The sequence below is a fragment of the Arachis hypogaea genome, chromosome 3 (genome assembly GCF_003086295.3).
Source record: "Arachis hypogaea cultivar Tifrunner chromosome 3, arahy.Tifrunner.gnm2.J5K5, whole genome shotgun sequence".
NCBI lineage: Eukaryota > Viridiplantae > Streptophyta > Magnoliopsida > Fabales > Fabaceae > Arachis > Arachis hypogaea.
The window spans coordinates 115824737-115885239 of NC_092038.1; the positions used below are offsets into that span (position 1 = coordinate 115824737).

The 60503-nt window shown below is 33.9% G+C and overlaps 3 protein-coding genes, 1 long non-coding RNA gene and 1 pseudogene across 6 annotated transcripts; 4 read left to right on the forward strand and 1 right to left on the reverse strand.

Moving 5' to 3' along the window:
- Window positions 1–32712: 32712 nt before the first annotated feature.
- On the forward strand, window positions 32713–33600 carry LOC112771115 (probable sugar phosphate/phosphate translocator At2g25520; annotated as a pseudogene).
- A 2754-nt stretch (window positions 33601–36354) lies between these two features.
- On the forward strand, window positions 36355–37408 carry LOC112790980 (uncharacterized). Its single transcript, XR_003197005.3, has 2 exons — window positions 36355–36881; window positions 36964–37408. It is a non-coding gene; the product is annotated as an uncharacterized lncRNA (long non-coding RNA).
- Window positions 37409–45543: 8135 nt separating this feature from the next.
- Window positions 45544–49385, forward strand: LOC112790981 (uncharacterized). 3 transcript variants are annotated; one of them, XM_025833627.3, is made up of 13 exons: window positions 45544–45845; window positions 46020–46130; window positions 46480–46577; window positions 46878–46961; window positions 47074–47204; window positions 47367–47439; window positions 47523–47568; window positions 47684–47793; window positions 47894–48001; window positions 48085–48144; window positions 48270–48331; window positions 48436–48748; window positions 48838–49385. In XM_025833627.3, the coding sequence occupies exons 1-13, from the start codon at window positions 45695–45697 to the stop codon at window positions 49045–49047; spliced, it is 1557 nt and encodes a 518-aa protein (XP_025689412.1). In that variant the 5' UTR covers window positions 45544–45694; the 3' UTR covers window positions 49048–49385. The 3 variants fall into 3 exon arrangements, with proteins under 3 accessions (XP_025689412.1, XP_025689413.1, XP_025689414.1); XM_025833629.3 differs by having other exon boundaries at window positions 45631–45845; window positions 46020–46105; XM_025833628.3 differs by lacking the exon at window positions 46020–46130 and having other exon boundaries at window positions 45553–45845.
- A 254-nt stretch (window positions 49386–49639) lies between these two features.
- Window positions 49640–52238, reverse strand: LOC112790982 (mitochondrial phosphate carrier protein 3, mitochondrial). The gene is made up of 6 exons (XM_025833630.3): window positions 51686–52238; window positions 50881–51242; window positions 50729–50772; window positions 50292–50506; window positions 50064–50188; window positions 49640–49977 (listed from the first exon to the last, which is right to left on the reverse strand). The coding sequence occupies exons 1-6, from the start codon at window positions 51974–51976 to the stop codon at window positions 49938–49940; spliced, it is 1077 nt and encodes a 358-aa protein (XP_025689415.1). The 5' UTR covers window positions 51977–52238; the 3' UTR covers window positions 49640–49937.
- Window positions 52239–52878: 640 nt separating this feature from the next.
- LOC112790983 (acyl carrier protein 4, chloroplastic) lies at window positions 52879–54110 on the forward strand. The gene is made up of 4 exons (XM_025833631.1): window positions 52879–53187; window positions 53279–53365; window positions 53482–53604; window positions 53714–54110. The coding sequence occupies exons 1-4, from the start codon at window positions 53110–53112 to the stop codon at window positions 53846–53848; spliced, it is 423 nt and encodes a 140-aa protein (XP_025689416.1). The 5' UTR covers window positions 52879–53109; the 3' UTR covers window positions 53849–54110.
- Window positions 54111–60503: the final 6393 nt, after the last annotated feature.

A 60503-nucleotide genomic window follows, 5' to 3' on the forward strand; every position in this document is an offset into this window, starting at 1 on the left:
GGAAAAACATTAAATACCTCACTTCAAGGCAGCAGAAAGCCAAGAAATGAACAGACTGCTACCCAAAATCCCTCTGAGGACAGTCAGAGCCTAGAGAGGAATAATTCTGGCGCTCAAACACCAGAAAATGGGTGGGAAGCTGGCGTTGAACGCCCAACCCATGCTCAGTCCTGGTGTTCAACGCTAGAAACAAGCAAGAAATTGGCGTTGAACGCCCAAAGGAAGCACAGTTCTAGCGTTCAAACGCCAGAAACAGGTAAGGAGTTGGCGTCTAACGCCACTCCAGCTTCTACCCTTGGCATTCAAATGCCAGTGGGAGATCAGACACATACAAGTGCTGATAGCAATCCCTCTAAAAAGGCTTCTCAACCTACATCTGTAGGCAATAAACCTACAGCAACTAAGGTTGAGGAATACAAAGCCAAAATGCCTTATCCTCAGAAACTCTGCCAAGCGGAACAGGATAAGCAATTTGCCCGCTTTGCAGACTATCTCAGGACTCTTGAAATAAAGATTCCGTTTGTAGAGACATTTGAGCAAATACCTTCTTATGCTAAGTTCATGAAAGAGATCTTAAGTCATAAGAAGGATTGGAGAGAAACTGAAAAAGTTTACCTCACTGAAGAATGCAGTGCAGTCATTCTGAAAAGCTTACCTGAGAAGCTTAAAGATCTCGGAAGCTTTATGATACCATGCACATTAGAAGGTACTTGTACCAAGCAAGCTCTATGTGATCTTGGGGCAAGTATCAACCTAATACCTGCATCTACTATAAAAAAGCTTGGGTTGACTGATGAAGTCAAACCAACCCGGATATGTCTCCAACTTGCTGATGGTTCCATTAAACACCCATCAGGCGTTATTGAAGACATGATTGTCAAGGTTGGACCATTTGCCTTTCCCACTGACTTTGTGGTGCTGGAAATAGAGGAGCACAAGAGTGCAACTCTCATTCTAGGAAGACCTTTCCTAGCAACTGGCCGAACCCTTATTGACGTCCAAAAAGGGGAAGTAACCCTGAGAGTCAATGAGGATGAGTTTAAGTTGAATGTTGTCAAAGCTATGCAGCATCCAAACACCCCAAATGACTGCATGAGCATTGATATTATTGACTCTCTGGTAAAAGAGGTCAATATGACTGAGAGTCTCGAATCAGAGCTAGAGGATATCTTTAAAGATGTTCAGCCTGATCTGGAGGAACCAAAGAGAATAATAGAACCTCTGAAAATCCCTCAGGAAGAGGAGAAACCTCCCAAACTCGAGCTCAAATCATTACCACCATCCCTGAAATATGCATTTCTGGGAGAAGATGATACCTTTCCTGTAATCATAAGCTCTACCTTAGAGCCACAAGAAGAGGAAGCACTAATTCAAGTGCTAAGGACACACAAGACAGCTCTTGGGTTGTCCATCAGTGATCTTAAGGGCATTAGCCCATCCAGATGCATGAATAAGATCCTATTGGAAGGTGACGCTAAGCCAGTGGTTCAACCACAAAGGCGGCTGAATCCAGCCATGAAGGAGGTGGTGCAGAAGGAGGTCACTAAATTACTAGAGGCTGGGATTATTTATCCTATTTCTGATAGCCCCTGGGTAAGCCTTGTCCAAGTCGTCCCTAAGAAGGGTGGCATGACAGTGGTTCATAATAAAAAAATGAACTGGTTCCTACAAGAACAATTACAGGGTGGCGTATGTGTATTGATTACAGAAGGCTCAATACAGCTACCAGAAAGGATCATTTTCCTTTACCATTCATAGACCAGATGCTAGAAAGACTAGCAGGTCATGAATACTACTGCTTCCTGGATGGATATTCAGATTATAATCAAATTGCAGTAGATCCCCAGGATCAAGAGAAAATAGCATTCACATGTCCATCTGGAGTATTTGTATACAGAAGGATGCCATTTGGTATGTGCAATGCACCTGCAACCTTTCAAAGATGCATGCTCTCTATTTTCTCTGATATGGTGAAAAAATTTATGGAAGTCTTCATGGATGACTTTTCAGTGTTTGGAGACTCATTCAACTCCTGTCTTGACCATCTAGCACTTGTTCTAAAGAGATGCCAAGAGACTAATCTAGTTTTAAACAGGGAGAAATATCACTTTATGGTGACTGAAGGAATTGTCCTTGGGCACAAAATTTCGAACAAGGGAATAGAGGTGGATCAAGCTAAGGTAGAGGTAATTGAAAAATTATCACCACCTGCCAATGTTAAGGCAATCAGAAGCTTTCTGGGGCATGCAGGATTCTATAGGAGGTTTATAAAAGATTTTTCAAAAATCGTCAAACCTCTGAGTAATCTGCTAGCTGCTGACATGCCATTTATCTTTGATAAGGAGTGTCTGTAGGCGTTTGAGACTCTGAAAGCTAAGCTGGTGACAACACCAGTCATCTCTGCACCAGACTGGACATTACCATTTGAACTGATGTGTGATGCCAGTGACCATGCCATTGGTGTAGTGTTGGGACAAAGGCATGACAAGCTTCTGCACGTCATTTACTATGCCAATCATGTTTTAAATGATGCACAGAAGAACTACACAACCACAGAGAAAGAGTTACTTGCAGTGGTTTACGCCATTAACAAGTTCAGATCTTATTTAGTAGGATCAAAAGTGATTGTGTACACTGACCATGCTGCTCTTAAATATCTACTCACAAAGCAGGATTCAAAACCCAGACTCATCAGATGGGTGTTGCTTCTACAGGAGTTTGATATAGAAACAAGAGTCAGAAAAGGGACAGAGAACCAAGTAGCAGATCACCTGTCCCGAATAGAACCAGTAGAAGGGGCGTCCCTCCCTCTTACTGAGATCTCTGAAAACTTTCTGGATGAGCAACTCTTTGCCATCCAGGAAGTGCCATGCTTTGCAGACATTGCAAACTACAAGGCAGTGAGATTCATACCCAAAGAGTACAGTAGGCAGCAAACAAAGAAATTGATCACGGATGCAAAGTACTATCTTTGGGATGAACCATATCTCTTCAAGAGATGTGCAGACGGAGTAATCCGTAGATGTGTGCCTAAAGAAGAAGCATAGAAGATCCTCTGGCACTGCCATGGATCACAGTATGGAGGACATTTTGGAAGTGAGCGAACAGCCACAAGAGTCCTCCAATGTGGCTTCTACTGGCCTACTCTCTATAAAGACTCCCGAGTGTTTGTACTTAATTATGACAGTTACCAAAGATCTGGCAATCTGCCTCATAATTATGCCATGCCTCAACAAGGGATCTTGGAGATTTAGTTGTTTGATGTATGGGGTATTGACTTCATGGGACCTTTCCCACCATCATACTCAAACACTTATATTCTGGTGACAGTGGATTACGTATCCAAATGGGTTGAAGCTATTGCAACACCCACTAATGATACTAAGACAGTGCTGAAATTTCTCTAGAAATACATCTTCAGCAGATTTGGTATCCCTAGAGTACTAATCAGTGATGGGGGCACTCATTTCTGCAATAAACAACTTTACTCTGCTTTGGTTTGGTATGGAGTTAGCCACATAGTGGCCACTCCATACCATCCACAGACAAATGGGCAAGCTGAAGTCTCTAATAGAGAACTTAAAAGAATCCTGGAACGGACTGTGATTAATTGTAGAAGGGATTGAGTAAGAAGCTTGGATGATGCTATGTGGGAATACAGAACAGCATTCAAGACTCCTATAGGAACTTCTCCATACTAGCTTGTGTATGGAAAAGCCTGTCACTTGTCAGTGGAACTGGAATATAAGGCATATTGGGCAACCAAATTCCTAAACCTTGATGCCAAGTTAGCTGGAGAAAAACGATTGCTCCAATTAAATGAGCTAGAGGAATTCAGACTCAATGCTTTCGAAAATGCAAAAATTTACAAAGAGAAAGAAAAAAGATGGCATGATAAGAAGTTGTCATCCAGAGTCTTTGAGCCAGGGCAGAAAGTTCTGCTGTTTAATTCTAGGCTCAGATTGTTTCCCGAAAAATTGAAATCCCGGTGGAGAGGCCCATATGTGATTACAAGTGTGTCACCATATGGATATGTGGAGCTTCAGGATAATGATTCTAACAAAAAGTTCATTGTTAATGGATAGAGAGTTAAACATTATTTTGAAAGTAATTTTGAGCAAGAATGTTCAAAATTGAGACTTGATTAAAGCTCAGTAATAGTCCAGCTAAGGACAATAAAGAAGCGCTTGCTGGGAGGCAACCCAGTCATTTACAAATCTTATTTGTTAATTAGTTGATTTTTACAGGTTTATGTCAATTATCTTCAAGGTAAAATAGCAATTTCTTGAATTCACAGAGTTACAGAAGGATTCGCAGGATAAAACAGCAAAAAGGAAGCTCACTGGTGCGAAAAAGCCAGTAAGAGCTGTTTTGGGCGTTGAACGCCCAAAAGAAGCATCTACTGGGCATTCAACGCCAGTAAGGATAGCCATATGGGCGTTAAATGCCAAAAGAAGCATCTTTTAGGCGTTGAACGCCAGAAAGAAGCACCTTCTGGGCGTCTAACGCCAGATTTATAGCGTCCTGGGCGTTCAGAAAAACGCCCAGTGACAAAGGAGTTCCTGGCATTCAACGCCAGCTAGAAGCAATAGCTGGGCATTGAATGCCCAGGAGAAGCTGCAAATGGGCGTTAAACGCCCAAAACATGCAGCGTTTGGGCGTTTAACGCCAGGATTGTGGGGAGGAGGTAAATTCGTTTTTACTTTACTTTTTTTTTCAATTTTCATATTTCAATTCATGATTACTTGCAAAAACATGTTTCAAACTTTCATCCTTCAATTCCAAAAATTTTAATCCTAATTTCTAAAATCCCTTTTTAAAAAAAAATATATCAAATGTATCCTAATTCATAAACACAAATCCTTTTTCAAATCCAATCCAACCTCTTTTCAAATTTTTTTTCAAAACTTAATTATCTTTTCAAATTAATCCCAAATCTTTTTTCTAAAATTCAGATTTATCTTTTTAAAAATATCTTCTATATCTTTTCAAATTTCAATTATATCTTTTTCCTATCATATTTATCTTTTACAAATCATATCATCTATCTTATCTTTCTACAAAATTTTCGAAACCCACCCCCTCCCTTTAAATCCACATTCGGCCTCTCTCCTCTCCTCAACAATTCAAAAACTAGCTCTCCTTTTATCCCTCTCCTTTCTTTTCTTTTGCTTGAGGACAAGCAAACCTCTAAGTTTGGTGTGTTTATCCGTGATCACTAAACCATACCCACTAAGATCAAGGCTCCTAAAGGAAAACAACCCACTCCAAGAGGCAAGAAAGAGAGTATTCCAAAACCACTTTGGAATCAAGGGAAGTTCTTAACCAAAGAACATTCAGACCATTACTACAAAATAATGGGTCTAAGGTTAATGATCCCGGAAGTCAAATTCGATCTGAAAGAAGATGAATATCTGGAGATCCAAGAGCAAATTCGAAACAAGAGTTGGGAAATCCTAGCTAATCCTGAAACAAAGGTAGAAAGAACATGGTTCAGGAATTCTACGCTAATCTGTGGCAAATAGACAGGCAGAAAATATATGGAACTGCTCTCTATGACTATCGGACCTTAGTCAGAGGAAAGATTGTTCACATCCACCCTGACAAAATCAGGGAGATCTTTAAGCTACCTCAGCTGAAAGATGACCCAGACTCCTTTAATAGGAGAATGATGAGAACAAATAAAGGCCTGGACAAGATTCTAGAGGACATATGCCTCCCTGGAACCAGGTGGACCACCAGCACCAAGGGCGTCCCAAATCAACTCAAGAGAGAAAATCTCAAACTAGTCGCCAGAGGCTGGCTGGACTTCATTGGGCGTTCTATACTGCCCACTAGCAACCGCTCTGAAGTCACCATTAAAAGAGCAGTTATGATCCACTGCATTATGTTGGGAAGAGAAGTGAAAGTTCATCAGTTGATTTCGTGTGAACTTTACATAATTGCAAACAAGAACTCCAAAGGTGCCAAATTGGCCTATCCTAGATTAATATCTATACTATGTAAAGATGCTGGAGTAAAGATGGGAATAACTGAGTATATCTCAGTTGAGCGACCAATCACCAAAATATCAATGGAAAAACAACAAGTGCAGGATGACCCCATCAAGAGGAGAGCACAGGAATTCCTCCCAGAAATCCCTCAAATTGAATACTGGGAGCATCTTGAAGCATCTGTTACCAAGTTAAAAGAAGCTATGGACCAAATAAAGGAAGAACAGAATAATCAAAATAGCATGCTTTGCAAATTGCTTGGGAAACAAGAAGAGCAAAAGCGTGACTTGAAGGAATTGAAGCGTCAGAAATTGTCTCTTGAAGGACCAAGCACCCCACAGATTAGAGGAACATCCAGTTCTCAAAATAAAGGTTGTTGAGTCCTAATCTTAGCTTTAACTCTGTGATAGTTGTCTTATAGGAATTTACCTTAGAAGTTACATAGGAGTAGTAGTAATTAGTATATCTATGTTGATTTTATTTTCAATTAAGCTATAATTTATTTTTCTCATCATCATCAAATATGAATAAAATAATAGATTTTTAGAATAAAGAGGTAATTTAATTTCGAGTTCTTAATAAGGAAAATTCTAATTATTTATATGTGGTGGCAATACTTTTTGTCTTATGAATGAATACTTGAACAGTGCATATTTTTTATACTGAATTTCATGAATATTAAAATTGTTGGCTCCTGAAATAATGATGAACAAGAGAAATATTATTGCTGATCTGAAAAATCATGAAAAAGTGATTCTTGAAGCAAGAAAAAGCAGTGAAAAAAAAGGAATCATTGGATAAAGAAAAAGAAAAAGCCAAAACATGCAGGTCCAAGTGAAAAGCTTGAGACTGAGTGGTTAAAGTCGTGATCCAAGGCAAAGGAGTGTGCTTAAGAACTCTGGACACCTCTAATTAGGGACTTTAGCAAAGCTAAATCACAATCTGAAAAGGTTCACCCGGTTATGTGTCTGTGGCATTTATGTATCCGGTAGTAATACTGGAAAACAAAGTGCTTAAGGCCACGGCCAAGACTCATAAAGTAACTGTGTTCAAGAATCAACATACTAAACTAGGAAAATCAATAATACTATCTGAATTCTAAGTTCCTATGGATGCCAATCATTCTGGATTTCAAAGGATAAAGTGAGATGCCAAAACTGTTCAGAGGCAAAAAGCTACTAGTCCCATTCATCTGATTAGAATCTGAGCTTCACTTGAAACTCTGAGATATTATTGCTTCTTAATTTCTTTTTATCCTATTTTATTTATCTAGTTGCTTGAGGACAAGGAACAGTTTAAGTTTGGTGTTGTGATGAGCGGATATTTTATACACTTTTTGGGGGTAATTTCATATAGATTTTAGTATGTTTTAGTTAGTTTTTAGTATATTTTTATTAGTTTTTAGGAAAAATTCATATTTCTGGACTTTACTATGAGTTTGTGTATTTTTCTGTGATTTCAGATATTTTCTGGCTAAAATTGAGGGAGCTGAGCAAAAATCTGATTTAGGCTGAAAAAGGACTGCTGATGCTGTTGGATTCTGACCTTCCTGCACTCGAAATGGATTTTTTGGAGCTACAGGAGTCTAATTGGCACGCTCTCAATTGGGTTGAAAAGTAGACATCCAGGGCTTTCCATCAATATATAATAGTCCATACTTTGCTCGAAGATAGATAAAGTAAACTGGTGTTTAACGCCAGTTCCATGTTGCAGTCTGGCGTTCAGCGCCAGAAACAGGTTGTAAGTTGGAGTTCAACGCCAGAAACAAGTTACAACCTGGCGTTCAACTCCAGAAACAGCCCAGGCACGTGAGAAGCTTAAATCTCAGCCCCAGCACACACCAAGTGGGCCCCAGAAGTGGATTTCTGCACTGTCCATCTTAGTTTACTCATTTTCTGTAAACCTAGATTACTAGTTTAGTATTTAAACAACTTTTAGAGACTTATTTTGGATCTCATGACATTTTTAGATCTGAATTTTGTACCTTTTGATGGCATGAGTCTCTAAACTCCATTGTTGGGGGTGAGGAGCTCTGCAGCGTCTCGATGATTTAATGCAATTATTTCTGTTTTCCATTCAACATGCTTGTTCCTATCTAAGATGTTCATTCACGCTTCACTATGAAGAAGGCGATGATCCATGACACTCATCACTTTCCTCAATCCATGAACGTGTGCCTGACAACCACCTCCGTTCTACATTAGATTGAATGAGTATCTCTTAGATTTTTTAATCAGAATCTTCGTGGTATAAGCTAGAATCCATTGGCAGCATTCTTGAGAATCCGGAAAGTCTAAACCTTGTCTGTGGTATTTCGAGTAAGATTCTGGGATTAGATGACTGTGACGAGCTTCAAACTCGCGAGTGTTGGGCATAGTGACAGACGCAAAAGGATCAAGGGATCTTATTCCAACATGATCGAGAACCGACAGATGATTAGCCATGCTGTGACAGAGCATTTGGACCATTTTCACTGAGAGGATGGGAAGTAGCCATTGACAACAGTGATGCCCCACATACAGCTTGCCATGGAAGGAGCCTTGCATTTATGAAAGTGAGAAAGCATTATGTTGCAGGAATTCAGAGGACAAAGCATCTCCAAAACTCCAACATATTCTCCCTTACTGCATAATAAGTATTTATTTCATACTCTTTTACTTTTTACAATTAAAACTAAAAATTATTATTGATATTATATCCTGACTAAGAATAATAAGATAACCATAGCTTGGTTCAAGCCAACAATCTCCGTGGGATTCGACCCTTACTCACGTAAGGTATTACTTGGATGACCCAGTGCACTTGTTGGTTAGTTGTGCGAAACTGTGAGAAATAGTCCATTAATATTGGCATACACAATTTCATGCACCAGCTACATATCGAGCATGAGGAGGCAGCATAGTATGCCGTTAGATAATAGGATTATACCGTACCTTCAGATGGCTGGCCTGGCCCATCTCGCAAGGCTCAATGACCATTGGTTTAAGTTAGATGAGCCATTATTCAGTGCATTTGTGGAGAGATAGCGTCCCAGGTTGTAGCCTACCAATTAGGGCTCCCGATCGACAGTCAGTACGTCAGTGGATGTCTGACGGACTTTGAGAGGTACATCGAAGGAGGCCGTTTGGTTTGGGCTTGGTTTAAGGAGTTGTTAGGTGTGATGCCACCACCGTATTGCATCGACAAGTTCACTGTGAAGTGCACTTGGATGTAGGAGATGTTTCACGCTTTGCAGCCCTAGTTTTCGGATTATAGTATCCTGAAACTCGGTGAAACTCGTCGAAAGTTTCATGAAAACACTAAGCGGATCCTTATTAGTAAACTTAATTCTGGAACGCATTTTTTTCCTAATCGACTATCTATAGTGCACCAAAACTAAGAAACTCTCATCACTAGACATTGTGAGACTCAGTATGACGAAGAATTCACATTTCACAGCTATATATATATATATATATATATATATATATATATATATATATATATATATATATATATATATATATATATTTGCATCATAGAAAATCAAATTAACTTACATCTATTTATATATTTACGTAAATACCTACTAATTCGAATTGGCTCGTGTAGATTTAGTTGTTGGTTTCCTCCATGTAAATTGAAACAACTCTATTCGATTTACTTGGTTATTATTCGAATGAGTAAATCGACTTAGCTTTTATTGATTTACTAAGGGGCTAATCATTCAACTGTAAATCAAATTAGCCTCTTTTGATTTACTTATGACTACATTATTTTTATTGATGCTGATTTGATTTAGTATCTGGATAACTAAATCGAATGACACTGTTTCGATTTACATAGAAATGCCACTAAAGACATGCACGTAACGTAATTTTATTTGGATGATGCACGTAATTTTTTCATGCCATTGATTTATATACGTGATTTATCCGATTTAAAATGTAACGGAATTTTATATATATATTCTAGAAAAATGATTTAAATATTTGACTTTAATGTGATTTCTTTTTGTAAGCATTGTTAAAAAATGAATTTAGATTTTTTTAAATTTGATAATTTTATGTTAAGTGATTTTTTTAATAATTAATTTCAAAAAAAATGAAAAACATGTCTACTGATTGAATTTTCTTATTTTTTTTGTATGTATTTCTAAATATCTATCTAAATGTCTTCACAAAATTTTGGATCTAATGTACAAGTAGTTTGCTAAATATAGGATTTGTTAACTATTTATAAAACAAAATTATTTTCTAATTTTTTTAATAACTAACTTTTAGATATTATTTTAATAATTTAACCTTGTTTTTATTAATCTATTTTAATTTTTATATATAGTAGCGGAAGAAAATTTTACAAAATTAAATCATTAGTTAATAGAATTTTTAAAAATGACCAAATTACGATAAATAATTTATGGTCGTTAGTTTATCCATCATTTTATTATTATTATTGGTACTTTTAAAAATTTCACAAGTTGGATTTATTGTATTTGTTTCTAAGTCTTATTAGACGATAAAAATTCATATAATCAGTTACTGCAGTGACCCCAAAAAAAAATTGTACCAAAAATTTATGATCAAAATTAATTTTGATAACTTAGATTCATATGGTTTTATAATGCAAAAAATGTGCACATTTTATATTCGTTTTTTTCCCCTAATTAGAGTAGGGATGACAAAAAAAAGCCACAAAATTTGATATTCAAAAGAATTATATGCGACATAAATTTAATAGGTATCCAAAAAATTCTCTGAAAATAGAAATAGAAATAGAGGTAGAACAGTAAGGATTAGAATTTTTAGCAGATAGAACCAAGTGACCTAGGCCACTACCTTAACCCAATTGAATATAATAGCCGGGTTAGTTTATATTGATTTGGGTCTTACGCTGTTTTATTTGACATCAGGTCGAGTCCGACTCGAATGAACAAATCTCGATCCGGGTTATAGGACTCGATCGATTTGTGTTTATCCTTATTCTGGGATTGTCATTTATAGCTAAATACAAAAATATAAATAATTAATTAAAATGTTGGTTGAGTGTTCAGCTTATTTAAGTATCGGGGATTCGAATCTCGTCTTGTGCATGCAGTAACCTATTGGCCAGTGGCAGATCCTTAAATGGAGTTCAAATTCGCGACAGATTAGTCCTTAACTTGTTAGGTTGGGGGATACCGTGAACAATAAAAAAAATATTTAATTAAAAAATTATTTGAAATCACAACACTGATTTTAAATGCAAAGAAATATTATTCTTAGATGAACATTGTGAAATTTAAATTGATATAAATTTTTGGTAGTAGAATATATGAATTTTTTTGTTTAATAAGACTTACACTTTGTTTGGATAGAAGATGGAAAATGGAAGAAAAGAAAATAGGAAAAAAAATAGAAGGAAAAAAAACAAGAGAAAAAGTTGATTTTTTTATATTGTTTGGATGAAGAGAAAATGGATGGAAAAAAAGATAGAAAGCAAATAATAACCAAATAAAATTACATTAATACCCTTCATTTTTCTTTTGCTTTTTTTAACACCATGGATAAATTAATAATTTGACTTTCATTTTAGAATTATCATCCATTTTCATCGCAAGTTTGAGGGAAAAATTTAGGGGTGGATCTCATGCCACTATTTTTCCTTTCCTTCCAATTTCTATTGTCATCCAATCAATAGAAAATAAAATGTTTTTCTTCATTGTATTTTCTATTGATCCAAACAGTGCGTTAGAGGAAATCCAATGCTAATAAAATCCAAGCCTCACTTATTGTTTGTCAGATAAAGAACAAAGACCTAACATTGGAAAAAATTATGTTATACGAAATATTTGGAGTCTTATTCAGAGAGATTTAGACTTCTTTAAAAATAGCCAATAATACTTAAACATGTGTTAATAATAAAATAAAAAATTCAAAATGAATATAAACGCATTATATATATATATATATATATATATATATATATATATATATATATATATATATATATATATATATATATATATATATATATATATAAGGTAACTCCGTCTATGTTACATTTGCAATACATAGCCGGTCTCAACCCCGGATAAAGGAGGAGGGTTGTGTTAGGTCTTCGACAACCAACATAAAAATATAGTCGAACCCCATGACATGAATCAAAGACATTATTGCGCTAAAGTTAGGTCGTTGCCCGGAAGTAACACGATGTATGGCTCGAGTACGGTGTCAAATGAGCAAGAGCCGCTGCATCGGTACCTGGATGTAGTGTTAAATGAGCAAGGATTCTCACATTTTCGTGAACAGACGAGGGTAAATAAGCTAGTTCACAAAGTAAAAGGTAAAGGTCAGAGCGACAGAAGGTTGAGATTTGGGACATGGAACATAGGCACTCTAACAGGAAAATCCATAGAAGTGGTGGATACCATGACAAGGAGGAAGATTAACATTATGTTCCTACAAGAAATAAAATGGGTTGGTGCGAAGGCTAGGGAGTTGGATACTTCTGGTTTCAAACTTTGGTATACAGGAAAGGTGAAGAATAGGAATGGGGTTGGAATAATTGTGGATAAGCAATAGAAAAAGAACGTAGTGGATGTCAAGAGGGTGGGAGATCGGATCAACTCTATCAAACTTGTGGTGGAAAGAGGTGCTTTCCATGTGATTAGCGCTTATGCACCGCACGTGGGTTCAGACGAACAACACAAGATAAGGTTTTGGGAGGATCTAGAGAGTTTGGTTCAAGACATACCTTTGGGAGATAAGATTTTCTTAGGAGGAGATTTAAATGGCCATGTTGGGAGAGAAGTGACTGGATATGGGAGTATTCACGGAGGCCATGGTTTTGGGTGATCAATGCCGAGGGTAAAACTATTTTGGACTTTTTCTCAATCTTTGATCTTTTAATTGCAAATACATGTTTTAAAAAGAGAGACAAACATCTTATAACCTATAAGAGTGGCATGACAAGCTCTCAAATTGACTTCTTCTTGTTGAGGAGAGTTGACCGAAAATTTTGTATTAATTGTAAAATTATTCCGGGAGAGAGTTTACAACACAACATAGGGTGCTTGTCATGGATTTTTGCGTTGAGCAAAAATTGAGGAAAAGACATCATATGAAGAATCCAAGGACGAGGTGGTGGCGGATGAAAGGTGAAGAACAAAGAAGCTTCCTAAGACGGGTAGGAGAATAGGCAAAGTGGGATGACAATGGAAGCGCGGAAGAGATGTGGAGGGAAATGGCAAAAGTTATTAGAAAAACAGCAAAAGAAAGCTCTGGTGAATCTAAAGGAATAGGACCAAGAGACAAGGAGTCATGGTGGTGGAATGTGAGTGCACAAGATAAGATAAAGATAAAAAGGGAGTGCTTTAAAGAGTGGTCTTTATGCTGCAACGTAGATAACTGAGAAAAATATAAGGTGGCTAAGAAAGAGACAAAAGTGGCTGTAAGTGAAGCAAGAACAAGAGCATATGAGGGTCTCTACCAGTCTTTGGGCACGAAAGAAGGAGAAAAAGGTATATATAGAATTGCAAAGAGCCGTGAAAGAAGAACGAGAGATTTGGATCAGGTTAAGTGCATAAAGGATAAGGATGGAGAGGTGTTGGCTCAAGAGAAGAAGATTAATGAAAGGTGGAAGAGCTACTTCTACGAGTTATTTAATGAGGGATAGAAGACTCTTCCGAGCCTTGGTCGGTTATGCACAAGGGAAGAAAATAAAAACTTTGACTACTATCGAAGGATCTGAGACTTCGAGGTAAAAGAGGCTCTAAAGCAGATGAAAAATGACAGGGCAGTAGGACTTGATAATATCCCGATTGAGGTTTGGAAGGGTCTTGGAGAAAAACACATCAACTGGTTAACCAAGCTTTTTAATGAGATTTTAAGGTCAAAAAAGATGCTTGATGAGTGGAAAAAGAGCACCTTGGTACCTATCTACAAGAATAAGGGGGATATACAAAGTTGCGGAAACTATAGATGGATCAAGCTTATGAGTCATACCATGAAGTTATGGAAAAGGGTGATAGAACGGAGGTTGAGAAAAGGGACACAAGTAACAGAGAACCAATTTGAATTTATGCCAGACAGATCTACCACTGAAGCGATATACCTATTAAGCAGGATGATGGAGAGGTATAGTAGTAATAAAAGGGATCTACATATGGTGTTTATTGATTTGGAAAAAGCGTATGATAGAATACCAAGGGAGGTCTTATGGAAGGTTTTAGAAAAGAAGAGAGTAAGGATCGTATATATTCGTGCAATTAAAGACATGTATGATGGAGCCACAACTAGTGTGAAGACCCAAGGTGGTATGACAGAGGAATTTCCTATTGGTATAGGATTAAACCAGGGATCATCCTTAAGTCCATACCTTTTCACATTAGTTTTGGAAGTACTCACAGAGCACATCCAAGAGCCTGTGCCATGGTGCATGCTTTTTGCCGATGATATCGTCCTTATGAGAGAGTCAAGGGAAGACATAAATAAGAAGTTGAAGTTATGGAGAGAAGCTCTAGAAGTGTATGGTCTGTGCATAAGCCGTAGCAAGAGGGAATATATGGAATATAAGTTCAGTCTGAGAAGGAAAACCCTAATATAGAGGTGAAAATTGGAGAAAACATCCTACGAAAAGTTAAAAGTTTTAAGTATCTTAGGCGCATCATACAGGATAATGGAGAGATTGAATAGGATGTAAATCATAGGATCCAAGCAGGTTGGTCAAAATGGCAGAGTGCATTTGGTTTTATATGCGACAAAAAAGTGCCTTTAAAACTTAAAGGTAAATTCTATCGCATCGCTATAAGACCGGCTATGCTTTATGGTACGGAGTGTTGGGCGGCTAAAGGGGAGCACGAACATAAGTTGAGTGTGGCAGAGATGAAGATGTTGAGATGGATGAGTGGTCATACGCGATTGGATAAAATAAAGAACAAAGATATAAGGGAGAGAGTTAGAGTAGCACCCATTATGGAAAAGATGGTTGAATCGCGTCTCAGGTGGTTTGGACATGTGAGAAGAAGACCGATAGAACATCCAGTCAGGAGGGTGGATGAAATAAAAGATGGACAAGGGGCGAACGGCAGAGGAAGACCTAAGAAGACCATCCATGAGGTGGTCAAACGAGATCTACATGTAAACGGTCTCTCTGTAGACATGATACATGACAGAGCACAATGGCGTCGTTTGATTCATGTAGCCGACCCCACTTAGTGGGACAAGGCTTTATTGTTGTTGTATATATATACGAGGTCATATAACCGTTATTGTTAATAAATTATCATTATATTATTATATATATTCGTTACATACATTTTTATTCTCATAATTTCTTCTAATTTTCTTTAATCTTCTCTCAAATTTCTGAAATTAAAGTTCTACTGATATTTTTTTTGTTCAAAAAATAGATCCAAACCAATTCAACTATTTTTTCAATTACTTACAATTTTTTTTTTCAAAATCCAAATACTTAACAATGTCAACCTTCAAACTCTCAAATTTCAAATAAAAACTTCACACTATCAAATACATTTTAAAATCCAAATCTACAAAATTTTCCTAATTTTAATTTTTTAAGTTCCTTAAAATAATTAATTTCCTATGTTCTAACTACATAATCAAAATTCACATACACTGCATTGTCCATTTTCTTCCATATTTAACCCTCTTCGAGACATGACTCATCTGTTGTTGATGGCTCTTCTAACCCATCTCTTTAAACTCCGAAACATTCTAGTCCAAATTTGTAATATTCAGAATTTGCCAATCTTCATAGATTAGATGCTATCGACCTCAATGATGTTGAAATTGAAAATCATAGGCAAGATATTATTCAACACTATCAATGGGAAGAGGATGAGATATTGATCAGTGCATAGTTGAATATTTCAACTAATTTTATAGTTGGTATCAGCAAAAGGGCAAAATATTTTGGAGTCGAATCTGTAGCTATTTGTAGAATTTAACGCTGACATGAAAAGGGGGACAATTGCATATAGAAAACGATGGTATAAGATTAATAAGGCAGTTGCATAATTTGTTGGTTGCTACAATCAAGCTAGTCAAAATATAAGGAGTAGTTCGAACGCTGATGATATAAAAGAGTTGGCCTATAAACTCGATTCCATAAATTATGGTAAAAAATTTACTTTTGAGAGGTATTAAAATATTCTTCATTTGGAACAAAAATGGAGAAGTCAACTACCAACACAAAGTGGAGGCTTAAAGAGAATTAAAGTTACTGCAACTAGAACATACTCATCATCATCAAATTTAGAAGCACCATTGGCTGAGAAAACTGGTGTAGACTCTCCCGTTCGTCCACAAGGATCAAAAAGAGTAAGAGAAAAGGTAAGAAAAAAGCATAAATGTCTGAAGACCTTAGCAAAAAGAAATCATTAGTTGTTAAGAAATTATCTCTCATGAAAAATATTAAGAGTGTTAGGAAAAAGAACTAATGGATAGGGAAAAAGAAAGAGAAGAGAAGAGAGAACATAGAGAAAAGATTATGATAATCAAAGAAAAGGAGCTACAAATCCAAGTGGCAATAAAGAAACAAGAATTATAAACTCAGAGGCATATTAAAGAACTAGAGATAAATGCAAAGGAAAGGAACATGGAAAAGATAGCTAAGAAAATGGAAAGAGAAATAGATATGAAAATACTTAATTGCATGTGAAAAAATAATTAACAAGTGGTTTACTTAATGGTTCATTGTATTCCTAGAGTTAGATAGTCTGTTTTATTTTCATAGTGTATTTTCATAAGTGATGAACTTTGTTTTATTTCATTGGATGTAGTATGTTTTATTTATTTGTGATATAACTTTTAAAATTAGTCAATATTATTATATGTTGTTATTTATAAAAGTAACTGTTGCAAAACTAACTATTTTCTAGTTGCTACAAATTAGCCGTTTCAAACTAAATAAGAAAAAACTAGCCATTATGAAGTAGATGTTACAAAACTAGTCATTGAGAAGTAGTTACTTGTTGCAGAGGCACTTATAAATATCAATTATCAAACATAAAGGTTTGTAAATGGCCTAGAGAAGGGGGTTGAATCCACGACCTCTTTTTTAGACTTCTTTTGCTTTTGCTTCTAACTGGAATAGAAACTTAATTGTTGTTAAGTTTGTCAAGTTGAGATTTCAGGAGATAATTTTATTTTGTCTCTTCACAATACGATCAGGAACAGAGCAGCTCTTAGATTTTGGATAGCTGTGACTTCTGAGAAATAAACAATGCAAGAGACATTTTTATTTTATCTCATATCAAAGTAACATAGAAGAAGAGTAGAGATGAGAGAATCACACAATTATGTATCCTGGTTTAGCCACCATGTGCAACGTGACCTACATCCAGTCTCTCCCACAATAGTAGTGAAATTTTCACAATTATTACAAACACCAATTTTCTTAAGATTCAACCTAATCCTATCTGGGACAAACCCAGCTTCTACTCAAGTTAGATTTGGCTAGGTTCACTCCCTAGACTTTCAACTACTAAGTGCTCACCCAACTTAGCAAGGAAATCTCTCAGAATCATGATACAATCACTAAGTGCTCACCTAACTTAGCAAAGGAATTTTCTCAAGATCATGTATAAAAAATAGAAAAACATACAAAAGAGTTTAACATAATTTTTTGGCTTTTTTGGATAACTCTCTTTGTCTTTTCTCTCAATGGCTTTTACTGATACCTTACTTAATGCCTTTTTCATTGAAAAAGAAATAAAGAAAGATAAACACTGAAGAACAGAAAATTTAATGTAAATTCATGAAGGAGAAGAAGGGATAGCTTGTAAGCTATGAAGACTCAAACTTATGTGCTCACTCCTTGCTTCAATTTCTGTCTGTTTATCCCTTTAATAAAGGAGTAAAGTTTTCAAAACTTGAACTTGGCTTGACAAACTTTGACTTCTTCTTTCCCAAACAATACAACAGCAGCACAGAGAAGAGATGAGACAGCAGTAACGATTAAAGTTAACATGCATTCTTACCTAACTGCTTCTCTTTCTTCCTTTTTCAAATTTGTTCAAGAATCTGAGTCATTCATTAATACTTTTGCTCCAAGTTTTGTTCTTGACCCTTGATTTGTAGCAGAGCTTCATAACCTCTATTTTTTTCAAGTTTTCGGTTTTGTGCATGTAGGATGAAAGCATCTTCAACAAGAAACAATGAAGTACAGAGATGGAAAAGATTTTCTGATTTACCTTTGAATTTGATCTTTGCTTTTTTGTCCTAGCCTCTGACTTTGTTCTTCTTTCTCTTTTGTTTCTTGATTTTGGTAATCACTTTTTTCTTCTTGATTTGAACCCTAGTCAGACTTTCTTTTTCTTGCTTGCTTTTTGGAACTGATTCACGTGGGTTGAGAAGAGAGGGAACGAGTTCGGTCACTTTGGCTATGAGTCAGAGAAAAATGAGTTGCTTCTTTCTATCTAAGTTAGTGATTAGCAATTATTCCTTGGGCCATTAGTGAGTGAATGAGTTAAATACTATGATTATGGGTCTAGACTATCATTGGGCCTTGCTTGATACTCTTTCTTTTAAATTTTTCCTGCACACTAGCCAAACAAATTATTCTCACTACTTTGGACTTTTTGGCCCAATATTATAATATTTGATCATTATCAAATTATTGTTATTATTTCTTCAAACCCAACAATTTCTCTCTTGATGACAAATATTATAAAATAAATTATAAACAAAAGATATGAGAAGAGTTTAAAGGAACTTTCCTTTGATGATTCAATCCTAAATTTTGAACTCCCCCTTTCTTTTGTTCTGTTGGCTCCTCTTGAATGTGAGCTTTTTTTCAACATGTGACAGTCATTCAACTAGTAATTTTTATGCAGAAAAAATGTACTTATAATGGTAATCATTCTAAGATTAAAATAACTTTATAAGAAATCTTATGTACCAATCAAAGCAAATGAAACAGTCTGATAAATCATTTTTCAGAAAATTTTATATAGGCTATCAATCTTCAACAAATAGCCATAAATAAATTTGAACAATTAGAGCTGTAAGCAGTTTAAACAGTTTTGAACAGTTCTAACAGCAGCATCAATAATCAACACCAACAATTCATTTTTCATACTTACTCCCCCTTTTGTTATCAAGGATGTGTAGTATTTTCTGCACAAAAATTTGTTAGACACCAAGAAATGTATCAGTTCAAGTTAAATGTCTATAAGTCACTATTACAGTCATCCATTAAACTAAAGAGTGTCAATGAATCAGAACATAAACATCAGAGAGTAGTTTTCATGATCGGCAGCAGAGACAAAAGACTTAGACATCAGATCCCTCATCCTCGGTTCCCAAGATTTCTTCTTCTTCTTGATCAAACAATATTTGGTCATCTTCCAAGGATTCAATATACTTTAAAAGTACTTCAACTCGGCTTTGGATGTCCTCAAAGAATTTTTATTTTATATAGCAAGTCTTCTAGCTTGCTGACTTGAGTTGATCATGTGCTTGGTCAGATTCGCAAATTCTTGTAATACATCTTTCACAGTACTATTTACCAAGTATTTGTTAGATGATGATGTGCCAAAAACTAATGGAGGAGGGATGCTTTCATCTGCTTCTTCTTCCATAGTCGTGTCTTTCGCAATCTTAATCCCTTTTTTCTTATTTTGTTTGACTGCACCATCGCCTTTAAGATATAAACCTTTATTCTCTTGGGTCTCATTATTCATATCAATACCAAAATACTCAAAGAAACAAGTCAAAAATATATCATATGGTAATGAAATATTTTTATCATTACGGACGTAGTCATACATATGAGTATCATCAGATATGCAAATGAAATTTTTGCTTTGTTGATAATGGCATAGAGAACCAAAGTGTTACAAAGAGTAACCCTTTGATAGAAACCATTTTGTAGCATGAGAATATGAGTAATAATACGGTGCAATTGGACTTTAACAGGACCTAAAGCTCTGTGGTTATGGGTGACACCATATATGAGTGAAATATTCTCACATATGTTGGCCAAAACATCCTTGTGTGAAATGTTCAGATCATTGTCCCATTTACTAGTGATGTAAGCATTGACACCAACATCATAGTAATCTAGGACTTCACTAATGGATTCTTTGTTCAAATGAATTTCATGGCCCTTAACATAAGAGTGAATAGATTCTTCATGATAGTACATAATGGCATAAAATTCTCGAACTAAATCGGGGTAAACTGATTTTCGAATATCAAAAAGATTTTTTCAGTCCAAATAAATAATTCTATCAACAAAGTTTATCCTCTTTTTAGCCAGAAATTTTAAATCAACCACATAGGTTAAGCACAAAAGACGGTTAGAAACTATATCTCTATAGAATTCAAAATTCATGCTAGAGAAGAATCGAAGAGGATCAAAATGAGTGTGAAAGGTTATTGAAATGAGATTTGAACCCAACAGGATCTTGCAGGTTCTTTCATAGACTTAAGCAAGGTTCTACAATTACCTTTGGTTGCTCGATTCGAGGGTGAAAAATGTCCTTGAGGATGAGATAAAGAACGTGGAGAAGGAGATGTGGGTGGTTCTTTGTCGGTTGTGTGTTTCTTCCCTTTTGCGGCATTAGCCCTAGATGTCCCAACCTCTGGTGGTGCCGTTGATGGACGACGAGAGGTTGTCTTAGTCTTAGCCATGTTTTTTGGAATGGGAGAAGAATGCGAAGAGGAATGAGAGTATATGTAGATGTGGATGTGAGCTTGACCTTTTGGTGGAAGATTTTTTGAAGCACGGTAGATACCAGAGCCTTTTCTTGTAGCCACGTTCTTTCTCATCTTTATAAATTTCTCAATGAATGCAGTTTCGAGAATCGATGGAAGTTGGAAAAGAAAATGAGTGGTTTACAAAGAGTAACTTCTATAAATTCTTGAGTTTTTTTGAAAACATAAAATGATATTTAAAGAAAATAAAGAAGTGTTTTAAAATAAATGATTTTCAAAAGATATACAATCAAACAGTTGAAAAGATAAGTAAAAAATTTTTGAAAAATAGAACTTGATTTGACTTGGTGAAAAATCCTAAAATCAATTATTTTAAATTTATAATAAAAAAGAAATAAGGCCCATTTCATAAAATAGAACTTCTCCTTTTGGACCAAATCGTGGTGTTAAAGAAACACAATGAACCACCAAAAAGATCCAGCTTTGACCCTATTAATTAAAAATACCAACACTTAGTCTTATATCAAGGAAACCTATAAGGATTTATCAATTGTCCAGTTTTATCTTCTATCGACTGATGCGTGAGCATCTTTGTTATCTTTTCCTAATAAATTTGCATTTACATTGTTGAGTTTAATCAAGAATTAATTATCTTTTAGTCACTATGGATGCTACTTTGAGTCTCGTGTAATTTTGTTTATTTTAGATAGCATTTGGCTGGATTTGATGGAGAGAAAGCTTGCACAATTGGAAGGAGCACAAGAATTAAAGGAGATGATCATCGACCTAAGAGATAAAAACAAACAAAGAGCTTTATCATCAAATTAATTTAGGAATTTAGTACAAACAATACCCAAGGTAGTTCTCAACTTGCAAAATCTGTCTTCAGAAAGTGATTTTGTAAATATATCAGCAAGTTGATCATCAAATTTTACAAATTGAATGTTAATGGTTCTCTTTTGCACATGTTCTCTAATGAAGTGAAATCTCACTTTAATGTGCTCGGTTCTAGAGTGTAGAATAGGATTTTTAGAAATGTTTATTATACTCATGTTATCACACATCAAGAAAATATTATTGACTTACAATTTGTAATCTGTAAGTTGAGTTTTAAGTCAGAATATTTGTGAACAACAAGAGAAAGCGGCTATGTATTCAATCTCGATTGTGGACAAGGCAACAATGGCTTGTTTTTTGCTGGACCATACATTGAGTGACTGTCCAAGAAAGCAACAAATCCTATAAGTGCTTCTTCGATCAACTCGATCACCAGCAAAATCTATATTACAATAATCCACTATACAAAACTCATTAGATTTAGGATATCAAAGGCAAAAATTAGAAGTGCCATGTATATATCTAATTATTCTTTTGACGGCTAAAAGATGGAATTCTTTTGGGTGTGATTGGAATCTAGAACAAACTCCAACACTTTGAACTATGTTTGGTCTTGAGGATGAGAGATACATGAGAGATCTGATCATTTCTCTATACCTTGTTTCATCCACAACTTTGCCATTTTCATTCTTTTCAAGTTTAGAGTTTGGATGCATTGGTGTTCTCATTGATTTAGAATTTTCTAAACCAAATTTTTTAACCAACTATTTGGCATATTTACCTTAATGCACAAAAATACCACTAGGAGTTTGTTTAAATTGGAGCCCAAGAAAGAATGTGAGTTCTCCCATCATTTATATCAAACCCATTAGTCTTTAAATTTTCAAAATCAGCACACAAGACTTCATTAGCCGAGCCAAACATAATATCATCTACATAAACTTAAACTAGAATGAAATAATCATTAGATTCTTTGATAAAAAGAGCTATATCTTTGGTACCTCTTTATAAGCTATTTTTCAATAAGAAATTGCTAAGTCTCTCATAACAAGCTCTAGGAGTTTGTCACAAACCATAAAGAACTTTTGAAAGTTTAAAAATATGATTTGAAAAATTTTTGTTTTTAAAATCGGGAGGTTGAGTCATGTATACCTTTCTATCAATAATACCATTTAAAAAGGCATATTTGACATCCATTTGAAAATATTTGAATCCCTTGTGTGCTGCATAACCAAGTAACAATCTTATTGCTTCCATTCTCGCAACCGGAGCAGAAGACTCATCGAAGTCAATACTCTCTTCTTGATCATATCCTTGAACCACGAGTCTTGCTTTGTTTCTTGCAAAACTACCATTTTTACCCAACTTGTTCTGAAAGATTCACTTAGTTCCCGTCACCTTTTTCCTATTAGAATTTGGTACCAACGTTCAGACTTCATTTTTCTCATATTGCATTAATTCCTCTTCCATTTCTTTATGATGAATTTTCAATAGCTTCCTCCATATTTTGTGGTTTGATTTGAGAAATGAAGGAAAGATCATTTTGTTCCATCCATTTTCTATTTGAAGATCTTATGATAACACCTTGTAATGGATCTCCAATTATAAATTCTTGTCGATAGTTCTTCAAGAACTTCCATTCTCTGAGTTTGGGTAATGTGAGAGCAGATCTAGTCTGATTTGGTTCAAGATTATTGATATCTCTAGATATTTCTGCTGTAGTGGGAGACAAAAATGATTTGTCTCCTGTAGTTTGGTCTGTAGAATCAAAATCAGAGACTTCTTCCAAGGATTCTGATTTGTCTTAAACTTGGGTTTCACTTAAGTTCTTTTCAACTGGATTTCCTACATCATTGTCTTTTACAATACTTGAAATTGAGTTAGATTTACAGAAAGTAACATGTATGGTCTCTTCAATGATCCTATGTTCTTTAAGGTATACTCTATAAGCCTTGCTAGTGGTTGAGTATCCTACAAAGGTAAATTCATATGACTTTGGATCAAATTTTTCAAGATTGTCTTTTGTGTTCAAAACAAAATATTTAAATCTAAAGACATGAAAGTACTTTAGATTAGGAGATTTCTTTCCATAACTCATATGGTGTTTTCTTTAAAAACTTTCAAATGATAGTTTTATTCAAAATATAGCAAGCTGTATTTACAATTTCAGCCGAAAGAAATTTGGCTATATCACGTTCACAAAGCATGGCTCAAACCATTTCTTGAAAGCTTCTATTTCTCCTTTCAACAATCTCATTTTGTTGAGATGTCCTAGGACAAGAGAAGTTGTGTGATATACCAAATTCATTAGAAAATTATTCAAAGTCTTTATTTTCAAATTCTTTTCCGTGATCACTTCTTATGGAAGAAATTTTCATATCCTTTTTATTTTGAATCTTTTTGCATAAAATAGTGAAAGATGAAAAACCATCATTCTTATGAGCTAGGAAGAGAACCCAACCAAATTTAGTATAGTCATCAACCACAACTAAGTCACAGTGTTTACCTCCTAAGTTTTGGATTCTAGTAGGACCAATAGGATTAATATGTAGCAATTCCAATAGTCTCTTAGTTGAAATATTTTCCTTGGGTTTAAAATAGCTTTTAGTTTGTTTACCTATTTGACAAGCATTACAAGTGATGTCTTTGTCAAATTGAATTTTAGGAAGGCCTCTGACTAAGTCCTTTTTGACAAGCTTAGAAATTTGAAATATGCTAGCATGTCCCAATCTCTTATGCCATAACTATTTTTAGAAATCAATGGATGTAAAACACACTACATTTTATTCTTTTAGTTCCTCCAAAGTAAGATCATACACATTATTACATCTTCTTGCAATAAACAAAATATCACCTGATTTTTTTATCAACAACTAAGCATTCTAACTTTTTGAAAGTAACCCAATATCCCAAATCATATAGTTGACTAATGCTTAGAAGGTTGTGCTTTAAGCCATCAATAAAAAATACATTGTTTATGAATGTGAAAAAATTCTTACCAACTTTACCTACGACTATTATCTTTCTTTTTTTCATCATCCCCGAAAGTCACGAAACCTCCATCGTACTTGTTGAGTTTGATAAAGAATGTTGACTTTTTGATCATGTGCCTTGAACATTAACTATCCAAGTACCACATGTCCTTCACTTCTTGAATACAAGGCAAATCTGTACAACACTTTAGGTGCTCTTAGGTATCCAAATCATTTTGGATCCTTTGATGCTAAACCATCATGGCTGCCTAAACACATTAAAATCTCTAACAATCTTGTACACTTTACATCAAACTTTTATTTTAAAAATGAAATATTGATGAGATGATTGTCCATATTTCTTTCATGTTTGACAATGATTCTTCTTTATTGATTTTTGATGAGTGGATAATTTATACGCTTTTTGGCATTATTTTTAGGTAGTTTTTAGTACGATTTAGTTAGTTTTTAGTATATAATTATTAGTTTTTATGCAAAAATCATATTTCTAGACTTTACTATGAGTTTGTATAATTTCCTATGATTTCAGGTATTTTCTGGCTGAAATTGAGGGACCTGAGCAAAAATCTGATTCAGAGGCTGAAAAAGAATTGCAGATGCTGTTAGATTCTGATCTCCCTGCACTCAAAATGGGTTTTCTGGAGCTACAAAAGCTCAATTGATGTGATCTCAATTGCGTTGGAAAGTAGACATATTGGGCTTTCCGGAAATATATAATTGTTTATACTTTGCTCGAGATTTGATGGCCCAAGTTGGCATTCCAAGTTAGCATAAAAATTCTGGCGTAAAACACCCAAACTGGCACCAGAATTGGAGTTAAACGCCCAAACCGGCACCAAAGCTGGCGTTTAACTCCAAGAAAAGTCTATGAACGTGAAAGCTTCAATGCTCAGCTCAAGCACACACCAAGTGGACCCCGGAAGTGGATTTCTGCATCATTTACTTATTTCTGTAAACCCTAGGCTACTAGTTCATTATAAATAGGACCTTTTACTATTGTATTTTCATCTTTTGATCATCTTTGATCTTGGGATCAGGTCTTTGAACCCTTTTTCGTTTGTTTCATGCTATTTGGGAGGCATGGCCATTCAGTCATGCCTAGACCTTGTTCTTATGTATTTTCAACGGTGGAGTTTCTACACATCATAGATTAAGGTGTGGAGCTCTGTTGTTCCTCATGAATTAATGCAATTACTACTGTTTTCTATTCAATTCAAACTTATTTTTGTTCTAAGATATCCATTTGCATCTCAACTTGATGAATGTGATGATCAAGTGACACTCATCACCATTCTCACTTATGAATGCGTGCCTGACAACCACTTCTGTTCTACTTGAAAACAAGCTTGAATGCATATCTCTTGGCCTCCTGGTCAACGATGCATGGTTGCCTCTCCGACAATAGAGTCTTCCATTCCGTGAGATCAGAGTCTTCGTGGTATTAGCTAGAATCAATTGGCAACATTCTTGAGATTCGAAAAGTTTAAACCTTGTCTGTGTTATTCCGAGTAGGATCTGGGATGGGATGACTGTGAAGAGCTTCAAACTCGCGACTGTGGGGCGCAGTGACAGTGCGCAAAAGGATCAATGGATCTTATTCCGACACGATCGAGAATCGACAGCTGATTAGCCATGCTAGAAACCGTAGAGGACCATTTTCACTAAGAGGATGGATGATAGCCATTGACAACGGTGATCCACCTACATACAGCTTGCCATGGAAAGGAGTATGAATGATTGGATGAAGGCAATAGGAAAGCAGAGGCTCAGAGGGAACAAAGCATTTTCATACGCTTATCTGAAATTCCCACCAATGAATTGCATAAGTATTTCTATCCTATTTTATGTTCTATTTCGTTCTTTTAATTATCAAAACCCCATAACTATTTGAATCCGCCTGACTGAGATTTACAAGATGATCATAGCTTGCTTCAAGCCGACAATCTTTGTGGGATCGACCCTTACTCACGTAAGGTATTACTTGGACGACCCAGTGCACTTGCTAGTCAGCTGCACGAAGTTGTGTATCACGATTTTGTGTACCAATTTTTCAAAATGATGTGAGGTTTGAAATCTTTTATTTTTGGAGGTTGAGGCTTTATTTTCAACACTTAGTTTTAAAAAAATAGTTTCATGTTTATCAAAATACCCCAATCTAAATTTTTTTAAATAATGGTCTTTGACTAGCTAGTAATTTGTCTAAGTTACTAGAACTTTGAGAAAATTTAGCTGTATCTTGATTTAAATCTTTAATCACTTTATGCAATCTTTCATTTTCATCAATTCGGTCCATTAAATCAATAACCGAATATTTTCATTTAAGTTTTTCATTTTCAATTTCGAGCTGCTTATTTTTCTCAAGTAAATCAACAGTATTTTCGGTCTCACTCAATTTTTTTATGGTATGCATTTTCAGCTTTTAAAGAATCATTTTCAGCTTTAATTTCATAGCATCTATTCAAAACTTTTCTCGCATGTCCAGTTAAATCATCAATCATTTGACAGAGTTCTTCATTAATTAAAACAGAAATATCATTTACCTCTTCCGCTTTATCATGATCAGCCATAAAGCAAACATGAGCTTCATGTTCAAATTCTTCTTCTTTCTCTGAATCATTTTTCAAGTCTTTCCACGAAGCCATAAGAACTTTTTTCTTATCCTTCCTTGTCTTGTCTTCTTTTTTGATCTTGGGACAGTCATACTTGTAGTACTTGACTTCCTTGTAGTGATGACAGATAATTTTGCTGAGCCATCTTTTGTGTTCCTTTAAGCTTGAACTTTTTACTCCTTTCTTTATTCCTCATGAGCCTCTTTATAACCTCCTAACAAAAAATACAATTTCGTTATCTATTAAACTATCATTGGAATCATCTTTCAATGACTTAACAGTAGATTTCAAAGCCACTCATTTCTTTTAATTGTCACGGTTCATGTGGGTGGTTTCATAAGAAATGAAATTTTCTCTCAACTTATCATAAGACATCTGTTTCAGGTTACCACTCTCAGCAATGACAATTGCTTTTGCTTTTCACTTTTTGGTAAGGCTTTTCAGTATTTTTCTCACTAGCACTAGTTTGGTGTGAGTCATCCCCATAGCATCCAAGCTATTGTTGATGACTGAGAATCTCTCGAACATTTCATCTATGGTTTCTCCTTCCTTCATAGCAAACATCTCATATTCTTTTCTCAGCATGTCGATCATTGTTTCCTTCACTTGTTCAGTGCCCTCATGAGTGACTTCGAGTTTATCCCAATTTTTTTTTCGCTGTTTTATACCTTGATACCTTCCAATACTCCTCAAAATAATTAAGTAGTGCATCATATTAATTGCTTTAGCGTTCAACTCCACCTTTTTCTTGTCTTCATCATTCCATTCAGCTTCTTCTTTGGGTGTCACAACTCCTTTTGCACTTGTTTGGTAGGAACTTGTGGACCGTTCATGATGATCTTCTAGATATTATAGTCAACAGATTGGACAAATATCCACATTCTTTCCTTCCAGTAGTTGTAGTTCTTGCCGTTGAAAAAATGATGTCTGTTGTTGGACTGACCTTCAGTAAGTGTGTAAGCCACGACATTCAAACCCATGTTGTTGGCCTTTGGATTTTTTCTCTAAGCAGTGAAGCTTTATCTCTTTCAAACCAAGCTCTAATACAAATTGAAGGTTTGTAAATGGCCTAAAGAAGGGGGTTGAATCTATGACCTCTTTTTTAGACTTCTTTTGCTTTTGCTTCTAATTGGAATGGAAACTTAGTTACTGTTAAATATGTCAAGTTGAGATTTTAGGAGACAATTTTATTTTGTCTCTTCATGATGTAATTAGGAATAGAGCAACTTTTTTGGATAGCTGTGACTTCTGAGAAATAAATAATGCAGGAGACATTTTTATTTTGTCTCATATTAGAGTAAAATAATAGAAGAGTAGAGATGAGAAAATCACACAGTCATGTATCCTGATTTAGTCACCTTGTGAAACGTGACCTACATCCCGTCTCCTCCACAACAGTGGTGAAATTTTCACTATCTTTCACAATTATTACAAATACCAATTTTTCTAAAATTCACCCAATCTTATCTGGGACAAACCCAGCTTCTACCCAAGCTAGATTTGGCTAGGTTCACTTTCTAGACTTTCAACCACTAAGTGCTCACGTAACTTAGTAAGAGAATCCCCTCAGGATCATGTGTACAAAACAAAAAATATACAAAAGAGTTTGACATAATTTTCTGGCTTTTTCTGGATAACTCTCTTTGCTTTTTTTCTCAATGACTTTTACTGATACCTCACTTAATGCATTTTTCATTGAAAAAGAAACAAAAAAAGATGAACATTGAAGAATAGAAATTTTAATGTAAACTCATAAATGAGAAGAAGGGATAGCTTGTAAGCTATGAAGACCCAAACTTATGTGCTCACTCCTTGCTTCAATTTCTGGCCATTTATCCCTTTAATAGAGGAGTAAAGCTTCCAAAACTTGAACTTGGCTTGAATAGCTTTAACTTCTTCTTTCCCAAATAACATAGCAGCAATATAGAGAAGAGATGGGATAGCAACAATGATTAAAGTTAACATGCATTCTTACCTTATTGCATCTCTTTCTTCCTTTTTTAAATTTCTTCAGGGATTTGAGCCATTCATCAATACTTTAATTCCAAGTTTTGTTCTTGACCCTTGATTTGTAGAATAGTTTCATAACCTCCATTTTCTTCAAGTTTTTTGTTTTGAGCATGTAGGAGGAAAGCATCTTCAACAAGCAAAAATGAAGCACAAAAATGAAAAAATTTCCTGAAACCTTTGGATTTGATCTTTACTTTTCTGACTTAGCCTATGACTTTCTTCTTATTTCTTTTTTGTTTCTTGATTTTAGTAATCACCTTTTTATCTTGATTTGAACCCTAATCAGACTTTCTTTTTCTTGCTTTCTGTTTTAAACTAATTCACGTGGGTTTTGATGAGGGAAAAGAGAGAGAATGAGTTCGATCACTTTGGCTTTGGTTCAGAGAAAAATGAGTTGCTTTTTTCCATCTAGGTTAGTGATTAACAACTATTCCTTGGTTCATTAGTGAGTGAATGAGCTGAATACTTTTGCTTGATGCGTTTTCTTTTGAATTTTGTCTGCGCACTAGGCAAACAAATTATTCTCACTACTTTGAGTTTTTTGGCCCAACGTTATAATGTTTGATCATCATCAAATTATTGTTATTTCTTTAAACTCAACAAAACATTTACAATCACAGACTCCAATAAAAAGTTATTTTCTCACTGCAAAAGAATACTAAATATTATATTTCAATAAATGGCTAGAATATTTGATGATGTTTTTAATGAAGCGTTGTATGGAAAAAAAAGAAGGCAAGATAACACACTCATGGATAATTGGATCAATGAGTGTTTGTTCATGATTCAGAAGAAGAAAATATTGAGAGAAGCTCTTTTCCAACTCCTCGTAGATGGATCAACAGAGATCGAGAAGCAAGCATAATCGCCATGTCAAAGATTACTTCGTAGATGAGCTGGTGTATAATACTGATATTTTTCGACAGAGGTTTCGAATGAGAAGACACATGTTCTTTTGGATAGTAGATGCCCTCTCAAATATTTATCCATACTTCCAACAGAGGATCGATGCAACTAGGAAAAGAGGCTTGTCACCACTGTAAAAATGTATTGCTGCGATACGGATAATAGCATATGGCGTAGTAGCTGATGCTGTTGATGATTATGTGCACATAGGCAAGAGCACCACAATTAAATGTTTGAAAAAATATTTTTAAGGTATTATTTCAGAGTTCGAGAATGAATACTTGCAAAAATAAAATTCAATTGATGTACGATGCCTGTTACAAATGGCGGAGAGTCGTGGTTTTTCTGGCATGTTGGGTAGCATCGACTGCATGCATTGGCAATGCAAAAATTATCCAAAGGTGTAAAACAGTATGTACATGAGTGATTATCATGGGGTTGCAACTATAGTACTTGAGGTTGTAGCATCTATAGATCTTTGGGTATGACATGCATTTTTTGGAGTTTCTTGTTCAAATAATGATATCAATGTGTTAAATCGTTCACCAGTGTTCGATGATATTCTAAATGAACGTGCTCCGGAGGTAAATTACACTATCAATGATAATAATTATACTATGGAATACTATTTAGTAGATGGTATTCATCTTGAATGAGTCATATTTGTCAAATTAATGTCAAAGCCACAAAGGGAGAAACACAAATTATTTGCACAATACCAAGAAGGGTAAATAAAATACGTGGAGCGAGTATTCAAAATGCTACAAGCACACTTTGCAATTATACGTGGTTCAACGCACTTTTGAAAAAAGAATAAATTTGCAAACATAATGAGAGTTTGTATTATATTGCATAACATAATTGTTGAAGATAAAAGAGATACTTAGGCAAGAAATTTTGCTCAAGACCTAGAGTATGACATTGTTAAAAATGGCTTATCACAACCCCAATTGGGAGAGGAAGATTTTGCATCATACCATCAATTTTTCTAAAGAAATGCCCAACTTCGGAGTAGGCAACACCATTGACAACTAAAAGAGGACTTGATTGAACACATATGGCAATTTCACAATACTTGTCGTCAACTGTAGAGTTTAACTATATTTTTCTTTATATTAAGTAATTTTACAAATTAGTTTAAACTCGAATTATATATTGTGTATTATTGTTATTTATGAAGTTATTAATTTTTTTCGAATATTAATATTTTTATAATAGTGAATTATTTCTTAATTTGTAAATTTTTATAATATTATTGTAAAAATATTAGTAACTACTTAATTTTAATTATTTTAATTAATTAATTAAGTGAGGCCATAATAGAAACTAAATTTAGTTCCTCCTAATAGAAAAGAGAGATATACTTTGAGTTCATATTTATTATTCATAACGTAAAAGTTAATGTGGAGTTACTTTTTATGACAAGTAGACCATAATTAAAGATTGAAAAAAAATAAAAAATATATCAAAGAACATAATCTGAGTCTAAATAATAGTGCCCAAACTAACTAAGCAAAAAAGAGAAAAAGCTCAATTTCCTTAATTTAAAAGAATTTTTAATCATTAGAAAAGTTCTCTTCATTATCAACTTTAATCATATGGCATAACATTTCTATTGTGCTGCAAAAGTTCTCTCTTTGGTCCACTTCTGCTACGCGTCATGATGTCATCTTGATGGAGCAGTAGCCATTGTCTCTTGCCAAGGGCATGCTTCATTGGTTGGTCCTCTTTCAGAAACACGTGTTATTTGTTGATTTTGTTAGTAAATTTTTAAATATGTAAATGTAAGTTAATACTCAAAATGACTCTTAAAATTTGAATTCAATCTCAAATTGGCCTTCTAAATTTTAGTTGACTCAAATTGAACCTCCAAATTTTAAAGTTAACTTACATTAATCTCTCCATCTATTTCCATTAATAACACGTTGGCAGTCACAAAATGACACATCGTTTCTTTGTTGATGTCTAATCTTTCTTAAAACAATATTGTTCGACTCTTTTCTTCATCCTCGTTCTATTGGTTAGAGAAAAAGAAACGAAATGTTCTCTTACTCTAATTTTGATGCTCATCTTTTATAAGACTTGTTATTCTCTAATTACTATGCTGATATAGTGTTTGTGTTAATGCCTTTACAAAAACCACCCACAACCTGAAACTAATTCAATTCCAATTCAATTCTATGATTTGATTCCTTAAAACCAAACAGCACCATCATTTCTTCACTAAAAGGAAAGATAGATAGATGAGTAATAATAGGTTGTATTCTAACAAAATAAATGTATGGAACCGTGCAGGAGGGTTGCTATGAAGACCCTTTTGCTTATTAGTGATTTTCTTCTCTCGTTAAACGCCTTAGCAAGTCCTCCCCTTGATGGGATCATGCTTTTTTAATTGCTAATACATTCACTAAAAAAAAAAGAATAATTACCTAAATCAATCTCTGAAATTTTTAAGGTTGGATACTTTAGTTCCTTGAAATATACAAAAACTCCCTCAAGTTTAATTCAAGCAGACAAATCAATCTCTGATTTTGTTTCTCTATCAATAATAAACAAAAAATGCTAACATGGAAAAATGGACTAGCATACGTGGAAGTCAATTGTCTACGTGTGCAAACAAGACAAATTAGTCCCTAGGGTTAGGTTCTAAAACTGCGTCATTTTAGAGAATACTCAAAACACAACGTTTGATTCCCTTCTCCCCTCCGTCTTTGGACTCCGTTCCTTCCGTGATCACCACCCCCTGAGTTTCTCGTTGCTCGAATATCCTCTTCTACTCGTGATTTTCTCATCCAACCAAATTCTAATTCGCATTTTAGTTCTGATCCACATGCGTTGTACCTATCAGAAAAGAAGGAAGTGGTTATGACATAGAGCACTAAACCCCTGAGACCATGGCCAGCATGCTCTATATCAGCTCTCCCTATTCTCTTTGTCTTTGGTTCTCCGACTCCGCCTACATCTATCTCTCTGTCTCCTTCATCCAAATGTTGAAGGCTCTCATGCCTGTTGCCATCTACTCCATCAGTGTTCTCTTCAAGAAGGAGAGTTTCAAGAATGAGACCATGGCCAACATGCTATCAATTTCATTCAATGTCGCCATTACCGCTTGTGTGAGGCCAAATTTGACGTTTGGAGGGTTTTCTTGCAACTTATGGTTGTTGCATTTGAGGCCACGTGCCTTGTTGTCATTCAGATTCTACTTAATTCAAAGGGGATCTTGCTTAACCCTATCATCTCGCTCTACTACATTGCACCCTACTACCTCGTGTTCTTGTCGGTTCCGTGGTTGATTATGGAGCACCTTTCTCTCAAGGATGACTCCAGTTTCCATTTGGATTTTGTCATCTTGGGGACTGACTCCTTCTACGCTTTTGCTTTTAACCTTGTTGTGTTTTTGCTCAGTGGAAAGACTTCGACTTTGACCATGAACATTGCTGAAGTGGTGAAGTACTAGCTCCTGATTACGTTTTCGTGGTCACTAATTAAGGAGGTTGGCGTTCTTGAAAAAGGAGGGGAAAGGAAAATCAAACACAGTTTTGGAACCCTAATTTCAGGGACTAATTTGTCTTATTTGCACATGTGGACAACTGATTGTCATGTGTACTAGTTCATGCCTCCATGTCAGTATTTTTTGTTTATTATTGATGGTAAAATAAGGCCAGAGACTGATTTGTCTGTCAAAGTTAAATTTAGGAGAGTTTTTTGTGTATTTTAAAAACTGAAAAACTAAAATATCCAATCTTAAAAATTTCAAGAACTGATTTTGGTAATTACTCATTAAAAAAATTTCTCCTTTTTTCCTATTTCTAAACAGGATTGTTTGTTTTGTTTCTTTATTTTTATTATTGTGTGAAGTATTGTTGTTTTGGTGTGTAGTACTCCAAGGAACAAGCTGTAAGAGACCCTGACAAGTGATAATAGGTCCGTTCATGTTATAATTCGCGTAACACCTAGAATGCATTTATATTGTGGTGTTTTTGTTGGTTCCTATTACTTATGTTTCTTCCCCAATACAACAATAATGAGCTCAATTTAAAAATTTGGCTTTTTGGTTAATATTTTTAAAGAGTTAAATAATTAAATTGATTCTATCATAAATTTGTCATGTTGGATAACTGTTATCATGTCACTTGTTAGTCAGTGTATTATTTAATATTCAAGCTAAGTACTCTCTTTAACAAAAATGAACGGGGAGGTTAACATGAATTAACTTTTAAAATTTGAAGATTCAATTTGAATCAATTGAAATTTAAAATGTTAATTTAAAATTGAACTCAAATTTCAAGAATTATTCTAAATATTAATCTTATAGATATGTTGTATATTTTATACCTAACGCAATAACTTTTTAAGGATAACTAATTACTAATTGGGATAAATACTTGGTTAGAAGATAAGGGTGTGTTTGGCAAACATGTTGGAGAGGAGAGAAACACGTTTGAGCTTCTTGAAAGTTTCACTTTTTTTATTTGGCCATTTTTATCTTCCTGAATGGAGAACTGATTCTGCTTCTAAACACACGTTTAGGAGAAGCTAAAATTTATAGCTTTTACGTTTCACTTTCATGGTTGCTTGTTGTCTTTGGAAAATTAGGTGAAATTTTATTTCTTTTTTACTAACGCTACCCTTCATTTTTTTTCTATAAAAAAATACTAGTAACTATTAGTTTTATAATAATTTTTTGTAGTTCTTCTTACTTCTTCATAGTTATTCATTCCAAATTTTTTTTCATTAAAATAGTTCAAATTTGTTTTAATCACTAGCAAATTAAATATTTCAATTTTTTATTATTTTTAATACTCATTTTTATGTTTTAATTTTTATGTTTTTTATCGTATTTTTTACTTATATTTTTTATTATATTTTTTATTTATATGATAAATATTTTTATATTATTTGTATAGTGTTCTGATTTCTCATGTTATGTTTTTATGAGTTTTTTTAATCATTTATTATACTATTTTTTATATGTATATTTTTTTATGAAATCTTTTTTATTTTTGTTTGACTTTTTATTTATTTTATTGTATTTCTTTTATTCATATGACAAATGTTGTTGACTTTTTTAGGATATTTTTATTTTTTTATATGAATTCTTTTTTTTATATCCTTTACTACATTATATTTATGTTGCGTATGAAATTTTTTTTTAAATTTTATTCATACGAATTTTATTTACTTTTTATTATATTTTTTTGTTCATATGATATATGTTGTTGATTTTATGGAATTTTTATTATTTCTTATGTATATGATTTTTTTCTATTCTTTGAAGTACTCTATTTTTGTTTTGTATTAATTTTTTTATTTTTTATTCTGACTTTGTAAAATTTGTAATTGTAATTATTATATACTACGTTTATTATCAAAATTTTGTATAATATAAATTATGATCCTATAAAAAAGGACAAAATAAATAAGAAATTAATTATAAGTAACAACAAAACCATAAATAATAAAAATTTATAATAAAAAATAATACTAAATTAAAGAGTACTAACAGTACTAAAAAATTATAGAATTTTTTTGTTTGACATTATAAAATTTATAATACTCTCTTTTATATTTTTATTTTTTTATTATATTTATTTTATTTATATGATAAATATTTTTATATTATTTTTGTTAGTATTTTGATTTTGCATATATAAAAAAATTATTTATGATGTCTCTTTTAGTAATTTTTCATCTAAGAGTGATTTTGAGTAGTATAATCTAAACAATATTTATACAACATAATTGTTAAACCTAAATAAGATCGATCGGTTCCATTATAAAACTGGTAAATTACATCCTTAATTAGTCTTATTTGTTTGAATTGTTCAAATGATTATCTGGTCAAACCTAATCAAATTTGATTACCTAAAAAATTAAGACCTAATAAATCTAAGCAAAACTTGATCGGTTGAGGGGATGTTTGATGATGCTACACTGGCGTTTGCAGCAAGATCTCATATTTTTAAAAATTAAATAATAAATTATTTATAATTTATTTTATTTATTTGATAATACATTTTTAAATTTTTTTATATTAATTAAGTATTTTCTTATTTTTGATTTCTAACTTTAGTGATTGAAAAAAATTTAATAATAAAAAATTTATATACTTAAATTTAAATAATTAAATTTTAAATTTTATTTTATGATTTTAAAAAAACTAATTTTTATTATCTCTAATTCTTAAATTAGAGTAATTATTTAAAAATAATTTATAAATTTACGAATAAATTTATTTTTTTAAAGTTAATTTTATTGAATTAAAATTAATTTTTAATATTATTCTATATCCTAATTATATTATTATTTGTCCTAAAAAAGAAATCCTAATTTACTAAACACTTCCCTAAACTCTAACCCTAACATTTCAATTACTTTCAGCTGCTACACCCTCTCCCTTTTCTTCCAAAAACGCAAACACATCCACCCCACGCAGAGAAGAGAGAATCGCACTAGGAGAGGGAGCTGTAGCTGAAGACGCGAGTTGGAGGAGCTGCGCCAGTTGCCGCCATTGTCGCCACTGGAAAGCCCTCACCGTCGAAGTCTTCATCATCGTCATCCATGGAGTTGCGAGGAGCGCCGCCGTCGCTGAGGAGGGAGATGTGAGAGGAGAGAAGGTCACGTGGAGGAGGAAGGAAGGAACCGCTGGGTGCCGCCATGCCTTGCCTCCGTCGCCGCTGCTGCTATTGGTTCGCTGTGGCCGTGGTGAGGAGCGCGGATGAGAGAGAGAGAGTCTGTGGAGGAGAGAGAGAGCTCGCGAGGAGAGGGATGGAGGGAGCGTTGCCTGTTCGTGTTGTCATGCTCCTTGCCGTCACGTCCCATTAGCGCTACCATTCATGTCCGCCGCCGTTCTAGCTGCCGAAAACCGCCGCTGGAGCCCCTGTCGTCTTGGTAAGCGTGTTTGTTTCTGTAACCTCTTGAAATCAGTAGTCCATTCTGAGTTGTTAAAGGTTCTGAGATGTTGGTAACGTAGGGTCGCGTTCCGAGTCTTACGTGTTGAGTTTAGTAGCTGTTGCATCTGACATCAGGCTGTTGCGTCGTCACCGGAGCTACTGCTACTCCATTTTCTCAGTTATTCATGAGTCTGGGTTGAGTATCAGTGCTTGCATGTCACGTTTGGGGGTTACGGTTGTTGTTGCGAAAGCGTTATGAGCTGCGGTTGTGGCTGCTGCTGTTGCGGGCCGAGAAGAAAGAATTTTTGACACGCTGTATAACTTTCGGGTTTCGACTATTTAAGGTAGGGACAATTTCTTAAACTCATTTTACTTCCAAGAATCGTTATAAGTTGTTATTAATGCAAAAAAAATGTATGTTTATGATTTTCGTAAGTCTTATGGACTGAACTGAGTTACTTTGAATAAGTGTAATCGCTTGCCTGATTGGTTGTTATTGAAGTAGTCGCTTGATGGTTATATTGATTTTTTGATTGCGTTAGAGTCATGAATTTTGATTTATTAATTTATTTTGTTAAATTGGTGGAAATAATTTGAGATTTGTGAATATTTTGATATTGGAATTAATTTTGTTGATTTATGGAAAATGATTTGAAGAATTAGAAATGATTTGATATTTGGAAGTTTGAATTTTGTTTGATTTTGGAGAAAGGATTTGAGATTTGAAAATAGTTTGGTTAGAACCCTTGAAGAGTGGTAAAAGTCCAAGTTATTAGAAAAAATACCGCCGAAATTTTTATAAGAAATTGGCGGTTTTATTTTGGTTTATTGATGGAAGAATTATGTTTTGGATATTCGATTGATTGGAAATGAGTTTATTGAATTTATATAAATTCAAGAATGATTTGTTGAGGATTTTAATGAAAGATATAAAGTGATGTAAATGTGCATTTAAGAATGGAGGAATTTTTGAGTATTTGAAGACAAATTTTGAGACGTTTTAGAGAAGATGAAGTATTTGAATTTGATTTAGAGAAACGAAACTTGGGAATGTTTTAAATAAGAATGGAATTGAAATTAGTTTTGGTTTAAATGATTTGGTTTTAGTTTACATGATTTGATTTTGATTTCGAGTCGTTTATGTTTGATGGTGAATGTGAATGGAATGAGATTATGATGGATGTTGTGAGGACGGTGGTTTTTTGTCTCACCCACATATTTGACAAGTTAAGGATGAAGGATTTTCTCTCTTGTCATGGTATGGATGTGGGGAAGGTGGAAAGATACTTGATGCGAAATTTACAATTCACAAACTAACTGGCAAGTGCACCGGATCGTACCATGTAATACCTCAAGTGCGTGAGGGTCGATCCCACGAGAATTGATGAACTGAGCAACTATAGTTGAAGGATTCCTTAGTGAGGCAAGTAGAAAGTGATGTTTTGGGTTCCAAAAGGCATTAAAAAGTAATTCAAGAGTAAGAAAGCAAACAGTGAGAATGATGTAAAGCATATGAGAGAAAGCAGTTAAGGCAATCTGTCAGTGACTAAACCCTAACAGACTAAACCCTAATGTTAGGGGTGTTCAAATTCAAACCGATCCAAATTAAACCGTTCATCTAATCCAATTCAAAGCGAAAACCGATTAAAACCGCACTAATTCAGATTTGATTGGATTCTATTTTTTACAAACCGCTAGATCGGATCAGATTTCGGATATACTTTTTATAAACGATCAAATCCAATCCAAATTGCACAATGTGCTATAATATTATTATTTTATTATTATATTTACAATTATACTTGTAACATGTTTAATTTTTTATAGATTTTTATATTATTCATGTATTATTATTATTTAATAAATATTTTATGTTCAAAATATCATTTATTTATTTATTTATTTTAACCAACCTATAATTTTATTTCTATCGTTATGTTATTGTTGGCTTTTTAAGATATTATTGAGACTTGTTATGTCATTGTTGATTATTTAAAACTTGATATTGAGACTTGTTATATGTGTTTAATTTTTTTAATTTATAAACTGCAAATCCAATCCAATCCAAACCGCTTGAAATTGGATCGGATCGGATCAGATTTTTTTTTTTAAAGCATCCAATCCAAACCGCACCGCAAGTAAAATTAGTGTTCGGATCGGATGAGTTTTTTACTCAAAATCGATCCAAACTGCACCGCGAATACCCATACCTAATGTCTTAGTTATTTAGTCTCATCTAACCTAGTTAACTGCCAATGTCTTGGTCACTTAATTTTGAGTAGAGGGTTAAGTTCAATTCTGGTTTATGGCCACAAAAACCCTAATTACCCATAGCTAAGAGGATATGTGTCATGTATCTGATTAGTTCAAGTAATTAGAAATTTAAGAGAAATTTAAACTGTTGTTCAAGTGAGATAACTCTTCAAAGAATCACAAGAACGCAAATAGAATAAGGGTTATTCTTCCGATCTACCCAGATTCATAAGATGAAGAACAAAGTAATCCTTGAAATTGAATCAATACAGTAATTAAAATAGAAAAACAATAGTCTTAATCGATAGAAATAAACAGAACTCCTAACCTTAACCAAGGAAATTTAGTGGCCCATGCTTCAGAGAGAAAACTAAGGTTCAGAAAAGTGTGAAAGTGCGGAAGTGAGAAGATCCTCCCAAATGGTGAATCTTTTTTCTTTTATCTAACTTAATTTGATTTGAAATTAAAATAAAATAATAAATTCTAAACCTAAAAGATTTTGTTTGTAAATAAAAATAACTAAAATAAAAGATAAAATAATAATTAAAAGCTAAATCCAACTAAAGATACTCTAAGAGTGAAGTGTGATCCAAGATGCTCCAAAGCTGGCGTTTAGCACCCAAAGGGGGGCCAAACACTTCTGATCTCGCTGAGTTGCTACTTGACGTTTAGCGCCCTAGTGGACAGCTCCAATTCTTCTATTTTCTTGCACAAAACTCTGGCAAATTGATCCGAATTTCACCTGAAATAATTAAAACACCAAAACAACTCAAAGTAGCATCCAAGGAGGATTTTAATACTAAAATGTACTTAAATTCAATAAATTCTAACTTAAAATAAACAAAAAATAAGGGAAAGATGCTTACGCATCAACACTCTCCTTCGTAATTCCTCTAGGAGAATGTGGAAAGGCACACTCTTTTGATGTGGAAAGGCACTCTCATTCGTTTGTGTTTCTCGTGGAGATGCGCAACCTAGAGACAATGTTCGGGTCAGCTACCGGATGTGTCGGGTTCTGGCAGTTTAACCGACACGTGAGCTCACGACCAGTAGAATAGGCATGCATCATATTGTATTTGTTTGCTTTGTTTGGGTGTGCTTAAGTACTTTAGTTTGCCTATCTGATGAATTTTGTTTAACTGGTAACTGTGATACTTGCTATAATTTTTCGTCAAATGCGTTTGCCTTGTATTTTGTTTGTGCTTATGATTGATTTCTGTTTTGAGTTTTGATGGTGATTGATTTGATTTGGGCCGGAGATCGTGATTTACTAAGTTTGATTAGGTTATCCTAGATATGTATTGAAATGATATGGTAAGGTAATTTATTTGGAACTCTTATAAATATGGTGTGAATGTTAAGTTTGGATAAATAAATGTTGTGATATTTGAAAAATTCATAAGACGAATGAAAAATTACTGTTTTTGAACTATATTCTTTTCTTTATAGTTATCTTCTTATGACAATTCTAAAACCCTCTATTGAGAACTAGCAAAGACGATGTTTTCACCCTCCTACAGACTTCTCTTTTCAGGAAGGACGAGGAAGCTGATGAAGTTTTTGCTGAATCCTTAGCTGTACTATTTTTGTTTGTGCATATATTAGTCATAATTTTTTTTCTCGCCTTTGTCATTATAATTTGTAAGAGGAATAAGAGCTGTATGATTTGTATGTATATAATATGTATAAGTTGCTTGTATAAGAAGTTTTGTATATATGTATATACATATTGGTAAAAATTTAAAAGTATTTCCGATTTTTTCAAGAAAACAGTGATATAGTTTTGAGTTAAAAGCTATCAAATTAACAGAACCGGAAGCGTAATATTCTGATAATAAAGATGTTACTTCTGCACTATCATTAGGTCATCTTGTTCTTTGACGTACATTTTGTTTTTTTTTTATAAAAGTATATTATACAAATAAAAATTTTAAATTATACTTTAATATCTTAAATTAATTTAAAATGGTTCGACTAATGACTCACAAATTGTATTATTGATAAGTGATTTATTATTTTGATTAGATCAATTTTAACATTTATGGATGAAAAATAAAGATGGATCATATAATGACAACATCAGATAGGAGATGTTTTTATACAATTGGTTTTGATATTAAACATTTTAATAGACCTTAATAAATTTTTAAAATATTATCATGTTTATATTATAAACACATGAACATCTAATTAAATATTGTCTATTAATTAAAATTAAAAAAATTACCTACTATATATATATATATAGATATATATATCTGATCCTTTTGAATTAATAAACCATATATTTTTTAATTCTAAAATATATTTCCTTAATTAATAACTCAAATATATATATTTTTGGTGGCTAGCTATAACAATAACTTAAAAACAAAAGAGGTAATAAAAAAGTAATAAATAAATGCTTTTATATATATATATATATATATAATATTTTATTTTTTAATAAAGATATATAAAGATAAAGATACTTTTATATTTATTTACAATATATTAAAATAGAGATTAAGATAATTTTTTACAATAATGCTTTATATTTATATAAAAAATTTAACCAAGTCATCCAAGCACTTTTTTGTTAATGCGCCTCTTCCCTCCTCCTAAGTTACATGAAATACACGCGCACCTCCCTCTCTCTCCTATTAACGTAAACTTCTTCTTCAACATAAACATTATTCAACGTTAATCATTTGCATTGTAATTTTTGGATTTACAATCTCTGTTGCTCTTCGTTCTTCTTCTTTTTTGTTCTCTTTTGCTCGTTGTTCTTCTCTGCTGCTTGTCCTTCTTCTTCCTATTTTTCTTCATTTTCTTCTTCGATTTGTCGATTTATCTTCTTCGTTTTCAGATTTTAATATTCTATCAAAACAATGAATAATTCAACTTTAAATCAGTTGAATGAGAGCGATTTGGATTATTCTTCTGAAACGAATCAAGTAGACAAGGTTTGGATTATTTTTTGAATCGAATTGAATAGAATGCAGTTGCTAAATTGAATTGAATTGAATTGAATGTACGCAGTTGTTTTGAATTGAATTGAATTGAATTTATAATCTCTAAATTGTAGACATAGGTGTTTTGAATATGATTTTATATAATGGATAATGTTCCGTTCATTTAGTACTATACAGTTGATTCAACTTAATAACGTCTTCGGTTCATTATGCAGAAAGCTGTTTTGAATTTGATTTTATATAATGAATAATATTCCGTTCATTTAGTACTATATAGTTGATTCACCTTAATAATGTGTTCGGTTCATTATGCAAAAAGCTATTTTGAATTTGATTTTATGTAATGGATAATGTTCCGTTCATTTAGTACTATACAGTTGATTTACCTTAATAACTTGTTCGCTTCATTATACAGAAAGCTGTTTTGAAACTGAATACTAATAGAAACATTTTTTTAATAGTGATATATGAACTTTTTCGATGCATCTAGTGTATTAATTTCGGTTTATTTGGGTTTTTAGGGCTATTAATGTTTGATGAATACTCTGATTTCATTCACTGTGAACTTGGAACAAAACAGCAGCTAGACAGTTCCAACAGATATATACATTAACATCTCAAACCGACAGGACAATGACTAATCCATCTTAAATCAGATATATACATTAACATTAGATTTTCAATAACATTTACATTAATATTCACATATATACATTCAAAGAAGTAGTGTTTGCTTTTTTAAACAAGTTAAACAAAATAGTGTTAATTACAACCAGTCAAACAAAGTATATCCTATTTACTATCTAAATCCCTATATGTGAATTTATAATAAGGGCTGGAGAGGGTAGCAGATAGCTTCGGGAGTCTTATTGCTTCAGATGCCCGAATCAATTCACTGAATCTAAATATCATATTTAAATCATCAAATTCCAATTGCCAAATCTTCCAACCATATTCACTCCTAGTTAACTTATTATTCAATTAATTTCGGTTAGACCGATATTACATCAATCAAGTGAATCAAATTGACCAACACCAATGAACCGATCAATATATCACAGAAAGAAAATAACAATACATTTTCTATTCATATGCCCTAGTTACGCAATAAAAATGGATTCAGAATAAGTCGATCTACTAAACGAAGCAACTCAATCCACTAAACCTTAAATCGAACTAGGAGAAACGCGAGTTTTGTAAATGAACATAATAATGACAGTTTTTCTCATACTTTGCAGAGTTTTTGTTCTTGTTTTTGTTTGTTTTTTCTTCTTTCTTTCGAAAGCTTGACGCGATTTTGGAGTAGGAACAGTTTCCGTAGAAAATACGATGGAGGTTTGAGAGATTTTGAGATGGATTTAAACTTCTCTAGAAGGAACATTGTGTTATAATAAAGACGCGAATGAATATTAAACGTTTCGGAAGTTTGGATGCGTAAATACATGCTCATTTAATGGGATTGAATTTTTTTAATGTTGAGCCAACTTTAATAGAAAAATTACATGAATATGTAGTATAATCGAATATTTTAATACAGTTTAGTCTTTTAACTTTCTATTTTAAGTAACTAATCGATACAATTACCTTATTAGTTATCTATTTGAATGACTCTATACCCATTTTATTTTCATTTCACATGGGCTTTACACATAATAATTATAATTCAAGTGTTTTTATTACAAATTAAACATACGAATGAATAAAAATTTATTATTTATTTCTAATATTATGATTTAATTATTCTGTTGGTTTTTATTATTTTACTAAATTTATAATTACATTTTTATATTTTTTTTAATTGGACTCTTATATTAATTTTAATTTTTTAGTTAGATCTTTGTTAGTATAAAAAAATTAGAATTAACGAAATATTTTTTCACAAATTGAAGTTACCCATAAAATTTGAATTTAACTAAATCTTTGATAACATATTTTTTGAGAAGAATAATTTATTAATTTAATATTTTTGACATAGAAATAACCTAATTATAAAATTAAAAGTAATATAAAGACTCAATTAAAAGAAAAAAAATATATAAACCTAATTGTAAATTTAGTGAAATTATAGAGACTAATCGAATAATTAAATCTCAAATTAATAATTAATATTATCATTATGAATTATAATATTGACTTTAGATATAATTAAAAATAGAATTAAAACTGATAAAAAAAACTAAATTTTAATTTTACAAAGATACTATTCCTATAAAATATTAATTACTTTACTTATGCATATATACCTATATAAACATTAGGTTTATTCTACTAACTCTCATCTTAACAAATTAAAAGTTTTAATACAAAGACACAGTTCATAAAAACCTCACCAAAAAATGTGATAATTAGATTCTCAAAGTTTGTGCGTGCGTTTATGGGAGACGTTCATTTTTGCCGACCAAAAAGCTCTAATATATCTTGAAAGAAATGATTTTACTAGATGAAATAAATTACTCTTATACTATTATTTTAATTGAAAATAAAAGTAGCAAACTCTAATTGCCACAAGGTAGAAAGAATGAGCTAGCTAGCATTCATCTTTTCCTCAATGCATACCGCATTATGGAAAACATTCACACTGTTAGTAAATGAAAGAACTCCAATATATTTCAAAATAATTTACTAGATAAAACGATAAATTACTCTTACACTATTATTTTGATTGACAATAAAAGTAATAAACTTAATTGCAACAAAATAAAAGAAAATACGTTGGTATTGTGGATATTTATAAGGAGTGTGTTTTATTATTCAAATTTTATTTTCATAAAAATCAAATATACTCAGAGAAAAGATAAAAAAAATACTACAATATATACACTCTACACACAGAAAAATAATATAAAATCAAGTTAAATTATTATAATTTAAAAAAATAAAAAAGTTGTTGTGATTAAGATATTTATTTTAAAAAATAATGCTAGAATAGAACTATCCTTAAAACAAATCAAACAAGTATTAATATTAAATTATGAAAATCTAATACCAATAAATAGGTTATAAAAAAAACTCTAAAGACATCCCAACAAACACCCATAAAAAAACAACATATTAATCAATAATAGAAATGCTAATGAAAAATTTAAAATATCATCATTACGCAATCAAAATTTCATATAAATACTAAACATTGTATTTAGAAATATTTAAAAAAATTCAATAACTAAAAAATATTATACTAAAATCATTTTTTATCTGCTAACAAATTATAACTCAAATAACATCGTCTTTTTATACTTACTTATAAGTTGTCGGTTCGACTAAGTCCGGTAAAAATTTGGCTTAAGAATTTAAGTTAGACATTTTTTTAGAATTTATAGTGAAATCACCGGAAGTAGACACTCTATAAACAATCGTATTTAAGAAAAATAAAGTTTTAGAAAATAATAAATTTTTTTATTTTATTTTAATGAAAAAACCTACTATACTATTGTGTATTTCCCCTTTTACCTTACGAAAGGCTCTTAAAAGATATCCTTAAACCCTCCATAAAAAAAAAAAGGATATCGTTAAACCCTAAAACCCTATCAACAACAATGGATCGTAATTGAAAGAAGGCTTGGCACATGGTGTTGCTACTGTGGCATCCCTCTTCATCATTTCCATGGCCATTGCTACCTTGAAATTCGCCTCCAGATCCAACCTTTACATTCTTCGCCCCACTCCCTTCCAGTGCATCCGTAAGGTTGTCCCAAAATCCCTAGCTCTCGTTGACGCAGAGGCATGTAGCACCCCATCCCCAGTTCCTCGACCAGGCAAGTCAACACTCTTAGTATTCTTGTTCAAATTTTGATTTTTTTTATTTAATATTTAGTCTTTGATAATTTCTTCCTCTCTAAATGTTCAATTGGAGTTCCTGTGCTGTTTAATTGATGTTGGCGGTGATTCTGAGACCGCTTTTTCTTTTATGGTTTGTTGAATTGGTGAAGGGGATACGAAGATCCCAGCATGGAAGAAATTGAGTTCCAAGGAGCTTGGACTTCGGTTTTCGATGATAGCAGGCCCTATCAAGGAGGTTTTGAAAGTGCTTAATGAGAAGCGTACATATTGCTCTTCTAACTTCCTTTGTGTGGATGAATGAAAGAGCATGATTTCCTTTATATTGTGTTTCTTCATTGTTATTGAATAAAACATTTATGGCACCTTCTTTCACATAGTAAATTGTGAATTTTTTCATGAGCCTCATCATTTGGTTTGTAGTCTTAGTCTTGCAAGAGAATTTGGGGCTCTCCTATAGCTTTTGTAACTACTAACTAAGTTTAGACCTGCAAATAACAATCTTTTACCCTCGAACATCACTTGTGCACAAGATTCTGAGATTTCTAGGTTTATGTTTCCAAGTTTAGAGAGGGAACTGCATAGTTGTTGACCCTTTTCTTCACCATGTAGGGTATGATGTATATCTTGTTGGAGGTTGTGTCCGGGATCTTATACTAAAGCAAATACCTAAGGACTTTGATATTATTACTTCAGCTGATCTTAAAGAGGTTATGACCTTTCTCTTGTACTTTTATTTTGCAGGTTTTGATTTTATTTCCTGTTATCAATATATTGTGAAGGAAATTGTGAAAACAAGACTTAGTAGTTATCACAACTTTCCTTATAAAACTTTGAAAGCAAAAGAAAAATTGAAGAATTTGAACATCTTTGTAATTATCAAATGAAATATATCAAATATAATGAAAATAGGAAACGAAGCACACTTGTAATGCCCTCTATTAATGTTTGGGCTTGTATTTGCATATTTGAATCTTAACTTTTTGTATTAATCATGATTTAATTTGTAGGTGTTGAGAACATTTACATGGTGTGAGATAGTTGGTAAAAAGTTTCCCATATGTCATGTTCATATGGATGGTACCATTGTCGAGGTTTGTCTGGCAGAACTATCTTTAGTGTAGTGATTGCTTAATTTTTCTCTATCAAGCATGCCTTCACTTTATGTCTACTTTTAAAGATAACATTGTCATAATTTTCAATTAGGTTTCGAGTTTCAATACTGCTACAAGGAAGTCAAATCACTTTCATCATGACATCGAGGCACCTAGTGGCTGTGATAAGAAGGACTATCTTCGTTGGAGGAATTGTTTGAAACGCGACTTTACAATTAATGGGTAGTGTATCTATCCTTGCAATTTAGAGAACAGAAAAATTATTTCCTTTTTAATATGCATTGAGCTGCTTTTTTCTCTGACATCTCAACATTGTTTACAATTTGGAATTCACCTCATTTTCTGCAGCTCTTTGTGATGTTAATGAAATTCACGCTCTTCCAGGTTGATGTTTGATCCGTATGCAGGAATTGTATATGATTACATGGGAGGAATGGAAGATATTGAAAAGGCTAAAGTGTGCATGTATCTCTTGGTGGTTATAGTTTCATATTATTATTTTCTACCACCATTAGCGATTAATTTAGTTAATTTGAATAGGTGCGAACTGTTGTTCCTGCAGCTTCTTCATTTCAGGAGGATTGTGGTGAGTTTTTGTATAGCAATGTATAAGGTTAAAAATAACCTTTCCTGTAGTTTAGATTGTTTAAACTTCTTTCAGACTCCCTGCTGCTTCTCTGAATGGTGAGTATATTATGCAGCTCGTATTTTACGTGCAATTAGAATTGCGGCTCGCTTAGGATTCAGTATTTCAAGTGAAACAGCTCATTCTGTTAAAAATCTTTCTTCATCAGTATTACGGCTTGATAAGGTGTTTAAAAATCTCCCCTCCTCCTTTGTCTATTATACTAAAAAATTATTAGGCATCCATGAGAATATCCTGCGTGAGTTGCCCTCCTTAATTGTTTTAGGGTAGGCTCCTGATGGAAATGAATTATATGCTTGCTTATGGATCCGGTGAAGCTTCTTTGAGATTATTATGGAAGTTTGGCCTTTTAGATATACTACTCCCCTTTCAGGTACACCGTACATGATGATTATGCATGTTAATTTCTAAATTTCAGTTGCCAAATGTTAGCTCAAACTGATATTGACGTTACAGGCTGCTTACTTTGTTCGTCATGGATTTCGGAGACGGGACAAAAGAACTAATATGCTTTTGGTAACAAATATTCATTCCAATTTGGATATAGCTTTGATAATCTGAGAATAGTGCTATTTGTTACTTCCATATTAATTAAATGTATAAAATTTTATCACCACATTCACTTGGAATTTCATCTGCAGTCATTATTCTATAATTTGGATAAGCTATTGGCACCCAACCGTCCATGTCACAGTAGCTTATGGTAAGGTCTACATGACAACAAAGCCTGTTTCATGTTTAATTCGTTAGTGATATATGCAAGGGTTCACAAAATAAGCAAGTCTCACTAGGAATCTAAGCTTTCAGGGTTGGCATCCTAGCATTTCATAAAACATTGAGTGATCAACCAAGGGAAGCCTCGGTGGTTGCTGCATTTAGCCTTGCAGTTCATAATGGTGGAAATTTATTGGAAGCAGTAGACATAGCTAGGAGGATCAACAAACAACACAATGCCAGGTTTCCTGAGTTATTAGATCCTTCAGGTCTAGATGCAGAGGATTTGGAAGAAGAGATTCTGGATCTTGCTGACTCTGTTAAAGGGACACTCTCACAGATGACAACTAGGTATTTGGTATCTCAGGCTATGGCCGACTATCCTCAAGCCCCTCATTCAGATTTGGTGCGCATACTCTTGACTTCGATTGATATATGTACTTCTTAACACTTAACAGTAGTTACTTTGAAGACTGACCTTTGACAATTTGACAGGTGTTCATCCCATTAGGAATGTACCTAAAGGCTCTCAGCATTTTTGACTGCGTCAAAGTAAATTCTTGTAAGAAATTTTTGTCAAAGCAAGGCAGGAAAATTGATTATGGATCTTTAGTTCAAGGTGAGCTGGAAGAAATACGGCATGTGTTTGCGAGGATTGTATTTGATACCATATATCCGCTGCGCCTAGATAAAGAGAATTCGTAAAAGATCAACTGGATTTCACAGGAAGAGGGTAGTTTGAAGTGAAAATAGAAATTTGAGGAAATTGATTCTGGTGTAGGCATCAAATAGTCCGGCCCCCAAACTGCAGCAAAAGTGGTACTAGCTAGCCGTCATCAACTTCTTTTGCGATGAAGCAGTGATAATTTTTGTTCTTTATTTGGGGATATGGGGTTGCCCCGAGATTTAGTGTATGTACCTACCTCATAGGTTATGTAGGCAGCGGATGAATGGGGGAAAGTTTTTCCACCGAGCAAGTGTTTTTTGTTTTGTTATAGAATAATTCTTTCATTCCATCAATATCAAGCTTACAGTTTGCTGAATCTGTAGATGTAGCAATCTCATACAGCCAATTATTGAATTCCTTTATTCTGGAATCAAATTCAAAATCAAGTACAGAACACTGATAACAGCCTTTATCAATGTAAAGAACCGCATAATGCAAGCAATAATTTGAAAAAGGTGGATGGCATTTTGCTGTGTGATTATATACAAGAGATTTTCAGTTGAATCGGGTGCAAGATGAGAGACGTAGTTTACATGGCAGACACTGAATGAAACACTAAAGATTTGTCATTTGTCTGACTCCAAAAATTTTTCCATATGTATTTGATGTGATAAAAGTGGGAAAGGACTAAGCCAACAACAACCCAGAAGGCAAACTATATTGTATTACACCATAAACAACTGAGCTAACAAAATCAAATCCGAAATAAATGAAGTACAAAATCTTAAACATTCATCTTAGTGATGAAGTATAGTTGTGGTGCTGTAATAAAGCAGGCAACAAGACAAGAAGCAGCAGCACTGGCATAGCACCCTGACACATTATTTCTCTGTCAAAAATAGTCTCTATTCCGCAATGGTGTGACGTCCTACTTGGCAGCTTTAGGTGCACCTCCACCAGTGGTAGGCCTGAAATACCAAAACAGCAAGCAAAGAACATGTGAACAAAACTAGAGAACATATTAGTAGCGAGGAGACAGGTTGAGGTTACTTACAGCCCTACAAATACTTTGAAGGAATCATAGAGTCCCCACTGAGCTCCTGTTAGTGTTCCAATCATAACTATACGAAGAGGAAGTCCACGTGTGAAAAGACCAACTAGCCCTATCTTCTTCACAGCCTGCAACATCCAGTATCGGAGTTATTTATTTGAACGTCTAAAACGTGAACATTTATGGGATATGTAAAGGTGGCAGATTTGGTGTGCACTTTTCTGCACTTACATCACCAACAGTGGCTCCCTTGGCATTGTTCAGGAAGGAAACAAGATTGTCTGCAGGGTGTGAGACAATAGCACAGAGCACGCCAGCAATGTATCCAGCTGCAAAACTCACTCCAAGCTGCAATCCTTTGCTGCACTGATCTTTCGGTGTTGGGACGACATTCTTGTACAGCATCTCCACAACAGTCTCAAACGAAGCAAATTTCATCATTGTGTCTGTCATGAATCACGTACATACCCTTTAATATTGCATAATGCAACGATATTCTTTTATTTGCATTCACTCTAGTACAAGGTGACATTAATTTTGACAGATTATTAATTACAACAAATTTTAATTACTAGTTCATTATTAAAGAGCAAAGAAAGGAGTTCAATGGGAAACCAAGTTAATCATGCTGCAATTCTGTTATTTGGATGAAGTGTGTGCAAACTTACATGGAATCTGGCGGCCCCAGAGTGGAACAAGTCCTTTATACAACCTGCACATCAAATCCAAATCCTTAACAAATTTGAAGCTTCAAATCCCAACAAAATACTAAGTAATGAAATGATAGATCCCAACCAAGAGCAAAGAAAAGTATGTATACCCTCCAGCACCCTCAGCCTTAATGAACTTGGGTAATCCATCTGACAAACCTCTCGCAAATCCAGGTTGGGTTTGCACACGAACTTTGACAGCCTCCATGGGGCACAGTGCAATATCAGCAATGACTTCAGCAGAGGCTGATCCTGCTAGAAATATGAAGGTTTTGTACTTGGCTGCATTCTCTGGGCCTGCAAGATCTGAGTAGTATTTCTTGAAGAATTCATAGAATCCAAACTTGCATGCTCCCTGAGCACTGTACCCAAGCAGTGTTGGGACCCAACCCCTGAAGAACCCTCTCATTCCTTGCTCCTTCATCAGAACTCCGAATCCTGATGATATGTTCTTGTACTTTACTGGGTCAATCTGAAATACATGTTAATTACTCCTAAAAATTTATAGAATAATTCTCTAAGATTTTAAAAATCGGATACTTGAGTCCTTCAAATTTCAAAATATACAAAATAGTTTCCAATGTTTATCTTTCTTAGACAATATACCCACCTCCAATTTCATTAAAAAAGTGAAGTTCAAAACAGTGAAATACAAAACAATTTCTGAAAAGTTTAAAAAATATCAAAACAGTCCATAAAAAGTTTTAAAATTTTCAAAATAGTTATTCCGATTAAATGGATCAAATTGGAGATAAACGTGATGACTGTTTTGTTTTGAAACCTATACTAAATGTTCAATATTAAAGACAATTTGGATAATTACTTAAATCTCATGTATGATGATGACTTTGAATATGCAATAGGTTTTGGATCAAATTATGAACCAATGCAGAAGAGAAAAGCATTATAGAGGACCTGCATGTTGCACTTGACGAGATCGAGAGGAGTGACGGTCATGTGAGTGAGACCACAGCTGAAGACGCCACCAAAGCTGCATGCGGCGTAGTAAGCAGGAGAATACAATGGAATACTCTCTTTTGGTGCAGGGATCATAAAATTATTATTACTATTCCTACCCTCTGAGCCTGAGAATGGAGGTGGTGATGATGATGAAGAATAATGCGAGGACACATTGTTGAGCAATGTTTTTGGTGAGTAAAGGAAGGAAGGGATAAGAGAGTAGCGAGGTTGGTCAGAGGGAGCCATTATCGAGAATTCACAAGAAGTATATTATTCTTTTCTTGTTTGTGTTTATGTGTGTAGGTAGTTTTTTGCCAGGGTGAAGAAGTAAAAAGAGAAAGGGGAAAACAAAAGTAGAAAGTGTGTTTAGTTTTGAGAGAAGGGGCGAGAAACTTGGAGGGTTTGTGGTAAGGAGAGGCATGAACAACCATGGAGTTATGTGAACCAACGAGTCCTTTGTTTCCGCGCTCTTCTTTGACTTTGTAATCTCCTGCATTTTTCATGTTACGCCTTTCACTACACCCACATACCTATTAACTCACCAGAAGCACAAAACTGCATGCTTCAATATCCATAATGTTAAAGTAGCCAATTTTTAACTTTTTCTTTTTCTTTTTGTAGTATATCTTTTTACATGATCTGAATTAAAATTTTAATTTTAATTGTAAGAATATAATTATTTATATCTCTTTCTATTTGATATTAGAGTTTTTATGAAAAAGGATATTTAATTATTGATAAAAAAATTCAGCATACGATAAATTAAACAATTATGTAACTTTAAAAAAGACTTCTGTACATAGATACATTTTATGAAAATCACGTATATAAGTAGAGGTTATAATATATGATAGCTATGCAAATTTTAATCACATCTTAATATATTAGTACAACAGACTAAACTTGTATCAAGTTTTCTTTCTTTTATTTATTTGAAAAAGAACAAACATGTCTGTGTATGTGTCTATTTAGATGAATTCTCAAATTAAATAATAATGTGTATTTTTTTTTTGAAATAAGCAATTAAAAAAATACTAAAATGGATGTAAGCAACTCCATGTCTACGTTTCTTTTTTTTAATTATTTAAAGAAAAAATGAAAATTATAAAAGTTGCTAAAATAGGAAATACTGCGCAGCATTATTCACTGAGCGTGACGATGATGAATAGCCGAAAACTGCCAAATGAGTTAAGTGATAAGTGCCACGTAATTTTGGATAGAGTGTTATGCACCACTTCTTTCATTCCCATTTATGATTTTACCCAAGTAGCTAGCCAATACCCTATTCCGTATTGTTCTTCCGGTGACATGCTTTTTTCCTTTCCATCCAGCTGATAATACACCCTTCAGTCCCTATCTCTTCTTATTCTTATTATTCAATGGCCTCATCATCAGTTTCAGCCACTTCTCTTAGGTTCGCACAATCTCTCAGTTTGTCTAGCAAGACTACTCTCCAGGTTCTATATACATCTTGTTTATTCATATTAATTTAACAGCTTTGTTTATTCTGAACATGTTATGTTTTTTATATATTGGTAAAACTTGTAGGCTAGTTCAAGATTTGGGGCAGTTTCTGTGGGATGGAGCAGGAGGAGCTTTCCTTCTTTAAGATCCTCTCGCTTCCGCATCTGTGCGGTTAGTTTGTTATTTATTTATTTATTTAGTTAGCTGGTTAGTTACATTCCCCTGTTTGGAACTGAAACTCATTTAATTTAGTTAGTTATTTGTTTGTTACAAATGATATGACGCAGGCACAGCCTGAGACAGTTGACAAAGTGTGCGAGATAGTGAGGAAACAGCTTGCTCTGCCTCCGGAATCTCAACTTACCCCTGAAACCACCTTCACAGCACTTGGTGCTGACTCCCTTGACACTGTATGTACTTAATATTCAAATAAATACTATATATTATATATCTTTCATAATTTATTTTTCATAATTCAGTAAAGGTGTTTGTTTTTAATATATGCATTCATTGATGCAGGTGGAAATAGTGATGGGTTTGGAGGAAGAGTTTGGAATTAGCGTTGAGGAGCAGAGCTCTGAAAACATCACTTGTATCAAAGAAGCTGCTGATTTGATAGACAAACTCCTTCAAAACAAAACTCCCCCTAGCTAGTTGTGTGCCCACAAGCTCAATTATATCCATTGCCAAAAAAAACACACAAAAAAAGCATTTCTTGAGAGCACAAGTGTAACTGAACGAGGTTAATTGAATTTTGGATTAGACATGTTCTTTAGGTGGATAATTAGTATTTTTATTTTTCCATTGTGAGCTTTATTTGACGTTTGAACTTACTATCTGTTGTAAGACTCTCCGAATATGTCTGTTTTTGCCGTCAAGCTTCAGAAATTATTGCATGTTGATTTGATTCCAGAAAGTGAGATTTCAACCTTGGTATTAGCTTTTGCAGGATGGTATCATACGCCATGTTTGTTCTGTTGTAGGACTTACCATATCAGAATAAAGTACTGGCTAATCACGTGTATACAATAGCGTCTATTGTGGCTATGGTGCTTTAGAAAATACAACCATGCTAAGTGTGGACGGATATAAAAGGGGTGAAATGGCTTTGTTCCTTCCAAAATTTTAAAAAACTATATCTATGTATGAAATATTTGTTAAAAGAAAAGAAAAAGGACATATAGGTCTCTAACTTTTTAAGTTTTTGACAAATACATTTCTGATAAAATTTAAATATAAAAAAATTTCCAACTTTAACAAATGGAGAACAATTAAATCTTTCCGTTCATTTGCCTCTTATACACCAAACAGAATTGACTGACGTGGTTGAAATAGTGTCCAGGTGTCCGTTACGGTGCCACGCTAGAAGGAGGATAAAACTCAAAAGACAAATAAGTCCCTACTGATGAAAACGACGTCGTTTTCAAATAGGGATAATTGGAATCGAAGCCATGAGCGTCAACATGGTGGCAGTGGCGTCCCTGGCCACTCCATCCATCACCATCAGCTTCACTAATTCCAAATCACTTACTCTTTCTTATTATTATTATTATTATTCTTCATTTCCCAACTGCTGGCCTTCTTCTAATTCAACTCTTCGTCGTCATCCTTCTTCTTGAGCCCTCATTCTCCGTTGCGGAGCCGCCGCCTATGCCTCTTCTTCGTTCCTTTTCACTTCTCCTAATTCCAATTCAAGTTCCGTGGTATCATTCTATTCTCACTATTTCAATTTCTATCTTCCTTTTCATTAGCTGATCCTGTAATTGACTTTGATTTTCAAATTGTGGCTGCACTTGGAATCGATGCACATCCTGAGTGTGATTACGAGCCTCTTCAGGTTATGATTTCGGGTGCTCCTGCTTTCGAAAAAGGCACTCAATGCGAGCTTATCAAACACAAGGTTGGTTCGTTCCCTTTCCCTCTTTATTATGATTATTATCAATCCCTTTCTTCCTTCAACGCTTCACTTACTCATTACTCGTATGTGATTTGTGAAGTACGGTTTAGTGCACGTTGCTACCGATGATTTGCTTAGGGCTGAGATCACCACTGGCAGTGATAACGGAAAGCTTGCTATATGTTGTATGTATGTATGCATGCATGTACGTGGTTGATGTGGGGTGTGTATAGATGGTGAAGGATCGTCTCTTGAAGCCTGATGCTAAGAACTCGATGGATATCTGTGAAGCTTGTCTCAGGCTACTGCCCTCAAACGAAGTCATTTTTATCAGCAGGGACCTATTTGTCTTTCGAACTTTAACCCCCTTCCAACGTGGCACCGTAAAGGATACCTGGACACCGTTTTAACCACGTCAGCTAGTTTCGTTTGGTGTATGAGAGACAAATGGACAGAAGGATTAAATTGTCTTCCGTTTATTAAAGTCAGGAATTTTTTTGTATTTAAATTTTGTCAGGGATATATTTGTCAAAAACTTAAAAAATCAGGACCCATGTGTCCTTTTCCCTAAAAGAAATAAAAAATATTATGTGATTTAATGACTTTATATGTATTAGTTTTAGAGAAATGTTAGGAACTATCAGAATTTATTGTTTTTTGTCATTATTTAGTCATTAATTCAATTTTTTTTAGTCTAATTTCTTTATTTTTGTAATCCAACAACATACTTTATCTCATACTTTTAAACATTAATGATTAACCGATGGCCAAAACAATAAATTATAATGGCCATCTAACATTCTTCTTATTTTTTACGATATTTATATTTTAATTTTTTCACTTACTAATATTTTTTTACTTAACCAATTTAATATCATACACTCAAGTTTTTGTACTTTTTTAATTAATTTCTATATACTCATCTCAATATCCAATTTTAAAAAAAGAGTAAAGTATCATTTTTTTCACAACATTTAGAATAAGTTCCAAAATTGTCTCTAACGTTTTTAAATCAAATTAATATTGTTCTTCTGTCAAATTGGCAAACACTTTGTTAACACAGTTGCACATGTGGAGTTTAAGTTAGTGAGCCCAAAGGTTAACATGGACAAGACAGCATCTTCGTACCCATTATAACATTCACTATAGCAAACACAAAAGTTTGAAGAAACAGAACACATCAACGTAATCGTTGCCATTCCAGTTGTCTTAACCATACCCTTTTTACTCTTTTTCGAGCTTGATTGCAGGGAGTGATTACAGATTGAAGGTAGTTCGTGGATCGTTTTTGGTTGTGTAGCATGATAGCCTAGGGTTTCACTCTCTCACGCATTGATTTCGTTCTACGAAGGTATGTATGAAGAAAATTATTTTTTCGGATTTTTATACAATAGTTCAACGAAGAACGATGGCTATGTGTGAGATTGTTTGCATTGTAGGGTGTTTTGATTTTTTGTGTTCCCAGAACAATATTCTTTGTTTGCGTTAGTTAGGGCATGAAGTTTCTTATTTTTGGTGATTCGATCTTGGCTTACTGATGTAAGACTTTAGTAGTATTTTGTGATATTTTGCCTAGACTAATAGATACATTTTTATTCAAACAATTTTTTTCATGTTGTCTGACTATGTTTATCTAATGCAACAGGGTATGTGGTTTAGGATGAGTTATTTTAGTGTCAAAGTTTATCACCAAGAGAGGTTTAGACTTTAAGGAGGGTCTTTGAAGTATTGGATGGAGAAACAACTATTATAGGCTGCCACAACGAGGATGAGTAGAGCCTGATTGATGTTTACAAGCTAGTGAGCAAACAAGGATATTTAAAGAAAGATAATGTAGTAATGTGGTACAAATCAAAAGAAGAGGGTACAGAAGAAAACTTAAGGATGCTACGAAGCGACAAAGATGCAATAGATATAGTCAATATTGGGGGTCAGGGAGGATATAGTTGAGTTTTATGTGGTTCACAAAACTAGATATATCTATCAAGAGGCTGAGGATGTCCAAATGTTAGGGAGTACTAAAACTTCAATGCAAGTGGAAGAAGATAGATCTGATAGGCCAGGCCCAATCGTTACATATAAGACCCATGCAATTGGACAAGTGGAGCATTTTGAGGTCTAGCTTAGGTTCTATAGTCAAGTTGCAAGTGGAGAGACCACCTGAGTTTGCTTCTAAGAGACCAAAGCTAGGTGTGGATTTAAGGCCAAAGTTTCAATGACTTTATATGTCTTGATGCATGCAAGAGTTTTATGGCATGTAGACTAGTTATTTGCCAAGATGGGCACTTCATCAAGATACCATATGGAGGGCAACTTCTCACAGTAATTGGTTGGGACTTCAATGACCAAATTTTTCCAAAAGCTTATGTAGTGGTTGAAGCAAAAACTAAGGACATGTGGACTTGGTTTCTTACCCTTCTTTGTGATGACTTTGGCATTGACAAGATAAAGAACTGCACTTTTATGTCTGACCAATAGAAGGTACTCTTCTATTAAGTTGAACATATATTCTTATTTGCTTACATTCTGTGATTTCAAATTATTTTTTGAATTACTATTTAGATAGTTGAATTAATTTTCAATTGTGCCTAGCTATTTAAATTACTGTTTCAATTGTGTCTTGCTGTTTGAATTACTATTTCAATTATGTCTGGTGGGCAGGATTTGGTTCCAACCTTCAATGAGCTCATTCCCAGAGTGGGTGAGCATGTATGTTGGTCGTGACAAATATGAGGTGAATAGTATCCATGGAGGCAAAGAGAAGTATGTAGTTGATTTGAAAAATCGCGAGTGTTCATGCAAGAAGTTTCAGTTGTCTGGAATTCTTTGTGCACATGCAATGACTTGCATTAGGAAGATGTGCTTCAATGTGGACAACTTCACTGCAAATTGTTACAAGAAAGCTTCATACATTCAGTGCTATCATGCAGCATGTTGTATATCCTGTAAATGACCCCAACCTATGGAAAAAGATAGAATTTGATGATGTTTTGCCACCAGTTTATAGAAAATCCATTGGAAGGCCTAAACTTAAAAGGAATAAAACTATAGATGAGCACCCAACTAGGAGAGGAATATCTCGTGAAGAACAAAATTAGAAGTGCTCTTGCTGGTTTGCTACAGGTCACAATAAAATGAACCTCTCCGAAGAAGCGCAAAGTTGCTGCAACTGCTACTGTAAGTACTCTATTTGTCAATTTAGATTTTTTGTTTCATTTTTTATTCGTAGCATCCAGTTTATAATGTTGTATTTGTGGCTGTTTGGTAGGCAAACAAAGTTATTGGATCTACATCAAAGAGATCTTCAAGTCTAATCTCTAGCACTATTTCTAGTCAGGTATCTAAACAATCACCAGTTGCTTCAAAGAGGACCACAACCTCAAGGCTGAAAAGAAAATTATCTGCCAATATTGTGAGTTCTTAGCAATCACAAGCTACTTCAAAAAAGACTATGTATGAACAAACATTATTAAAGCAATTATTGACAAAATTATTAATTTGATCTTAATTCATACATACTTAATAATTTTGTGTGTGCAGATTTGTTATTGGGCCGAAAAAAAAAGAGAAGACCTTAAGCCCAATAAAATCAAATTTCAGCCTTGAGCAATAGTGTCATATGAATGTTGGCTAAAGTGTTTTATTGTTTGGGCCAGATTAATTTACTATTGCTACAAGCCCAATTAAAATCTTTGCTAAATAGACCAAAGCTTGGTCCGAAACATTAAGCAAAGAAAGCAAAGTCACAATGCTTCCAACGGATCCCACTTTTCAAGTTGTGATGGATTTTAAATTTAATTAACTTGAATTAACTTGCATTGGAAATATGAGAGAGGTTTAGCATTTGATTTGATGGACATCATCAATGCTACACGCTACCTAAAGCAAGGGAAGTGGGAACTTTAGTTTCTTTATCACATTCATTAATTATTATTCAAGTTTCTCTTTCTTCACTCTTATCTCTCTTCTCCTACTTCTGTCATATCAACAGAGAAAGCATGGAAGCTAAAGCTAGCCACCAAAGAGATGAAGATTCAAGCAACAAGATCATCACAATGATGGAAAGAAAAAGAAAATAAAAAGTATACTGTGGCTGAGATTTTCATCACTTATGGTAAGATTTGGTGAAGAGATCTTAGCTTCTCCATACCAAAAATGGAAGAAGAAGATTTCGGTTAGAGGAAGAAGATCCTTGGAGGGATGGCTTGTCTCTGATTCTGCTCAACCACCACAGGAGGTAGCTACAGTAGCTACGTGATGGAAGAGGCAGAGGATGGAGCAGATGAAGCTGTCATCATCATGAAACATCAAGGGCTAGGAGTTCATCTTAGAGCGTAAGGCAAGATGGAAGGCTCGAATTGATGTTTATTGGTGACCAAGGAAGAACCAGAGGTAATTGCATGTTGGTTATTGCATTCGGTTACTTCTCCTCTCTATGTGGTCGAACCGGTTTTGCATGAAGAAGAAGAAGATTAGCTTGGTTCTTTTGGTTTCAACCGTGGAGGCTTCTCCCTATATAAATAAGGGAGAATAGCCAGGGCTTGAAGCAAGAAGTGAGAGTGCAAGGCACAGTGTTCACATAGCTACCTAAGCTAACAGAAGTTCTTCTCCTTCAATATTTTTCATTTTGTATTTTTCTGTTTAATTTTGTCTGTCTTGAGTCTCATGGAAAAAGGTAAACAGTGAGGTTTGTAAGAAAAAGCCATAGAGCGAAAAAAGGCAGAGTGTGTAAAATTAAAAGAAAAAAGCCATAGCTGTCCTAGAGGTCCTTTGTACATTTGTGTTGTGTTTCATGATTCTGTGGAAATTCCCTTGTAAGTTAGGTTAGCACTTTACAGTTGAAAGCTTGGCAGTGACCAAGTCAAGTTCAGTTTTGGGTTTAGAATATGGACTTGTCTCAGATAGGAAGGGTAGTTCCTAGGGAGAATTGGTGTTTGTAATCAAAGATGATTATGGTGAAATTCCATCATTATTGTGATGGAGATTGGATGTAGGTTGCACTGCACTTAGTAGCTGAACCAGGATATATCTGGATATAATTTTCTCTCTTTTCTACTCCATTTTTGTTTCTGCTGCACAGGAGATAAAACTGAAAAATATTTCGTGTCGGGTCACGAGATAAAAAGAAAAAGTCTCGTGGCTGGGTACGAGACAAAAATAAAAAAGTCTCCAGAAGTTGTTTCAAAGACCAGCAAGAGTTATTAAGCAAAAAGGGGATAAGATTCAACCCCTCTTCTCTTAGCCATTGAAACCATCAATTGGTATCAGAGCTTGGTCTCAAAGAGAGCAAGCTTTACAGCTTGGAGAAAAAGATCCAGATGGCAGAAAATAGTGGCTCTAATCTGGTGTCCTACAACCTGACAGAAGGACAGTCAAGCAACAGACCTCCTATTTTCAATGGGAAAAACTATA

What these genes read in the sequence shown, in the direction of transcription:
- LOC112790982 (XM_025833630.3), bottom strand. Translation starts at nt 51,976, where the DNA reads ATGGCTCCCTCTGACCAACCTCGCTACTCTCTTATCCCTTCCTTCCTT. An exon ending in TCGTCAAGTGCAACATGCAG is followed by an intron (nt 51,243 to 51,685) that starts GTCCTCTATAAT and finishes CATGTATTTCAG; the next exon opens with ATTGACCCAGTAAAGTACAA. An exon ending in AGGGAGCCACTGTTGGTGAT is followed by an intron (nt 50,189 to 50,291) that starts GTAAGTGCAGAA and finishes TGGATGTTGCAG; the next exon opens with GCTGTGAAGAAGATAGGGCT.
- LOC112790981 (XM_025833627.3), top strand. Translation starts at nt 45,695, where the DNA reads ATGGCCATTGCTACCTTGAAATTCGCCTCCAGATCCAACCTTTACATT. An exon ending in CGCGACTTTACAATTAATGG is followed by an intron (nt 47,205 to 47,366) that starts GTAGTGTATCTA and finishes ACGCTCTTCCAG; the next exon opens with GTTGATGTTTGATCCGTATG. An exon ending in AAGCCCCTCATTCAGATTTG is followed by an intron (nt 48,749 to 48,837) that starts GTGCGCATACTC and finishes ACAATTTGACAG; the next exon opens with GTGTTCATCCCATTAGGAAT.
- LOC112790983 (XM_025833631.1), top strand. Translation starts at nt 53,110, where the DNA reads ATGGCCTCATCATCAGTTTCAGCCACTTCTCTTAGGTTCGCACAATCT. An exon ending in CTAGCAAGACTACTCTCCAG is followed by an intron (nt 53,188 to 53,278) that starts GTTCTATATACA and finishes TAAAACTTGTAG; the next exon opens with GCTAGTTCAAGATTTGGGGC. An exon ending in GTGCTGACTCCCTTGACACT is followed by an intron (nt 53,605 to 53,713) that starts GTATGTACTTAA and finishes TCATTGATGCAG; the next exon opens with GTGGAAATAGTGATGGGTTT.